General features: G+C 33.8%; 3 protein-coding genes, 1 non-coding gene and 1 pseudogene across 4 annotated transcripts; all 5 read left to right on the plus strand.

The window, feature by feature from the left end:
- Window positions 1-7,445: 7,445 nt before the first annotated feature.
- On the plus strand, window positions 7,446-9,266 carry LOC111990902 (phenylcoumaran benzylic ether reductase Betv6). Its single transcript, XM_024022668.2, has 5 exons — window positions 7,446-7,713; window positions 7,796-7,930; window positions 8,105-8,342; window positions 8,531-8,734; window positions 8,937-9,266. Exons 1-5 carry the CDS (start codon window positions 7,531-7,533, stop codon window positions 9,101-9,103), a joined length of 927 nt encoding a protein of 308 aa, XP_023878436.1. The 5' UTR covers window positions 7,446-7,530; the 3' UTR covers window positions 9,104-9,266.
- Window positions 9,267-26,587: 17,321 nt separating this feature from the next.
- On the plus strand, window positions 26,588-27,821 carry LOC111990903 (uncharacterized). The gene is made up of 2 exons (XR_010625261.1): window positions 26,588-26,834; window positions 27,346-27,821. It is a non-coding gene; the product is annotated as an uncharacterized LOC111990903 (transcript).
- A 16,645-nt stretch (window positions 27,822-44,466) lies between these two features.
- Window positions 44,467-47,036, plus strand: LOC112004334 (phenylcoumaran benzylic ether reductase Betv6). The gene is made up of 5 exons (XM_065764300.1): window positions 44,467-44,743; window positions 44,832-44,966; window positions 45,441-45,696; window positions 45,859-46,062; window positions 46,566-47,036. The coding sequence occupies exons 1-5, from the start codon at window positions 44,561-44,563 to the stop codon at window positions 46,730-46,732; spliced, it is 945 nt and encodes a 314-aa protein (XP_065620372.1). The 5' UTR covers window positions 44,467-44,560; the 3' UTR covers window positions 46,733-47,036.
- Window positions 47,037-48,830: 1,794 nt separating this feature from the next.
- Window positions 48,831-51,517, plus strand: LOC112017340 (phenylcoumaran benzylic ether reductase Betv6-like; annotated as a pseudogene).
- Window positions 51,518-60,123: 8,606 nt separating this feature from the next.
- Window positions 60,124-61,053, plus strand: LOC111990907 (uncharacterized). Its single transcript, XM_024022673.1, has one exon. The coding sequence runs from the start codon at window positions 60,124-60,126 to the stop codon at window positions 61,051-61,053; it is 930 nt and encodes a 309-aa protein (XP_023878441.1).
- Window positions 61,054-69,754: the final 8,701 nt, after the last annotated feature.

Consider the following 69,754-nt stretch of genomic DNA (forward strand, 5'->3'; position numbering starts at 1 on the left):
CTGGTGGGTAGCATTAGGAAGTCGAGCGGGGAGCTTGTAGTCCTTTTGTACGAACTTCAATTCTTTCATAGTGAATTCAAGTTAGCCTTGAGGATCGGTGGGTCAAATCCTCCCCAGGTTTTTACCGTGTGGTTTCCTGGGTGATCATATCTTGTGTTATTTATTTTCCGCTGCATTATTATTCTTGATATGATTGTTGGATTGTTTTAACCTAGAATTGCTTAATTTGACTAAGTAACAACTTGGCTAATTAATCTAGGCTACGCAATCTGTATGTTTAAGGGGTCTAAAACCGTTCACCCCTATTTTGAAACTCAATTTTCTCAAAATCGAGTTTCAACGTCACTCTATGCTCCTTAAAACCCCACTATAGTTATGGGGTGATCAAACTTAAAATAAAAAATAAAAAAAAAATAAAAAAATTGCATGGAACTCGAGTTCATGGAGTTTGAGTTCCAAAATGTCACTATAAGGTCCTTAAAACGCCACTATAAGGCTCCATAATTTTTTTTTTTTAATTTTCAGTTTGTTATAACTCGATTGTCCAAAAATCGAGTTTTAAATTAAAATTCAATTTTTAGAAAATCGAGTTTCAAAACAGGGGCATTTCCCTAATTAGTTTGGAAAATTGGGCAAAATGCTGTATTTTTTTTATTAAAAAAAAAAAAGGGCAAAAGCCCATTTTCTCCCATTATTTGATCTTCAATTATTATATTTCCACTATTGACCGTTGTAGCTTAGAAGATATTAACTTTTTAAATAAAAATACTTTGATTATTTGGAATTAAATGGTGATAACAAAACTATTAATGTTTTCTATTACAAAAAGGCAAAAAAGTAGTAATAGATACATACCCATCCTTGAAAGAGAATCCAGCCAAATCAGTTGCTTTGGTTAAAGCTGCCCTCCAACTCTGAACCTTCTCTTTGTTATGTTTTTCTTCATGTTTAGTTAGTGCAATCCCAAACTTTCCCTCTTGTTTACGTACTTCCAATGGATTTATTTTGTAAAAAAACAGGCAAAACTATTTGGCCAGAGTTTTTGCACTCAAGAATTTTGACAAGCTCATTCAAACACCAAGTTGAAGATGCAAAATTTTCAGAAAATACGACAATCAAAATCATTGACAATTCTATCGCTTTGAGAAGCTCTACTGAAATTTCTTCTCCTCTTTGAAGATTGTCATCATCAATAAAGGTGTTAAAACCTTTGTCACATAAAGCCTTATATAAATGACCGGTAAAATTATAGCCAGTATCTTCACCTCTAAAGCTCAAGAAAATGTCATAAATGAATTGGGCCATAGAACAAGAGCCTCCTTCATTGATTTGCAGAGCAATCGGAATCTATGAGCAAAAGAATTGAGAAAATATGGAGGGGAAGAAGAGAATGAAAGAAAGATGTGACTAAATGGAAATTAAAAGAGATATGAGTGGCAACAACATTTTTTTTTTTTAATGATAAACATTAAACAACCTTATATATGACTAGCAGTGTCCCTAAAAGTAAAAACCTATATTTAGTGTTTAAAAAAAAAAAAAAAAAAAACCTATATTTAGTCTTTACACGAACTTTATTTGGCCTTTACACAAAATTTCGTCCCTTGACTGGTAATGTCCCTAAAAGTGACCGATGATCCCAAGCGTTTTCAGTTTTTAAATCCAAGTGGGAAGTTATATCCGTATATGCTTTGAGCAACATCGAAAGAAACTATAAAAAAAAAGTGCTAAAAAGTAAAAGCACTAAAAGCCTTAAAGCAAGTTAGCCACATCATATGACATTGAAGGTTCGTATAGTAAAGTGCTTGGTTCAAGCTTGCTGTGCAGGTTGTTGGTTTATTCTCGTTGCGGGGTCCTTCAAAACAAAAGGAAAAATTATGCTGTCTTCTTTTATTTTGATCACTTGAACTTAGACATGGCAAAACGGGCGGGTCGGATCGGGTCAATCGGGTCACAGGTCAAAAACGGGTCATTTTAAGCGGGTCAAAATCGGGTTCAGGTCAATCGGGTTGCTGGTCGGGTCGGGTCAGGTTGACCCGTATTTTTCACATGAATTTTTTTATTTTTTATTTTTATATAGAAACAACATGTATCTGTCATTTGAAAAGTTATGCAACAAATTACTTAATGTAAAATGCATTATTTTGAATTCACCACATATATCAAGAATGAACTCAGTTAAACTTATTAATACTTATTCAACAATTTTAAAATTATACAANAAAAAAAAAAAAAAAAAAACCTATATTTAGTCTTTACACGAACTTTATTTGGCCTTTACACAAAATTTCGTCCCTTGACTGGTAATGTCCCTAAAAGTGACCGATGATCCCAAGCGTTTTCAGTTTTTAAATCCAAGTGGGAAGTTATATCCGTATATGCTTTGAGCAACATCGAAAGAAACTATAAAAAAAAAGTGCTAAAAAGTAAAAGCACTAAAAGCCTTAAAGCAAGTTAGCCACATCATATGACATTGAAGGTTCGTATAGTAAAGTGCTTGGTTCAAGCTTGCTGTGCAGGTTGTTGGTTTATTCTCGTTGCGGGGTCCTTCAAAACAAAAGGAAAAATTATGCTGTCTTCTTTTATTTTGATCACTTGAACTTAGACATGGCAAAACGGGCGGGTCGGATCGGGTCAATCGGGTCACAGGTCAAAAACGGGTCATTTTAAGCGGGTCAAAATCGGGTTCAGGTCAATCGGGTTGCTGGTCGGGTCGGGTCAGGTTGACCCGTATTTTTCACATGAATTTTTTTATTTTTTATTTTTATATAGAAACAACATGTATCTGTCATTTGAAAAGTTATGCAACAAATTACTTAATGTAAAATGCATTATTTTGAATTCACCACATATATCAAGAATGAACTCAGTTAAACTTATTAATACTTATTCAACAATTTTAAAATTATACAAATCCTAACATTACAATCTAAAATAAAATAACACAAAGATAAGTAAAATAAATACACAAATTTTATTTCTATACAATATCAACATTCCAAATATAAAACAAAATTACAAATGACTTATTGAATAACTCATTTGATAAAGAATAAAAATATATAAGAAATTTATAATCTTGAAATTTAATTTTATAATCTATTATCAGTTGTGGTTGACACTCTATTTCAATTTGAGATATACTTTAAAATTTGATTGCTTACTTATTTATACGTGGTCTCTTTTATGAATATCATATTATTGTTAAGCAACACACACTCTAGGAAATATCATAATTTATTTTGAAAAGCCGTTTATTTTGGACATAAATTATTAAAAAATAGGTCTAAGTATTCATAATTTATGCTAATTTGATACTTTAGCTTCACTATTTTCATACTTGTGAATATTTCTTACATGTCTACAATTTTAAATCCAGAGAGCATCGGGCAAAAAAAATCAATTTTTTTATTCCTATACGGCTCAGATACACTCGGATACATCCGAGATACATTTGAGCTCTCACTTTCGATCACAAGAGCTCCTCCTCCTCCTTCTTGCCACCAGTAAGTCTCTCAAACTCTCACTCTCTATCCCTCGCCTCTCACTTGCCTCTGTTCTAAATTAGAATCACCGAGAGGATTTTTTTTTTCCTCTTTTTTCGCTTGTGTTAACCTCTCTGCTCTCTCTATTTTTTTTTTTCTTTTTTGGCTCATGTTTGTTTTGTTATGGCTCAGTTGTGGGTTTGACTCTGTGTGTGTGTTTGTGTTTGTGTGTGTGTATATATATATATTTATATATATATATATATATATATATATATAATAAATATATAATAGACCGGATATCAAGACTAAGAGGTTGTCTTTGTCGGACTTTTGTACATTGAGAACAAGAAAAGAGAGGATCATGATGCTATGACATTAAATGTCCCATAAAGTGGCTGAAANATATATATATATATATATATATATATATATATATATATATATATATATATATATATATATATATATATATATATATATATATATATATATATATATATATATATATATATATATATATATATATATATATATATATATATATATATATATATATATATATATATATATATATATATATATATATATATATATATATATATATATATATATATATATATATATATATATATATATATATATATATATATATATATATATATATATATATATATATATATATATATATATATATATATATATATATATATATATATATATATATATATATATATATATATATATATATATATATATATATATATATATATATATATATATATATATATATATATATATATATATATATATATATATATATATATATATATATATATATATATATATATATATATATATATATATATATATATATATATATATATATATATATATATATATATATATATATATATTTGCTGAGAATGGGTTTGTGATATATTGTTATAAACTTAAATTATGTACAAAAATATTTAAATATACCTAAAAATAAATATTAATTAATTAATTAACTGCTGTATCCCCAACATATCATATCTTAATTTTTTTTTTAAATGTTGTATCCCCGTACCCGTACCGTACCGATACCCGTATTCATATCCGTATACATGCATCATAGATTACCACCACCACAACCATCCAACACCACCACCAAAACTAAATCCACCACTACCAAATCCATCACCACCAAACCCTACAATCAAATTTCAACCACAACTTTTTATCAAAAAAAAAAAGAAATCAATCGCAACTCAGACGTATTTTGAACCATTAAACAACCAAACCTCACACCATCACAAATCAAAAAAAGAGAGACTGAGTGGGTGAGTCCAAGAAAAGTAGAGACAGAGGAAGAGAGGAAACCATCTTGACGATGGTGGTTGGTTGTGGTGAACAACAAGGAAGGTCATCGACTGCTAGCAATCCAGGTCATCGGTCATCACTAAATTGTAAAAGACAAACCCATAAAATCAATTTTAATGGGAATGGTTGTTGTACTTAGTAGGTCCATGGGATCACATGGTTGGTATGGGTCTAGGAGATGTGTCCCTGTATCAAATGATGGGATTGATGGGCGGGTAAAGGCTACCACTTCAAAATTTGGTTATTGCGAATTTTCTAGTCTGCATTTGATTTTTGTGTTTGAATTTTCTATGTTCCTGAGTTCATCTTCTGTGTTTTTGTGTTCATGAAATGCAATTTTTTTTTTTTACTTTTTAATTATTGTTTTTAGTTTAAATTTAGATGTTGATGTGTATATTAACATGTCATTTTTTTAATATTAAATAAAAAAATTATTATTATTTTATTAGCCATATCAGAATTTAAAGTAACACGTGCACTCTGTGTGCCAAGTTTGCATAAGGGCCAAAATGATAATGGTTTTTGATTTTCAAAGACTAAAATAGGTGCTTCAAAAAAGTATGAACTAAAACAGGAATTGGCTCAAAATATAGGGACCAAAAGTGTATTTTCACCTTAGATTTTTAAGTTGGGTTGTTTTTTGTGTCTATGCCAAGTTTGATTTTTATGCTTTTGTGTTTGATTGACAAGAAAATACTGGGAATGCTCCTACAATTTTTTTTTTCTATTTTAAAATTGAGAAATAAAAAATTAATGTTTTTTCAAATTCAAAGCTAATGTGGAAATTTTAAATAGAAATTAAAATATCTTATTATTATTTTATTTTCCATGTAAGCTTCAAGAGTGCCAATTATGCAATTCATTAGCCACAAAGACATTTTTCATCGTTGAGTTAAAGGTAGGGATCAAATTAACTGTAAGTTGAAAATGATAGGAACTGAGTTGATTGCTACCAAAATGTAGAAAACGAATTGACAATGAAACCAAAATGTAAAGACCAAAATGAAATTTTTGCCCCAAGAAAAAAATATTAACCCCTATTGCTTTTAAGAGAAATGCAAATTTTGTGGAAACAATTTTTAAAACAAAATGTTGAATTATAGAGAAAGAGAAAAAAAATTTTAAAAATGCTACAACCATATGAATGGCAATTGATTTGTGGACAAAAGATAAAGGAAAATAGAATTAACGCGTAAATGTACTTTTGGTCTTTACAATTTGACCATATTTCTATTTTGGTTTCTACTTTTCCATTTTACCGCCTTTAGTCCCAAAAAAAAAAAAAAAAGCGTTATTGTTTTAGTTCCTGTCATCATCGCATTAACGGAAATATCTTACATGGCAGAAGGAGTGCACCGCTAGCACAATAAATATTGACATGGCCAATAAAATAATATTAAAAAAATTATTTGGCATTTAATAAATGCCACACAAGCATAAAATAATAATTAAAAAAGACACATTTGCATCACATCAACATTTAAGTTAAAAATATATATATATATATATATATTGTGGGGCCCGTGGGCCTGATAGCCTCAGCCCATTGTGTAGTAGGCCCAAGGCCCGCGCCGAGGAAGGATGACTATCCAAGGCTAAATTAAGGAGAGACTCTTTTTTGGACCCACGCCGAGGACCTCTTCGTCCTCGGCACACTAAGGATAATTTTGGGAAGGGACAAGCCCAGAGCAAGCTGTCACCTCCACACTTAATGCATTCACCTAACCCCTCTGGCCGTATTAATAGGGATGCAACCCCTTAACAGGGCAACGTTGATCAGTGTGAACCACTTGAGTGTTGATAAGGCCTCTGATATGACGGGCGATCAGAAGAAAAGCGAATGGATGATCAACAGATGGAAGAACGAGATAGGACAATGAAGACTATATAAAGAAGAGCGAGTAAAGTTAGGAAGGGGGGGAGAAAAAGAAGAAGAAGAGAAAGGGCTCCTCGGCCCATGGCCGAGGAGCATCCCCCAGTTGCAAATAGGTTCTAAGTATTTTCTAATAAAAGAAGAAAGTTCATGCTCACGAAACGCCGGCCAACGCCTAAACCTTCGATCCACTCTCTAAAAATTTATTATTTGGGCTTGTTGGGCTGAAAACCCATTCATACTCTGGGTCCAATCCAAATTGAGTCCCTACATATATATATCAATTTTAACCAAAAAAAAATTTAAAAACAGTATTAGAACCCAAAATACACATGAATTCAAATCTAGTTTTATATTAAACACACATAAGAACAAAAACCCAAAAAATTCAATCACACATTCCATCTACCACGTAAGATATTTCCATTAGTGAAATGACGGTAGAGACTGAATCGATAACACTTTTTGATTTTGGGACTAAAGAGGGTAAAATGAAAAGGTATGGACCAAAAGGAAAATATGATCAAAATGTAGATACCAAAAGTGCATTTACACCTAAAATTAACAAAGGAAACCAAACGAATGAGAGGATGTCTAAAAAACAATACTTGAAAAGTCAAACAAAGAGCCATTCACCTAACCTTCAATATATTGGGGGAGTTGGTAAGCATCCTTGGACCTTGAGGCCAAGGAAGTTCTGGTTTATGTATATAAGGAACTCTACTTTCCTTTGTTTGAAACTGAGAACTACCCCCAAGATAGTCCAACTCTGCCCCATTAATCTATTTCATTTGAAATTATCTCTGAATGGCTCAAAAAAGCAAGATTTTGATAATTGGAGGGACTGGATACATTGGAAAATACATAGTGGAGGAAAGTGCGAAAGCTGGGCACGCCACTTTTGCATTGGTCAGAGAAAACACAGCTTCTAATCCTGAAAAGTCCAAACTCATTGAGAGCTTCAAGAGCTCTGGAGTTACACTTCTCCATGTATGTAAAAAACTATAGTTCTCCACATCTTGCGTGTGTTGAATTCTCTGGTTAGTAGAAAGTCATGCTAATTTTTTCTCAGGGAGACATCTATCATCATGAGAGCTTGGTGAAGGCAATCAAGCAAGTTGATATAGTGATCTCAGCAGTTGGATCAAAACAGATAGCTGATCAGGTGAAGATTATTGATGCAATCAAAGAAGCCGGAAATATCAAGGCAAGGCACATATCCTACTAAATACTTCTTGACAATCTCCCCGCAGTTCTTTTAAACACTGGTGTTATATAGTAGAGTTACTTGATTACACACACATATGTATATATGCTTGTAACTCATGAATTAAATAACTGGTGAAAAACTTATATACAATGAAATGTGGGTGGGTTTTAGAGGTTCATCCCGTCCGAGTTTGGAATTGATGTGGATCGAGCCCATGCGGTCGAGCCAGCTGCACATTTTCTTGGGGTCAAGGCCAGCGTGCGGAGATCTATTGAGGCTGAAGGAGTTCCATATACCTACCTTGTGTCTAATGGCTTTGCTGGGTACTTTTTACCTAACTTTGGACATGCAGGTGCCACAGCTCCTCCTAGAGAAAAAGTAGTCATAATTGGAGATGGAAACCCCAAAGGTATATTATATATATTAGCATAAAATTCAATCATCTTTCTCCTTAATTTTTTTATCGAGAATTTCTTCATTTATTTATGTATGTGCGTGCGCGTGTTTGCGTCTACTTTTAGAGGTTAATCAACTAGATGATAGATCCACTACTATGGCTAAAGATGACAAAGTAATTGTTATTTTCCATGTTATCAGCAATTTTTGTCAAGGAAGAAGATATTGCGAACTATACCATAAAAGCAGTAGACGATCCAAGAACCTTAAACAAGGTGCTTTATCTTAAACCCCCTGCCAATATATTATCCTTCAACGAAATTGTCTCCCTGTGGGAAAAGAAGATTGGCAAGACCCTCGAGAAGACTTATCTTCTAGAGGATCAACTTCTGAAGAAAATCCAAGGTTAGTAAGAACAATTTCACCAGTTGATTTATAGTGTTTACTCATAGATCTAATTTATTAGGGTACACCTTGTTACCTCATTTGGAATATTAGGGGAGTTGTAATATCTTCTTTATTTCTTTGTACTATTAGTCAAACCAGCTAATTGTAGCTTCTTGGTTAGTCAAACCAGCTATCTGATACTTTTCTTGCTTTTCTGCAGAGTCTCCCATTCCTTTAAACTTCTTTCTATCCCTTAGTCACTCTGTCTTTGTGAAGGGAGGTGCTACAAGCTTTGAGATTAATGCTTCTTTTGGAGTGGAGGCTTCAGAGCTTTATCCAGAGGTGAAATACACCACTGTGGATGAATACTTGGATCAGTTTGTCTAAAAAATAACTTGGAACATGTAATGTGATGATTATATTCCAGTGTACAATAAAAATAAAATTTCCGTTGTTTATGAGGCATCTGTTATTTGTTAGCTATGCCCTTCTTTGTGTCGTGTAAAAACCTTGGATTGTGACCTTAATTTGTAACCTCGTTTCATGTTAATATCTTAGTCAAATTGTGCTTCCAGTAATGAAAATTTAAAAATCAATCCTTATTATGAGGTTCTTGCCAGGGGCGGAGCTACAGCAAGGCTTGGGGGGGCCATGGCCCCCCAAAATTTAAAAAAATTATTTTTTATTATATGTAAGTATTAAAAATCTAAATATTTAGCTACAAAAATAGAAGTTGACCCCCCAAATGTTTGAGTTAGTCCAATGATGCTCTTAAAAATCAATAGAATTTATCAATTAGTCTAGTAGTTATAGAGATAAGGTAGTTTTTGTTTTTTTTTTTAATTTGTTTTTTATACATGTTTAATATCAAACTAGACTGCTTTTGTACAAGTTAGCCCCCAAATGTTTGAATTAGTCCAATGATGCTCTTAAAAACTAATAGAATTTGTTAATTAGTCTAGAAGTTATAGAGACAAGATAGTTTTTGTTTTTTCTAATTCGTTTTTTGTACATGTTTAATATCTTTGTATAGTATTGGAGTTTAAAAGATGATAAATTCTCCTAAAAAATTATCTTGCGAATATACATATGTGAAAGTTATTAATTTTATTCACAATATATTCATAAATTATGACCTACTCTAGTATCAAAATATTAATGTTTATATTTGTGTATGCGCGTTTACACATGTGTGTGATTGTTTATCTTGACTCAAGACTAATATATTAGTAAAAAAATTTGGCCCCCCCAAACAAAAAATCCTAGCTCCGCCCCTAGTTCTTGCTATCTTATAGCTGCCTATCTAGTGATACAACATGTTAATTTTTCAGCGCTTCAAATCAGATTTTCTTTTGCTTTTGCTGGAAGGCAATGAAAAAAATCCTCCGAACCCAATGATAGCTAATTATTTTTGCATCGAGGTGACTTTTGATTATGAGCTGTGCATCAATTATAAGTATATATTTAGAACTAAGTATTGCAAAAATAGGTCTTCTGATAGGCTAGCGGTTTGCTAACTTTGATAAAAGGATTTTTTTTTTTTTTTTTTTTTAAAGGAGTTTGAAAATAGAGAAGAGTCGATGAGATCTATTAAATAAGGAAATTTGTTCATAACAAAACAATTTCTCTAAGTTATTTTCAAAATAAATAATTAATAGGCCACTATTTTCAATGCTAAACTTGATAGTTTAGTGCCAATTCTCAAAAAGGGTGCCCCAAGTAAGATCGTGTGTCATCAAAACAAAGTGTAACACGTTGTTGAATTACGTTTTTATCCTTGAAAACTGAATATTATAAAAGATGCATAGTTTGTTCCGGTAAATTATTATTATTATTCTAAAAAAAAAAAAGAGTAAATTATTATTATTGTTGTTATTTTCGTTTAAACGAATAAAGTATATATTTTTTCCTTTAAAATAGAACAAAAGAAATTATATTAATATTTTTTTAATGTGAGAACAAAATTAATTATTTACTTTATAAGAATATATATTTCATGATTGATTTCACAAAACTAATTGACAGTATTTATACATAATTATTTTTTTTTTTTTTTTTTTTTTTTTTTTTTTTTTTTTTTTTTTTTTGAGAAGGTGAAATTGTGAATGGTTTAGGTCTGCAAGTCAATTAAATATTTACAAAACTTCATTTTCTTTTTGTGCGTGTTTTGTTTAGAAAATGGGTCATGTTTGTCTAGATAGAGTCATTGGATTGACAAAAACTTCCTTAGCATTTAAGATGATGTCCTTTTTTTTTTTTTTTCTTTACAGTGAATGTGAAATTGTGAATGGTTTACGTCTGCGTATAAAGCAATGCCGATTAGAAGAACGGTCCAATTGGCCTTTACCATGATCTGAACAAAGTTTTAAAATAATTTTGTTGCAAATCTAAAAGAATTGCCCTCGAGGTCTTGCTTGTAAAATTATTGTAAATGCATTCATTAAAGTGCTTGGTTTATTCTCATTGCAGGGTCCATCAAAACAAAAGAAAAAATTCTGCTGGTCTTCTTTTACTTTGATCACTGGATCTCTTTTATAGTTCTGTAAAATTACGCTTTACTATTAGACATGAACTTCTCTTAATTTTTTTTTAAAAAACAATTGTATACAAATAATTCTTGAAATAGTAAGAATCAAGCTTTTTAAGTTTATTTTATTGATTTACAAAGAACAAAGTTTGTCTACAAACTAATTTATAGGCAATAATTATGAAAATGAAGGATCAATAACTATGTTATCAATTAAATATTTAAATTTCAAATTTTTGTAGTACTAAATTATGCATAAAAAAAAAAGTTTATGGATTTAATTGTAAATAATATCCTATTCGAACAAAATTTGACATGCATGTATATATATATATATATATTTGATAGAAAAAAAAATGGTTAGGAAGGGGGAGGGCGACTAGTGTGGCTTCTCTACCTGGGCATAACCATAGTACTAGTAACATCCTAATCACTTCCAAGCAATACCCCATACTTCCGGTTAGTTAAGTTAGGTTGACCGTTTGGGATGGAGAAGGGATATAAGAAGCACTAACACACAACTAGTTGTTGAGGCTCAAATCTAAGTCCTGAGACTTGTTGGCCCGATTTCTTACTAACAAGGCCACCCAAATGTTGATATTTGACATGCATGTTAAAAATATAAAAATCATGCAATCCAACAATTGAATTTTCAAAATATGTAATCATGTTAATTTTTTAGTGAAAATTTGTAAACTTTGATATGCTATTGTGGGTTTCATTTGGTATCTTTTGATACAAGGTCCGAATGAGGTGTTGGTCTTATCTATTTCATATGCATGTCTCGTCTTGTCTAGTTGCTCGTCATTCTTGGGCTTTTATAGCTAGTCTACTTGTCAATCTTGGTTTTTATAACTGATTGTGATTGTTGGGTTTTTAATGCTATTGGTGTCTAGTTTGTTTGTAATCTTTATTACTAGATTTTGGTATTTTTTTTACTGAGTCAATGGCTTACTTAACACATCACCAGATCATTTGTCTTGTCAGCTTCTTTTTCTCCATCGAATAGCACTATTTGACCTTCTCTTCCACACAAATTGATTATCTCTCTCGAGTAAAAGAACAAATAGTTTTGATTCTCCTTATCTTGAATGAAAAGGCTTTATAGAAAATTGCTATTAAATCTTGATATGTGGAATTGTGCCCAACATGAAGGTTGATACTATAGTACTTTTACCTTGAAGAGTTGTTCTGTATATTATTTTAAAAAAAAAATAAATAAAAAAAAAGAAGATCGAATTTTACTCCGAGTAGTATATAATATACATCAGGCTTCAAAAACAACGCATTCATATAATTCTATACTTAGTGAGATTTTTCAAATTAAACTTGGTTTTTTGGTTAAAAATAGAGCATTCACATCAATAAGTTCCAAACAAAATCAAAACCTTTAAAAAAAGAAATGGCACTCTCCCCCTCCTCTTGTACAATGCCATACACATTTGGTAGACTATAATAGGTGTTTTAATGTAATAGTTATTCCTATAATTTAGTTATTCTTTGGTTTGGTTATGTTTTTATTACAAGCAATAGTCATTCCTTATGAATAGTTATTCTTCAAAATAAGGAATAACTATTCCTCTTTAAAATGTGATATTAGTTATTCCTTAGTAAGTGCAATAATTTTTATACTTAATATATTTCCAAATAAATAAACTTTCCATATAATTCTAACAATTATAAAAATAAAAATAAAATCATAAAAAATAGCACATATCCCTCTTAAATTTAAGAATAACAATTTTTAAGGAGAATAATTGTATAAGTAAAATATTTCCTAAAATAAATGTTAAGTTTCATTCTAATGTTATAAGTTACAACCAAACTAATGAATAAGTTTAATTATTACATTATAATACACTTTATTACTAATAATAAAGATTACAATTCCTGTCGTAATCCTCATTCAGTGTACCAAACGTACTCTAAGATTTACTTATAGTACGATTCAAACATTAATTATTTTATTATATATTCATTTAATGGAATGAAACTCTACCAAGTCTTTGAGATTCTAAAAAAAAAATTAGAACAGTTGGAGCTCAGCACCTACGTTTGGAGGTTAGCACGAATGTCAACAAGTACGTTTGAACTTTGTTTTTGATAGGAACGGAACTGTTAGATGAACCCGTACATCCGTTTTTCTATAGTAGAAGTCACTGTGATCCCCTTGCATACTGCATGACGAAATGTCATATACAAAACCTATATCAATAATATAGAATTAACAAAGGAAATATAACTTCAAAAACAAAAACAAAGGAATGAGAGGCTGTCTAAAAAATTTCATGAAAAAGTCAAACAAAGAGCTATTCATTTCACCTTTATTATATTGGGGATGTGGTACGCATCCATGAGACCAAGAAAGTTGCTGATTATGCATTTAAGGAACTCTGTTTTCCTTTGTTTGACACTGAGAACTACACCAAGATAGTCCAACTCTCTGCTTTTCTTTAACCCATTAATCATTTGAAATCATCTCTGGATGGCTCAAAAAAGCAAGATTTTGATCATTGGAGGGACTGGATACATTGGAAAATACATAGTAGAGGAAAGTGCGAAAGCTGGGCACCCCACTTTTGCATTGGTCAGAGAAAACACAGCTTCTAATCCTGAAAAGTATAAACTCATTGAGGGCTTCAAGAGCTCTGGAGTGACACTTCTCCATGTATGTACAAAGTCTAGTTCTTCACAACTTGCGTGTGTTTAATACTTTGGCTTATTATATTGATCTTGAAAGTCATCCTAATTTTTTACAGGGAGACATCTATGACTATGAGCCATCTTGCATATTGCATGACGTAATATCACAACAAAACCTATAACTAATAGAATTAAGGAATGATACGTTGTCCTAAAAAATAGTTGAAGGAATCAAACAAAGACGTTTCTGTATATTTACTTGTATTTAAGGAGCTCTGACTTCCTTTGTTTGAAACTGAGAACTGCCTGTTAGGAACCCGGTGGTTCCTAGTGGGGATTGATGGGAATCATAGGGGAATGGATGGGGATTGTAGGGAAATTGACTTAATTCGAGGTAGTCACCCTCCATAGAGAATTGGAGAGAGAGAGAGAGAGAGAGAGAGAGAGATGCACTAACGCACTAAAAAATTGGTTTATTCTTCATTGATATCTCATATTGGATTACAATCATGTATTTATAGGAAACTAGCACTAATCTCATTGGCCCACATGGCCTCATCCTATTGGTTCTATTATTCCCCATGTGCATTAATAATTCCAACATGTGCTAAATGTGATTAACATGTCTTATCCTATTGGTTCTATTATTCCCCATGTGCATTAATAATTCCAACATATGCTAAATGTGATTAACATGTTTAGAATTGTAACTAACTAACTAAATCTCAATACACCAATGATTATCCATATGCTTATAACATTCCTAACATTTCCCTCCCCTTGAAAACACCTTGCCCACAAGGTGTTGTTGTGAAATAGCATCTTCATCAAAGGAGATCTTCCAATGGACCAATACCGTAGTGACATTTTGATCACCATATTCATGCATTTCTCTTTGACAAGCAATCCCGTGCATATGTTCTTCTTCGTAGATCTTCAAAATTTGCTCAAATTCTTGAGCCTTCAATGGTTCTTCAATCTTCAAGGTCTCATTGGTTCTTTCAACCTTGAAATGTTCTTGCATCCTCAAGACCTCATTCGATTCTAGAACCATTAAAATTGTTGGCGCTTGTATCTTGGATTCTTGGATCACCGACACTTGGATTGCCACTTCTTGAATCATAGACTCTTGAATGGAAGCCTCCATTGGTGCATCAAGAATGGGTTCTTGGAAGATCATCATCACCTTCTTTGTTGGTTCTTTCGATTGAACTTCAAGGGCAGTATGTACATGTACATCATCATCCACTTTGACACAAAAATCAATATCTCGGCTTGTAACAACAGTAGTAGATTCTTGGAACTTGATTTGTTCTTCGACTTTCATTGAATCAAGAGATTGTAACTCTTCTTCGAACATGTTTTCAAGATCCTCTTGCACTCTTGAAAGTTCTTCCTTCACGGCCATATTAGATTCAGCCAAGGCCTTCATCTTCTTTGAAATATCCTTGGATTCTTCTAAGGCTTTGTTCAACAATTCTTGTATTTTTTTCAAAAGTTTTCTTTCATCACAATTGCTCATCTCAAGATCAATGGCTCTGATACCATTTGTTAGGAACCCAGTGGTTCCTAATGGGGATTGATGGGAATTATAGGGGAATGGATGGGGATTGTAGGAAAATTGACTTAATTCGAGGTAGTCACCCTCCATAGAGAAATAGAGAGATTACGAGAGAGAGAGAGAGAGAGAGAGAGAGAGAGATGCACTAATGCACTAACAAATTGGTTTATTCTTCATTGATATCTCATATTGGATTACAATCATGTATTTATAGGAGACTAGCACTAATCTCATTGGCCCACATGGCCTCATCCTATTGGTTCTATTATTCTCCATGTGCATTAATAATTCCAACATATGCTAAATGTGATTAACATGCCTTATCCTATTGGTTTTATTAGTCCCCATGTGCATTAATAATTTCAACGTGTGCTAAATGTGATTAACATGTTTAGAATTGTAACTAACTAACTAACTAAATCTCAATATACCAATGATTATCCATATGCTTATAGCATTCCTAACACTGCCCCTATGATAGTCCAACTCTCTGCTTCTCTCAAACCCTATTAATCTATTCAGTTTGAAATTCTCTCTGAATGGCACAAAAAAAGCAAGATTTTGGTAATTGGAGGGTCTGGATACATTGGAAAATACATTGTAGAGGAAAGTGCGAAAGCTGGGTGAAAGTTCAAAAACCTGTAAAACACCTTTGAACGTTTGGACCCCCAATTACAAAATTATCAATTCAAGCTTTATAACAAACAGTTATTGTGCGGAACATGATAACAAGCTTACAATAGAATTGATAAACAATCTAAGACAAATATAAACACATCCACAGCAGTAAATATAAAGTAAAGATAAAAGAAGGAAAGATGCAAACACATGGACAACACACGATGTGTTATCAAAGAGGAAACTGAAGTCCTCGACGTAAAACCTCTCCGCCGCCTTTCAAGCGATAAATAATCCACTAAAAAATGTAGTTGGGATACATCAACAGCAAAAGATCCTCCAAGCCTAATCTACCCAAGTACCTAAACCCTCCAAGCTTCTTGCTCCAACGAGGTTACACCAAACCTATTTCTTCTTTAACTTCCCGGATTCCACTACTATACCATTGCATCAACCAATGTATATTGGTTCCTTCTAAACTGCTTCCCTTAGCACCAAATGAACCTTCTCACAGACGTGGGTGTGGTGAGATAAGAATTTGGTCAATGGCCTCTCAAGGATGTGACAATGGAGAGGAAGAGAGTAGAGAAATTTGAAGAGTCTCTAAGGTAAAGATTGGGAATGAGGCAACCTTGTTTTTCTCTAGGGTTTCTCTTACAAATATTCTTTCTAGAAGCTCTATCAATTTAGTGGGTATAAGGGTCTATATATAGTAGTGTATGTTTGGAATACGAAGAGTCAATTTTTATCAAACATGGCTGATTGGCAGCTTGACTTCGTAACTTGTCCAAGTCGCGAGTTCAAGTCGCGACGTAATGGCCTGGCCAGTCTGGAACTTTTGTCCTGTAGTGCGACAGCTGGCGCGACCCTTCAGCTTCCCTGTATGCATCTCACGTGCCAGCATTTGGCGGCTTGCAAGTCGTGAGTTAGCCACGAGTCCTAGCCGCGAAACTCTGCCTTCTTGCACATACTTGAGCTTTTCTTCACATCTTTTCACACACTACGCTTACAATGATCCCACCTAAATACAGGGTTACTAAATGCTTAAATTACAAGCAAATTGGCACAGAATAAAGCCAACAAGATAGTTGATAAATTTCAACCTTACAATCTCCCCCTTTGGCTATTCCGTGACAAAACCCTAAAACAAACTCTAGACTTAACGCGTGAGTTAGGAACAGTTGGAAAACTCACTCACACCTAACTCTAGAATTTATGAAGCTTTAGAACCATAAGAACAGGAACTCCTAAAACATAACAACACAATAAGTTCATTGTATGTAGAAAAACTTGTAATGCAAATGGAGCTAGCATAATGTGATCAAGCACAAAGGAGTAAAGCAATAAACCATGGCAATACCAAAATATGCAATCACTATAACCAAGTGATCACAATGCTCATTCACAATTGGAATGAACATCCAGACATTCAAGTTGAATAACTCAAGGCAAATCACTTGAATGACCAACACTCAACCAATGCATAAAACAGAAAGTATGTGTATCTAGGAAAAATCCTACATAGGTACAAGAGTGACAATACTTAAAAAGGAATGCATAGCATTAGGTTAAAAGTACTGATTTAACAAAGCACAAAGACTGCATAAAGCATGGCACAAACCACAAAGGCCTACAGGAGTGCATAAACAAACCCTTAAACCTTATATAAGCAACATGGGTACAAAATAGAACACAAAACAGAACATATGCTGAATAAACTGACTAGACATCATCAATATGTAAATAAACCAATTATAAAACAGATTCAAAAGTTATGAGTATACACCACATAAACAACTCACACCACAGAGTTTTAAATTAGTAAAAACAGCCAAAAATTATCAAAGGTATGCACAAAACATCAAGTTATAAAGAAATCTCCCCCTTTTGCCATGCTTTCTATTTCCCTGTCTATCTCCCCCTTTCTATGTGCATCTCCCCCTTTTTGTCAGGAATAGCTAAAAGCTATCGTCAAGCTTCTGTTGTATAGCATCTAGCTGAGTCTCGATAGTTATGAGTCGCATCTGAGTTTGATTATGAAAGGAGTTGAGAAGCCGTTCTAGATTAGAAATCCGATGAAACACATTCTTGATGAAGTAACTTTGCTTGGGCATTTGAAATCCAGGAGGAACAGACTGAGTCCCAGTTGGTTGAACAGGAGTAGCTGTAGCCTGAGCAGTTAGAGATGCATGTGTGGATAGCTCACTCTTAGGTTTCTTAGAGAAGTGGCTCTTGCTTGCTTGGAGAGAGTAAGGGGATATTGGTCGAGGACGGGGCAGGAGTCTCTCATCTAATGAAGGACTAACACCTTCACTAAGAACAATCTTTATGACTAGACTACAGAAAGGAAGAATTGTTTATGTTGCTGAACGGGCCGATGTTTTCCCAATGATTTGGAATATATGAGCATGGATGTCAATCAGTGCACCAGTAATGAGGTCACACAAGAATTTAGCCCTTCCAAGATTGATAAAGGTAGTATTTGAAAGTGGGTAGAGATTGGAGAACATGATCAGCTTTAAAGTTATCAGTTCAAGTGAAAACAATGTAGTGCTTATAGATGATCTTGTGCTTCCTACTTCATGTTCATTCCCAAGAACATGAAGGATGTCTTGTGCCTGAAGTTCCCGTTCATCGTACAGAGTTCGATCCACATCTTTTGGTCTGGTGATTTGAAGAGCTTTAGCAATGTAATCTGCATTTATGGAAAATTCTTTTCCTCGTACCCAGCATTTCAACTCGACTCTTGTGTATCTGGCATTTGAAAATAATTCCTTGACCAATTCTTCAGATGGATCTTCAAAATTTCCAAATAGATCAGCCCAATCTCTTTCTTCAAAAATCTTAGGGATAAATGTTGTCCCCAGTGTGTCAAACTTGACAACTCTTTCCACAATGGGAGAGGATTCTTTGAAGATGTCTATGTAGGTCTTTAAGTCAATGGGAGTCCTAAATCTCTCAATCACAGGGTCCTTGGATGACTTAGACGATAATCGTGTCCGTTTAGCAACCGGAGTTGACAGTTCATCAGTTACAATGCCTTTCCCTCTGGATGAACAACGAGTTATCTGCAACAAAGTTGACATACAGAAAAGAACCAAAATACAATACCACCAGAAGCAAACATCAGAGTGATTAGTTTCAGTGTGATAAGAGATTTTACAAAATCAAAACAATCAGTAACAACTTAAAGATAATAAGGAAATGTGAAACACAAAGACACAAATAACGAAAATGTCAGGAACAAGATATGAATGAAGCAACACATTCATGAACCACATTAAATAGCACAGTCTCTCAAAAGATAGAGACATGAACAACGCACTCATATAGTGAGAACCAAAGTAAGGGCAGGATAGGAACAACCAAACACAACGTACACAAACCCTCAAATAAAGTTCAAGCCCATAAAATCTTCAACAACACAGAACACTACACAAAGTCATTCTCAATATCTTAGGCAAACCCATGTTAGAACACAATATATTGCAGAACACAGATGCAACCTACAAATCAAGAAACTAAAGGACAAAACAGTAAGAATGAAGCAAAGGAAGTAAAACTCATACCTTTTTCTTGGTGTTTGATAAAGACATGATGCAAAAATGAAATCCTTTTCAGTAAGACTCGAAGTGTTTGAGAGAGAGAAACGAAGAAGACAATGACCAGTCACTAATATTCGAGGGAAAACTGAAAAAAAAAAATTTAAAACTGTCCATAAAACGCAAAACACGCATTTTTTGCGACTGAATCAAGTCACCAGAAAGACGCTAGGGTAAGCCGCGAACCACTATAAAGCAAGAATTTTTGAAAAATCTTCTAAGTGTTTTTCACGACTGGAAGGTCTACCCGCGAGATAGTCGCCAGGGGAGCCGTGAAAATCTTTGTGTACCCCTCGCGATTGGACCTTCCACCCACGAACAAGTCACCACACTGAGCTGAGAAAACCACAAAACTCAAATTTTTGAAAAATCTTCTAAGTCTTTTTCACGACTGCAGCTTGACTCGCCAGTGACTCGCGAAAACTCTCGGAGTAAGCTTCGCGACTGGAGCATGCGACTGGACCTACCCACGACTGAGTTGCCAAAACAGGGCAACACTGTTTTTGAAAAATTTTGACATTTTTGTAAAACAAAATACTTTCCAAAAACAAACTAAAACACTCAAAACTATTTTTGTGTTTGATCAACAAAGATTGAGCTTGTGAAAACACATTTAATCAAGTACAATCACACAAATAAAAATGGCATTCATTGAACATAGACTTGTGTGTTGTATATGGATATCAAAAATGAGATAGTCCTTAGTCTAATGTGAAGCTTCAATGATCAATTCAATCAAGGCATACACAACTAGCGCTAGATAATGTGACCTATCTCAATTATAGAAACATGCATATATGACCTCCCACAAGCACTTGATAACAATTCTTTGAAACTTTTCATTTGACTCGATATTCAACATATCATTTGTATTTTTGAGCAAAGAGAGTCTCATTGAGAGATAGATGCCTGAAATTTTTTATATTTCAATTGATGAATTAGCCTTTAGCTTTTTGGGCAACAAACATTTCAATTTGGTTGCTTTCCCTTTTTCCTAGTCGAATACTAGTATGTGCGACAAGCTTTTGCAGCTATATATCTCTTTTCATTTGGAGATTTACATTTAGAGAGCTTTTTAAAGCATAAAAATAAAAAAATAAAAAAATAAAAAAGGTGGGAAGATATATATATATATATATGAGTCTATGCATGTCTCAAGATCAACAAGACCATTCACTAATCTTTCATGACAAGGTTGAAGATCGATTTACAACAGTCACAAAAATTTCAGAATTTCTTCCACAATGATATGAGTGCATGAGAGACAAGCTAAGCTCGTTAAATGTACAAAGCCATTAGTACAAAGGTACAAGGCAAAACATGCTTTGAGACAAAACTTAACAAAGCCAATCAATCTTTTTGGATTTTTGACACAAAAGCAATAAAAAGATGATCAAAAGCATAACAAAAATGTAAAAACATTTGAACCAAAGACAAAAACACACATAAAATAACAACCTAAAAGCTAGCAAGAAGCACACAACCAAGCATAATTACAAACATGGGAAGTATTGATGCATGGACATGTTGTAATGCTTATGCATGAGTACCCTTCGTCACCCACACGTCACGTGCATTTGGGGTGATATCCTTAATGGATTGGGTACGAGAATTAGGACTATCAAACCTTCGTGTAAAGCTTTCCAGGCAATTGGTGAAAGCACCAATCATCTTCATCACATCCATCATTTCTAGATCACAGTTTTGACTTCTTGGTCGCTCATCACCCCAAGACCTCATGTCATTTCTTCTTCCTCGTGACCAAGGTGCACTTGCATTGTTGTCTGCTCTTAGCTTTTAATAGTTGGGTCTAGTATATCCTTGCAATCCGCAATAGTTACAAACATATTCCATTCTAAGACCCTGTTGTGATCTTGGAACTGATCTCCCTCTAGCTCCATATCTAGATTCTGATTGATTACGGGACTTATTTATCACCCGTTGATCAGCCACATTCTTCTTCTTCTTAACCTTAATTTTCTCAGGACTGTACCTATCCACAGTCGTCTCCTTAGCTGTCACAAACGTCACTTCTTTTGTGACCTTAGCTGACGAGCTACTTCCGGCTGTATCCTAACCCGGACTTGTCTGAGGTAATTTTTTGAGATGAAATAGCATCATCTAACTTCCTGGAGGAGACCTTATCTATCTTGGCATGAGCTTGCACTACCTCTTGCTCAAGAAATCTCACCTTTATGTAAGCTTCTAATAGCTCACCATTAACGGCTTCAATCTCACACTTTGCCTCCTTGTATCTTACTAGCAGGCTTTTTTAGTCTTCCTCAGCTCTCTTCATCTTCTTCACATCTGCCTTTGTTACCTTGGTATACTCACCTGATTTCTCAAGAAGCAAGGCGTAATTCTTTTGAAGACTAGATGTATCTTCTTCTTCTTTAGCCTCTGATTCTTCAACAATCCCAATGGACTCCAAATCAGAATATTCTCCAAGTTCCTTCACAAGTGAACCCAAATCATCTGATGACTCCCCATGTGCAATGGTCATGAATGCGGAGTAATTTCCTTCTCCGTCACAACTTTCTTCAGAATCAAAACTCGAATAGTCTATATCACTTAGCGTTGTGGCATACGCCTTGCCTTTCCCTCTCAAGAAATTTGGACACTCCTTCTTGAGATGCCCATGGCCATCGTATTCAAAACACACAATGTCTGAAGAAGATTGAAAATTCTTCCCTTCTTTCCTCGTAAGCTCTTTCCTATCACCTCTTGAAGATGAAAATTTTCCTCTATTGAATGGTTTCCCACTGTTCTTCATCTTCAGAAATTTGCGGAAGTTTTTCGCAAGATATGCTACTTCCTTCTCCATTCCATCTTCTTCGGAAAGATCATCCATTCTTTCGGTGATGGTTTTAAGAGCAAGCGATTTACTCGTCTTGTAGGAAGGCAGTCCAAGCTCATATGTTTGGAGAGATCCAATCAGCTCCTGAATTTTGATATCTTCCAGGTCTTTACTCTCTTCTATGGCTGTGACTTTTGCTCTAAAGCTTTCAGGCAAGGACCTCAAGATTTTTCTCACCATCTTAGTATCTTCAATCTTCTCACCAAGATTGAGCTTAGCAATGACAATTTCGTTGAGCTTCCCATAGAATGAATCAAACGATTCATCTTCAATCATCTTGAGCTCTTCAAACATGGTGGTAAGCATTTGGAGTTTTGTGTCTTTCACCTTTTTAGTACCTTCATATGTAGTCTCTAAAATATCCCAAGCTTCCTTGGCTACCATCATATGAGAGATCCTGTGAAATTCATCAGGAGACACAACACAAAAAATAGCATTTAACACTTTACTATTAGCATTGACTGCTGCAAGAGCTGCCTTATCCCAGGTAGATTTTTCAGCCTCCAGCCTGGTCCAACCTATTTCAACTGCATCCCACACGGTGCGATCAATAGAGCATAGGAATGCCCTCATTCTAACTTTCCAGAAGACATAATTGTTACTATCAAAAAATGGTGAAACATTTAAGGATTGAGACCTATCCATCTCAAAAAGGGTCAAAGATCACACTCAAGTATTTAAACTACCCGCTCTGATACCAATTGAAAGTTCAAAAACGTGTAAAACACCTTTGAACGTTTGGACCCCCAATTACAAAATTACCAATTCAAGCTTTATATCAAACAGTTAATGTGCGAAACATGATAACAAGCTTACAACAGAATTAATAAACAATCTAAGCCAAATATAAACACATCCACAGCAGTAAATATAAGGCAAAGATAAAAGAAGGAAAGATACAAACACACGGATAACACACGATGTGTTATCGAAAAGGAAACCGAAATCCTCGACGTAAAACCTCTCCGCCACCCTCCAAGTAGTAAATAATCCACTAAAAAATGTAGTTGGAATACATCAACAGTAGAAGACCCTCCAAACCTAATCTACCCAAGTACCTAAGCCCTCCAAACTTCTTGCTCCAACGAGGTTACGCCAAACCTATTTCTTCTTTAGCTTTCCTGATTCCGCTACTATACCATAGCATCAACCAATGTATATTGGTTCCTTCCAAACTGCTTCCCTTAGCACCAAATGAACCTTCTCACAGACGTGGGTGTGGAGAGATAAGGATTTGGTCAATGGCCTCTCAAGGATGTGACAATGGAGAGGAAGAAAGTAGAGGAATTTGAAGAGTCTCTAAGGTAAAGATTGGGGATGAGGCAATCTTATTTTTCTCTAGAGTTTCTCTCACAAAAATTCTCCCTAGAAGCTCTATCAATTTAGTGGGTATAAGGGTTTATATATAGTGGTGTATGTTTGGCATACAAAAAGTCAGTTTTTGCCAAACAAGGCTGATTGGCGGCTTAACTTCGCGGCTTGTCCAAGTCACGAGTTCAAGTCGTGACATAACGGCCTGGCCAGCCTGGAACTTTTGTCCTGTAGTGCAACAGCTGGCGCGACCCTTCAGCTTCCCTATGTGTATCTCACGTGCCAGCATTTGGCAGCTTGCAAGCCACGAGTTAGCCGCGAGTCCTAGCCGCGAAACTCTGCCTTCTAGCACATACTTGAGCTTTTCTTCACATCTTCTCACACACCACCCTTACAATGATCCCACCTAAATATAGGATTACTAAGTGCTTAAATTACAAACAAATTGGCACGGAATAAAGCCAACAAGATAGTTGATAAATTTCAACCTTACACTGGGCACCCCGCTTTTGCATTGGTCAGAGAAAACATAGCTTCTAATCCTGAAAAGTCTAAACTCATTTAGAGCTTCAAGAGCTCTGGAGTGACACTTCTCCATGTATGTACAAACTCTAGTTCACCACATCGTGGGTGTGTTTTTAATACTTTGGATTAGTATATTGATCTTGAAAGTCATGTGATTGTTTCACAGGGAGACATATATCATCATGAAAGCTTGGTGAAGGCAATCAAGCAAGTTGATGTAGTGATCTGTGCACTTGGATCACTAGAACAGATTGCTGATCAAGTGAAGATTGTTGCTGCCATCAAAGAAGCTGGAAATATCAAGGCAAGGCACAAATCTTTCCTAAACTTTTTAATATTTTTTCAACTTTTTTTTTCCTCTTTTGTAAAATTGCTTGTTTAGTTTTCGACAACCGTTGGCCTATCAAATCGTCCTTTAAATTTAATCTCTTACTTTCAAAATTGTTTCAAAAAGATACTTATCACCATCAAATAAATGAAAATTGTAGATGTGAAAAAACGGAATTCATGTCGTGTCATAGGCCCAACATCCTCAAAGTGACCTCAGTTTCATTAATTCATTTATTATTTCAGCAATTTACTTCTATCAAATGATGGTAATGACTTTTTTGAAACATGTTAAAGCAAAAAAGCAAAAGTTGATGACCAAGTATGCAATTTAACTTCTTCTATTAGCTGTTTGGCTTGTAATTGTTGAACTAAATGAGAAATCAAGAAACTTACATTATATACAATGAAATATTGGTAGGTTTCAGAGGTTCTTCCCATCCGAGTTTGGAGTTTATGTGGATCGTGCCAAGGCAGTTAATCCAATTGAACATCATCTCAGGGTCAAGGTGAGCATCCGAAGATCCATCGAGGCTAAAGGAGATCCATATACCTACCTTGTGTCCAATGGCTTTGCTGGGTACTTTTTGCCTAACTTCGGAATTGCACTTACAGTTGGCACTCGCAGTTTCACAGCTTCTCCACCTAGGGACAAAGTAGAAATAATTGGAGATGGAAACAGCAAAGGTATTAATATAAATTCAATCATCTCTCTCTTTAAATTTGTCAAGACTTTCTCATTTGCGAGCATCCACAGCAACTGTGGCATAATTTATGCCATTTTGCCATACCAAATGCCTACTTTATTATTTTACCACATTATTTTATAACATCCCATTTATCAGATGTTTTATCATTCAATTCTATACATTAAAATAATATTTACTACACATTAAAATAATATTTACAACTCATCAAATACAATCAACAGCCACCACACTGCTGCCAACAACCAACAGCCACCACCACACAACCACCACATCCTCTACAACCAAAAACACAACTCAAAGCAAACCCAAACAAATCCAACCAAATTCCACAACAAACAACCATAACCCTAACCCAAACAACCCATCAAATCCCAGCCAAATCCTCCACGACCCAAACAAATCCCAGCCAAACCCCAACCCAAACAAATCCAACCAAACCCCAGCCAAATCCTCCGTGACCCATCAATTGCCTCAACCAATCACCGACCCAAAACCTTCATCACCACCACCCATTGATACTACAACCAAAGAAAAAGTCCCACCTTCAACTGAAAACATAGCTTCAAACGAAAACCCATTCAGCCAAAAACTCACCTTCAGCCGAAAGCCCCTTCCACCGAAAACCCACCTTCAACCGAAAACCCAACCAAAAAAAAAAAAAAAAAAAAAACCCACCAAACCACCCCACCTTCAACTAAAAACCCACTAAAAAAAAAAAAAAAACCACCTCCAATCAAAAATCCTTCTTCATTGACACCTAGTTACAGCTTAATCGAAACCCACCTCCGCCGACACCCAGCCCAACTACCTCAACCAAATCCTCCGCGACCCATCAACTGCCTCAACCAATCAACTGCCTCAACCATTTGACGTCGGCGTCAGCGTGGAAGAGCAATGAGGGTTGGGGTTCAGAGGAGAGGATTGGGGTGAGAGAGTGAGATAAAGAGGAATAAAAATAATAATAAAAGCATTTGCCACATCTGTCCGTACAGTGGCACATATGTGAGGATACTGTAGCATGTTGTAAAAATTATAGCATTTGGAACATCTGATAAAAGGGGGTTTTTTGCGGTTGGTGTGCCAAATATTTGGTATTTGGCACATTTAGCACATCTGATGCGGGTGCTCTTATGTATGTGCGTGTGTGTGTGCACCTTTTACTAGATATAAGTCAACTAGATCAACTACTTTGGTTAAAGATGACCAAGTAATTGTTATTTTCTATGTTAACGGCAATTTTTTCCAAGGAAGAGGATATTGCGACTTATACCATAGAAGCAGTGGACGATCCAAGAACCTTGAACAAGGTCCTTCATATTAGATCCCCGGCAAATATTTTGTCCTTCAATGAGATCGTTTCCCTATGGGAGAAGAATATTGGCAAGACCCTTGAAAAAACTTATCTTCTGGAGGATCAACTTCTAAAGAAAATCCAAGGTTAGTAATAACAATTTCACCTGCTGATTTATAGTGATTGCTTATAGATCTAATTTGGTTTGGATCATACATCTCCTCCTTCCTTAGATGTGTGAGTTTTTTCGATCTAATTTGTTAGGATACACACTTTGTTACCTCATTTGGAATTTGGATAATTATTAGGGGAGTTGAATTATATTCTTTCATTTCTTAGTACTGTTAGTCAAACCAGCAACTGTAACACCAAAGTTCCACATATTAGAGACAATACTAAAAACATTTAATTAGAAGTAGTGATCATGTACACGTTATTGTATTTGAATATTTTTCTGGACTACGTACTAACTTCATTTCATCAATATTTAGTGAATAACTTGTTTGGTTTCTTATTGAAAATTTTGGTTGGCATATATATAATAAAAAAGGAAGTAATCCTCCTATTGATTTGAGCAGTTCCCCTGTACTAGCCAGAGAATGTTGACAGTTTCATAGATGGTTGGGCTATCTGATACTTATTTTTGCTTTTCTGCAGAGTCTCCCAGTCCCTTAAGCCTTTTCCTATCCATTGCCGACAGTTTATTTGTGAAGGGAAATCTTACAAACTCTGAGGTTAAGGCTTCTTTTGGCATGGAGGCTTCAGAGCTTTATCCAGAGGTGAAATACACCACTGTGGATGAATACTTGGATCAGTTTGCCTAAAACATGAAATATTCCCTTGTGGCAATGTGTTTACTATCTTACAATTTACAATGTACAATAAAAATAAAGAGAAATATTTATTGCACACACTCACTTACACACATAATGTAGTGTGTGAAATAGACATTGCTCAAAAATCAAATCTGTGTTGTGTATGTAGCATTTGTTACTTGTTACTTGTTAGGTATGCCCTTGTTTGTGTCATGTAAACCCTTGGATTGGGTCCTTAATTTGTAACTTCGTTTCCAGGTCAATATGTTAGTCAAATTGTGCTTCTTGTAATGAAAATTTTAAAAATCCTTGTTATGAGGTTCTTTGGTGTAGAACATGTTAAGTACTCGGTGTCTCAAATCAGATACTCTTTTGCTTTTGCTAAGGAGGGCCATAAGAAATTCATCCGAACCCGATGTTAGCTAATAAATTGTGCATCGTGGGACTCGTGGTTATGAACTGTGCATCAATAAAAAAATCCAATCATATTTTTGGGAGATTTGGTTGTCTGTAGGTGTGTGTGTTAAACACTTGACCATATGTTTAATCATATACTGCTATTGTGATAACATTTTAGTGGCTTTGAAACCCTTCACTACCTAAAAAATAAAAGACAAGGAAAAATTGGATCCACAGCTCTTAAACTTGACATGAGTAAGGCCTATAATAGGATTGAGTGGAATTTTTTGGAAAAACTTACAGGAAAATTGGGATTCGATGAGAAATGGGTTTCCCTTATTAGCATGTGCATAAGGTTGGTTTCTTTATTCCAGCCTAATATAGGTCTCTGAAAAGGAGATCATTTATCGCCTTATTTGTTTCTTTTACATGCAGAAGGCCTCCATTCACATTTGGGAAAGAATTTGAAAAAAAAAAAAAAAAAAAAAATCCAAGGTTGGAAGGAAAAGCTGTTGTCCCAAGCCAGAAGGGAAATCTTGATTATTGAGTTATGTGGCTATTTAACTAAAAAATACACTTCAATCTCATAAGAAAAAATCTACATAACAAAATTTTAAAAGGAAAATCTAAGAAACAGGACCTAAGTATTGTACCTCAGTCTTGCCCATTAGTTTATACGGTTAGCTGCCACAGCACACACTAATGCGACAGATTCAAAATTGCTTTGTCCTGTAGCAATAGAGAGACAAAGCCATCCTCGATAGTAAGCTTAGAAATTAAAGGAAATACAGAACATATTTTCACCTTGTTTGATCAACACCAAGCATCTTCACCATCATTACTGATGTGCCATCTTTCTTAGCATTGTATTCACAATATTTTAATTCGTGTCTCCTGCTTAATGGATGCTTAACTTCAATTTCTTTGATCACCCTTTGCTGTCTTGTCCTCACTTTGTCTTTGACCATCATTTGCCTCACCATTTTGCAGGCTTCTACTCCTTTGGAAGCAGAGTTGTAAGGTTGAAATTTATCAACCATCTTGTTGGCTATCCTCTTCGGGCTCTGGTTTTCACCTTGCTCAGCTCAATCAACCTGCAGCTGCTGCTACTGCCAATGATGGTGAGGTTTCTATTAGGATAATTGGTGCCGCGGAACAAGAACATGATAGGGAACCTGCTGCTGGATTGGTAGTTGGGCACCAGCTTGGGAGTGACGTAGCTGCTGCCGCTCGTACTGATGTTTCTCCACAAGCGGCTGAGGCTCAGGGAGGGGATTCGAGGATTGAGCGTGGTGGTGTAGCGGAGGGGATTTCGCAATCTGCAAATGGGAATACGGAGGGAGAAGCTGTGGATGGAGGTGGGGCAAATGGGAGGGATTCTTCTTACCAGAGATATGATATTCAGCAGGCTGCTAGGTGGATTGAGCAGGTCCTGCCCTTCTCTTTGCTCCTCTTGGTGGTATTCATTCGCCAGCATTTACAAGGTATTGTTTTTCTATATATGGTTTATAGTCTATACTTTGCAAATTCTATACTTTTAGTTCTTGTTCACTATTAATGGATTGAAGGTAGAATTAGGAAGGAGCTGCTGCCACACGAAGCTAAAGCTGTCCTCAGTATTCCCCTTGGTCATGACCAGTTGATACTTTGATTTGGCAAAGAACAAAGAATGGAGTTTACTCAACAAAATCTGCCTACCGTATGCTTGGTGAAGCCAAGAATTTGTCTGAAGCAGGGGCAGTCAAATCCGACAGCACACAATGGCTTCTGGAAGAAAATTTGGAGTATCAATGTCCCTAACAAAATTAAGCATTTTCTATGGCGAGCCTGGCGTGAAGCACTGCCTACAAAGAAAAACCTGTGTCATCGTAAAGTGACTCACAACTCTACTTTTGAGTTTTGCAATGGGGAGGAGGAAGACACTATCCATGTTCTTTGGGAGTGTCAGGTGACTAAGGAGATTTGGTGGGAGATTGAACCATGTCGTAGTAATCTGTCAACCCGATTTACTTGCTTAGCAGTTTTACTAACAGGTATTCTTCATTGCAACGAACCATATCTGACAGAGCTGTTTGCATTTGTTGCTTGGAGTACATGGACGAAGAGGAATGCAGCACGATTACGGAATTGTTCCATCCCTTACTCAGAAAGCCAACAAACCAGAGTTAGCAATCCTCGACGCTTCCCGTTGCTCGCCGCCTCCAGTGCATTTACTCAGAAAATTTCGACGGGGCTCTGTTCCATGAGACGTCGTGTGCTGGCATTGGAGTGGTCATAAGGAATGCTACAGGAAAGGTGGTGGGTGCTCTATCAGAGAGAATAAACTTACCACCTACGGTGGAAGACGTTGAAGCTCTGGCCCGCAGGAGAGCGATTGTTTTTGCAATCGAATTGGGCTTGCACCGTGTGGTTTTCGAAGGGGACTCGGCCACTGTCATAAATCACCTTCAAGAAGACGCACCGTGTTTGGCTTCATTTGGTAACGCTATTGCAGATTCAATCTCCCTGGCATCGCAACTTGAATTCTTTCTCCCATGTACGTAGGTTGGGAAACGCTGTGGCTGATAAGTTAGCCGAGTTAGCTAAAAAGTTTGGTACTCCACATGTTTGGGTGGAGGATACTCCTATTAAGGTTGATCATCTTGTATTGGTCGACTGCAGTTTTGCAGGAGTTTTGAATAAATTTTTGGTCTGGGTTCTCCAAAAAAAAATATATATATATATATATATACACACACACTGCTATTGTGGGCTTTTATTTTTCTTTTTCTTTTTTGATATTTTAGGTAAGAGGCCTAGATGAGGTATCAGTCCAATTTATTACAGACGTGTGTCTCGCCTAATAACTTGGAGTCCAAATCTTCTGTCTCACTTTTCCTGCTCCACTCTATACTCCACCAATAAATACTTACCACGTGTTCACTTAATTAATAACTGTAGGATTAATAAGTCNTATATATATATATATACACACACTGCTATTGTGGGCTTTTATTTTTCTTTTTCTTTTTTGATATTTTAGGTAAGAGGCCTAGATGAGGTATCAGTCCAATTTATTACAGACGTGTGTCTCGCCTAATAACTTGCCCTATTTTGTTGCTTATCATTTATAGACGTTTGTGACCATTGGATTTTTCATTTTTGGAACCCTTGGTCTGAACTTGTTTTTAATACCTTTCCTTTTGAAAATCCAACAAGAATATCATTGAAGCAAGAGAAAAATATGTGGCAAAAGAAGTGGGCTGAACTAAATGGTCATAAACAGCTACAAAAGCACAAAAAAAGGCAAGAAAAGAGAAAAATAAAAGGTACAAGGTAAAATTGATTTAGATCCACATGCGCAATAGGACAAGACACATACTTAAGGGCCTAAGGCCCATGTCTATACAAAGCCCCATATTTTGCCATGTTCAACACTATCACAATTTAAAAATGTGGGTAGATGAGATCAAAAATTGTATTGTATAATATCTTCAAAATGATTTTATATAAAAATTTATGAGCAGTTTTTATTCCACACATGCTATTACACACACTCAAAAAAATAGCTAAAATTGTGAATTGACTTTAGTTATTTTTTCTAATGTGCGTTAATGTTTGTAACAACTGCGTGTAACAAAATTTTCCCAACTTTTAATGGAATCCCTGTTTTGAGATTCATAAAAAATTTTAAAATAAATAAAAATGAAGAGGGGGAACGGTTGGAGATTAGCACATCCGTCATATTGTAAATCCCTAATTACGTTATTTTGTTGATTAAAAGTAGACTATTGGGTTGTTCTAAAAGTAATAAACAAATGAAAAGAAGAAGCCCCATAGGCTATGAGCCCTCTTGCATATTGCATGACGAAATATCATAACAAAACCTATAACTAATGGAATTAAGGAATCAACGTTGTCTTAAAAAAATAGTTGAAGGAGTCAAACAAAGTCGTTGCTGTATACGTAATTGTATTTAAGGAGCTCTGACTGACTTTGTTTGAAACTGAAAACTACCCCAAAGATAGTCCAACTCTCTTCTACGCTTAAACCCTATTAATCCATTTAGTTTGAAATTATCTCTGAATGGCTAAAAAAGCCAAGATTTTGATAATTGGAGGGACTGGATACATTTGGAAAATACATAGTGGAGGAAAGTGCGAAGGCTGGGCCCCCTACTTTTGAATTGGTCAGAGAAAACACAGCTTCTAATCCTGAAAAGTCTAAACTCATTGAGAGCTTCAAGAGCTCTGGACTGACAATTCTCCATGTATGTACAAACTCTAGTTCTCCACATCGTGGGTGCGTTTTTAATACTTTGGATTAGTATATATATTGATCTTGAAAGTCATGTGATCGTTTCACAGGGAGACATATATCATCATGAAAGCTTGGTGAAGGCAATCAAGCAAGTTGATGTAGGGATCTCTGCACTTGGATCGCCATTCTCATATATGATATTAGTACTGCACAATGTGAAGATGCATAGACGGCTCCACTTGGAGTCCAAGGGTTCAAATGAACCCCCCGAACTAGCCCCAAAAAATAAAACTATATATATTAGAATTTTTCTAATTTTTTGTTTGTTTGTTTTGACCCCCTAAAATAAAAATCTGAACACCCTAATCCTAGATTTTTTTAAGCTCAACTAAAATAATTTTGAATATGATCTTCTTAACAATATTCTAGCATTTTTAAACACAAAACAAGAAGCCCAATAACAAACCAACTTAATCTAAAACATGGAAGAAAAAAATTAAGGGCCCGTTTGGTTAAAGATTTCTAATATCGTTGTTTAAGTGTTGTGAAAATACGTGAGTTAAAAAATGTTGTGGAAATACATGTTTCAATATTTAAATACTAAAAACTGTTGTTTAAACAACTGCACCAAACACCCCCTAATAAGTCCAACAGCAAAAGTAGAAATTTATTAATCTTAAACCTTAGAAAAAAACCCATTTAGATCATAACAAATTCGAAAAAAAAAAAATCAATCAAATAAGAAATTAATGGATGAATGATTGTTTGGTTATGTACATTGAAATAGATACAACTCGTAGGATTGATAATGAAGAAATTATGTAACAATTTAAAATGTGAAAAATAATAGCAAGCAATTTTAAAATTTTATGTATTTCAATTTTTTTTTTTTTTTGTGATATCGATATATTTAAGTTCTCTATTGTTTTATATTTTTTATAATTAATATTTCTTATTTACTCCACTGAAAAATAATCCTGGAGCCGCCACAGTGAGGATGGTACCATTAAATGTGAGAAAAAAAATAAGGGAACCACCGAATATGACAAAAGTACAATCACATGTGATATTAGTACTACACAATATGAGGATGATACCATCAAATGTGAGAAAAAAAAACCACTGAATGTGACAAAAATACAGTCACATGTGATATTGGTATTATGCAATATAAAGATGGTACTATCGAATGTGAGAAAAAATAAAGGAACCACCGAATGAGACAAAAGTGCAATCATATGTGATGTTAATATTGTTTTGGTAACCTAATATAGCAAGTTATCTACTAATGGGTACCATAGCCCCTAAAAAAAGGGGAGGTACGGTAGAATTACCCATATATATATATATATATATAAACCGAAGCTTCTGACTTTTAGTTGATATCTTCACAATTTTACACATCAGCATTATTTAAATAAATAAATTAAAATTCTAATAGGCATAAAAAAAAATAAATAAATAAACTCATGTTAGATTAAGAGAGAGAGAGAGAGAGAGAGAGAGAGAGACTCCTGTTAGGACTTTCTCTCCCCTCCTTAAAGTCCTAACAATTACCACCTCAAAACCCTAAACTTAACTTCACTTTAGGATTCAAAAAAAAAAAAAAAAAAGAGAGGCTCACGTAACAAAAAATAAATAAATAAAAAAGAGAAGGACTTTTGTTAGGAGTCTTTTTTTCCCTCCTCAAAACCTTGGCAATTACCACCTCCAAACCTTAAACTTAACTTCACTTTAGGAATTTTTTTTTTCTTTTATTTTTTTAAAAAAGAGAGACTAATGTAAAAATAAAAAAAATATAAATTTTAAATTCTAAAAAAATTATAAAAATTAAAAAAAAATCGTGAGCAATCTGATTCAACTTTCTTCTTTGATTAATGAATTACTAGCTTTTAACCCGCGCAATGCTCGGGAATTTTTTATTTTATTTATTTGTTATGTTTTATCTTTAAAATCCTTACAAAGCAACTTATATTGCACTTTCAATTTTTTTTTTTTTTTTTTGGTTACTTTTCATCTTTGAATGCTTTCCTTAAAAAAAAAAAAAAAAAAAAAAGGAGAATAATAATAAATTTGATTTAATCAAATGTATTATACAATGTGTAGAAAAAAAAAAGAGGAATCATTTCAGTCTCTTGTAAATTTCAAATACTTATTAAACTGGCATGGTTTTAATATAGAAATCCAAATGTTCAAAGAGTTCTACACATTCATGTTGTCACATTTTTAACCTATAGTACTAACAAAAGCATAAAGTACCAGACACAGAATTTCATAAAGGTATAGAACAAAAAAAAAAGATAGACTTGAAACGGTATGTCTTATCCTTCAAATCAATGCATATAGGTTGAAACAAAGGTTCCTCATATTTTTTACTCTAGCCAACATTTTTTGTGACTTCTAACAACTGTTTAACTACCACTAAATATGTTTATTTTTTTGCTAGTGAATAACTAAAATATAATATAGATTCTGCTAATGGTAAAATTTCTCATAATCTTTAAATTGTCATTTGCTAGAAAGGAATATCCAACACATAAAATACTTCCAAGACCTAGAAATGTGACGTAACTCAAGATCTTTTTTGCAATTGCTATAACAACTATTATTTTGTCTAATTTTTTTTTTGAAATTTCTTTGACTTTCCTTTATTTTGCCTTTATTTCATATTTTTTGGGCAAAATTTCACTTTATTAATAATCAAAGAATAAAATTTAATTATGACCTTAGAATAAAATCATATAACCGATTGCTCCTCAAATATAAAAGTGGTAATGTCATTTTCATCTAACACATATATTAGATAACCTCAATACGATGCTTCATCATGTTAATAATGACAATAATATACAATGCTGGCAAAAAAATGAAATAAAAAAATAAAAATAAAAAAAGGAAAAAAAATTAGTAAAAGAAAACAAACCTGAAAGAGAAAGAAGCTGAAGTATTTGATATCACAGTTAAAGTAAATCCCTTTTTCCCACATTCACACCACATGTATGAGAAAATGAAAAATAGATCCTTAATAGTAGCTATTATGAAAAAAATTATTGTATTCAAGAAATTGTCACTCTAATTTTAACCAAAAAGATGAAATACTTCCAATCAAAGGTATATTTTTCTATTTCTCATCTTCTTTTTTTCTTAATATTTATCATATATATTTTCAACTCTTTTCCTTTCACTTGTGACTAAATTGGCTTGAAATTTCATGAAAACAGATACTAAACATACAGATAAACTGCTCATTTACATGATTTTTCTAAAGATAACTCAATTGCCCAGCTTTTCATTAATCTTTGTAGTTAAAGTCTAATATAAAGAATATTAAAAAAATATTGTTTCTATAAAGTGTTTTTATATAATTCAAAACATCGTTTATATTATTTACATGTAATCTAACATACACATATTAGTGTGTTTGAGGTCCAAAATATGTAATTACTTAACTCATGTTAAACATTATTGACATCTCCTTGTTTAAAATAATGTCTTTTTTTTTTTCTTTTTTTTTTTTTTTTTTTTTTTTTTTGTGGTTTGCCTTTTGGTTGTAGTTGCATATTCTAAACACATTGATTCTAATTCCTTTTCATCTATTTGTTAGTAGAGTAGTAGAGAGTTTCAATAGAACTCATTTGTGTGAGCACTTGGATTTTTCTTTTCTCTCTTTTGTCTTTTCTTTCATTTTTTACTTCAGTAGTTTAGATTGATTTTAGCATTCTCAAATAGCAGAGTAGTAGAATTTTAGTTAGACTCAATTTACTTAGAGCAAAAATTGTGTCATCACTGAGTTTTTCTTGGAGTTGTGAATTTTATTTATTTATTTATTTTATGCAGCAGCTGAAATTTATATGTTTGAGTAAACTAATTTTTTAAGAAATCTTTTAGTAGCAGGACAATAATTTCTACAAAACTGGCTATGCCTGTAACAAATTTATACAATAATAGTTATGTGACTAATACAATAATTTATGCCACATTTTACTTATTAGAAGACAATGAAATACATTAAAATTCTTCTAGGGCATGTTGTATAAGTTAACTGATTGTTAAAATAACCCAACGTTAAACTGTTAAACTTTAATTACAGAAACAATATTTCATAACAATTCTAAAATAGCTATATAGAACAACTTAACATAAAAATTATATACATAAAAAATCAATAGATAAATATGTGGTACAAATGGATAAATATAAGGTTTGTCAAGCAAGATGAGGTTTGGAAAAAAATAGAAGTCTATTTATATATTGTGATAATGATGAAGACACAGCAAGTATTGATGAGGGTAATTTCTATCTTCACCTTCTGATCATGATGAAAAGCAACCACCAACCTGTTATGATATACCACATCAACCTATTATGATATAGCACATTAAGGTAAATAATTAATAAATCAACCAAACAATAAAACATACATATGGACACATAGACAAAAACAAAACTCTCACTAAAGTGTTTTAACTTCCTTAGACAATGTGGCTCAAGCCATAACAAACCCTTACATGTAAATTAATGGGGGAAAAACCCAATGACTATGACACTTCACAGCAAAGATTGAATAATTATAAAAATGGAAAATAAATTGAATTGAAATTAAGTCAAGTCAATATCAATATAAGTTTTTAAAAAAAACATTTTTTTCACAGCAAATTTAGTAAAGAAAATTGAGTATAGTGAAAAGTAAAAACAGAGATAAAGGGAAATTAAAGTTTGAATTGTACCACATCCCAGTAAAGAAAATTGTCAAAAAAAGGAAAAAAAAAACCTTCAAATGATCTAAGCTCAATCAAACAAAACTATCAATTTATATAAACAGAGCTGACATGGTAACTTCACTTTTTTGCTTAGCATCAAAACATAACAATTAATTATGAAATTCAAACATTACTCCAAAAAAAAAAGCCTAAAGCCTCATCCTTGGACTTGCTCACGGTCCTTGGTGTAAATAAACCTTCTCACGCCTTCAAAAATCTTCTTAGGTACCTCTTTGTTTGATTTTTGAATGCCCTTACAAACACAAAATGTCATTGAGCAGCATTTAGAAATTCACCCAGTGAAAGATTTTAAAATTCTGTACTTTGAAAAGTTAAATTGAAATCTTACAAACATGAGAATGTACTTAGTGACTCTAGTGGAAAACACTTGAACAACATGACTAACCCTCCAAGATAGCAAAATATTATAACAAATTAAGATGCATCAAACATGAAAAGAGCAAGAAACTAAATGCATATGAATGAATAAATAAGAAAGGATAACGCATTAAAATTTAAAACAGCAATTCCATAGCTAAAGAGTAAAGGGTTTCTTCAAATTGTTCATATTATTAAACTCATGTCTCAAAGGAATCAACAATTTCTGAAAATTTTATNTGATTAATGAATTATATGTCAAATTTTTTTATATTGTTATTATTAATAAAATTTCAATTCAACATATGTGGATATTTGTTTCTATTTTTATTAATGAATTTTTTATTTTATGTCGAATTTTTTATTTGCTTTCATATGTGCTTGAGATTTTCTTTCTATCTTATTTTTTTGTTATGTTTAGAATTGATTTTCTTTTTAGTATTTGGGTTAATCACCATATTTATATTGACATTGTTTTCATGGGTTTGGTTTTTGGGTTGAAATTTCTACTAATTTTTTTTTTTATTGTACACGGTAGATAAAGTATCTATATTTTTTTGAAGAAAAATCAAAACTACAACCTACGTCTTTCAGTCTAAGGAATGATAAATTTTTATTTTGTATATTATACATAAATTTGTTGAATTTTTTTGGTTTTGAAGTAGAATTTGGGAATTCTATAAATTTTGAAGTTTTAAATCTTTGGGTTTTTGGTATTTGCATCTCAGTAGATTGATCTTAATTCTTCACCTTAAATGCTTTTTATTTAGGTTCATGTGATTTTTTGTTTTCTTATTAAAAATTATGATTTTTGGTTGATTAATATTTTGTTTGGATTAATTTCAATTAATTGTTTGTTTGGATTCAACATAAAAAATAATGGAATTAGGTATTATAATTTTGATATTGTTCCATGTTTTGAATTGTCTATATTGTTATTACTATGAGAAAGTCATATTACTATGCAAACTTGAAACTTAGTGTGTCTTCCTCATATCATGATCTTCGTTTATATATTTGTAGTTTATATTAGTTTTGAATGTCTGTGTATATATAACTATTAGGTGTTTTGCTTTATTAATTTAAGAATTGTAAATTACTTTTTAAGTTTTGGTAACTATGCACTTGCAACTCAATAACGTTCAATGTTAGACAACACTTCTAAACTATGGAAAAGTATAGAAATTAAATATTTCTTCATTTTTTTTTTAAATACTAACTAGCAAAATGTCTATTTACTCATTGTTGGATTTTTTTTTTTTTTCTAAGTCAATAGTTTTTCCATGCATCGCACGCAATGCACGGGTTAGCGACTAGTTATTATTATTATTATTGTTATTGACATTTAAAACAATAAAGTATATATATTTTTTTTTGCCTTTAAAATAGAACAAAAGAAATTATTATTAATATTTTATTAATGTGAGAACAATATTAATTATTTACTATATAAGAATATTTCATGATTGATTTCACAAAACTAATTGACAGTATTTATACATAATTAAATAATAATAAAAAAGTGTCGAGATCAATAATCATATTGATTGTAACATTGTTTTTATTATTATTGGAGATGTTGTTGAATTCTATGGTGAATATTTACGCTTTACTATTAGACATGAACTTCTCTCAAATTTTTTTTATAAAAAAATGTATACAAATAATTCTTGAAATCATAAGAATCAAGCTTTTTAAGTTTATTTTATTGATTTACAAGAAACAAAGATCAATAACTATGTTTTCTATTAAATATTTAAATTTTAAATTCTTGTAGTACTAAATTATGCATAAAAAATAAGTTTATGGATTTAATAGTAAATAATATCATATTTAAACAAAAATTGACATGCATGTTTTTTTTTTTTTTTTGGTAGGAAAAAAATTGTTAGGAGGGAGGGCGACCAGTGTGGCTTCCTTATCTAGGCATAACCATAGTAGTATCCTAACCATTCCCAGGTAGTACCTCATACTCCCGGTCAGTTAAGTTACATTGACCGTTTGCGATGGAGAAGGGATATAAACAACACCAACACACAACTAGTTGTTAATGCTCGAACCCAAGTCCTAAGACTTGTTGGCCTGGTTTCTCACCAACTAGGCCACCTCAATGTTGGTATTTGACATGCATGTTAATTAAGAACATAAAAACCATGCAATCCAACAGTTGGATTTTCAAAATATGTAGACATGTTAATTTTTTAGTGAAAATTTGTAAACTTTGTCCATATACAAAGTTACAAACAACACCCCCCCCCCCCCCCAAAAAAAAAAAAAATCTAATCATACTCTTGGTGATTTGCTTACATGACTAAGACCTATTGGTGTGTGTATAATATATCCTACATTGATTAGGAGTGTAATCATATGTGAGTTGATATACTATTGTGGGTTTCATTTAGTATTTTTTGCTACAAGGTCTAGATGAAGTGTTGGTCTTATCTATTTCATATGCATGTCTCGTCCTGTCTAGTTGCTCGTCATTCTTGGGCTTTTATATCTAGGGTCTATTTGGATATAGCTGAAAACTAAAAACTGAAAAACACTGTAGCAAATAATTTTTAAATGTGTAAATAGTACCATGGGACCCATTTTTAATGAAAAAGTTGCTGAAAAGTGAAATTTGTAAGTCCATGAACAGTAAGATTTGTGGAAAAAGTAAAATATTGCGGTTACTGTTCATGAACAGTAGCCGCAATAGTGAATGAACAGTAAAAAAATTGACTGAAAGGCGTGACAAAAAAAAAAAAAAATGGAGGAGGAGGAAACGCAGACGCAAAACATGTCTGCTTTTCATCCGTATCCAAACCAAGCCCTAGTTTGCTTGTCAATCTTGGTATTTACAACTAATTGTGATTGTTGGGTTTTTGACACTATTGGTGTCTAGTTTTTTGTAATCTTTATTACTAGATTTTGTTATTTTTTACTAAGTCAATGCCAATGGCTTAGAGCATCTCCAGCAACTTCTCTATATTTTTATACTATTTGGACAGTGAACAATGACATTTACCTTTTACCTACCTATTTTTTCAAATTAATCTTCCAACAGATTCTTTATCATTTCTCTATCTCATTTAAATATTATTTCTTCATTCATTATTTATTCATATTTTAACACACATATTCCCCATACCCCCATCCCCACTCCTTTCTTTGCTATTTTTTTATTATATTTTATTTTTTTGCAAATGAACAGTAGCACATCAGGTTTGGAGAATGACAATTCATTAGCAAAAAACTTTTTGAGTTTTAAAGAAGCTACTGGAGGACTATTTTTTGGTTTCATTCTCCATTATAGAGATTGTTTTGCTTTTACCTAAATTGGAGATGCTCTTACCTAACTTAATACATCCCCAAACCATTTGTCTTGTCAGCTTCTTTTTCTCCATCAAATGGTTCTATTTGACCTTCTCTACCACACAAATTGATTATCTCTCTCAAGTAAGAACAAATCATTTTAATTCTCCTTTTATCTTGAATGAAAATGCTTTATAGAAAAGTGTTCTTGAATTTTGGTGTGTGGAATTGCGCCCAACATGAAGATCAACACTATAGTTTTATGACTTTTATCTTGAAGCGATATTCTGTATAAATAAAAAATAAAAATTCCATTTTATACGGAATTCTACTCCAAGTAAAAAACAGCCTTCAAAAACAACACATTCACTTAATTCTATAGTTAGTGAGATTTTTCAAATTAAACTTGTTCTTTATTGTTAAAAACTAGTGCATTCGCATAAATAAGTTCCAACAAAATCAAAATCTTGATAAAATGAAGTGGCACTCTCCCCTTCCCCGTATACAATGTTGTACACATTTGCTTAGTTTACAATCTAAGATAGTAAGATTTACATTGCTATTGCTAGTACAATTTAAACTTAGAATTACCCTATTATATCTACTACTATTTAAGGTTTTCTCTTGGAATTCTCTTTTTTTTTTTTCCAAAAATGCCTCTACACTCCTATATTTAAGTAGAAACAAAACTAAAGGATTATTCAATAAAAACACAACTCTAACTCCCAATAAAATATTGCCTAATAAATAAGACCACTCTTCTATTGATTTTTAAATTACTTTATCCACTTATAAATTCTAAATGCGTAATATTAATGAGAAAACATGCAACCACCACGCACCCTTACAGCGATTGTCACTTCACAAGTATAAGTGCTTATAGGGTGTGGGAGACAATGGTCGGGGTTCAAGTCTTTAAGAGAGAACTTCACACACATATATACTTAGATTATTCTAGAGTAGAATTTTTATCTTATATAAAAAAAAATATTAATGAGAAAATGTGTAACCACATAACCACCGCGCATAGGTGGCAAGGGTTGGGATTCAAATCTCTAGGAATAAGTTTTACACACATATGTTCAAGTCTCTAAGAATAAGTTTTACACACATATACACTTAGATTAAGCTATAATAGAATTTCTATTTTGTATTAAAAAAAATGAGAAAATCTGTAAACCTTAAATTGGACTGAAGGAAAAATTATGACACTAAAAAAAAAAAATTACTCAAAGTCTCTGAGACTAAAAATAAATTAGAACAGTTGGAGCTCAGCACATACGTTTGGAGGTTAGCAGGAACGTCAGCACTTACGTTTGAACTTTTTTTTTTTCCTTTTGTAGAAGTAAATGCGAGTCTGCGATCCCTTGCATACTGCATGACGAAATATCATATACAAAACCTATATAACTCATATAGAATTAACAAAGGAAATATAACTTCAAAAACAAAGGAATGAGAGTCAGTCTAAAAAAGTTCATGAAAAAGTGAAACAAAGAGCCATTCATTTCACCTTTATTATATTGGGTTGGTGGTACGTACGCATCCATGACCATGAGACCAAGACAGTTGCTGATTATGTATTTAAGGAACTCTGTTTTCCTTTGTTTGACACTTAGAAATACACTAAGATAGTCTAACTCTCTGCTTTTCTGTAACTCATTGACCCACTAATCATTTGAAATTATCTCTGAATGGCTCACAAAAGCAAGATTTTGATAATTGGAGGGACTGGATACATACTCATTTTTTTTTTTTTTTTTCAAAAATGCCTCTGCACTCCTATATTTAAGTAGAAACAAAACTAAAGGACTATTCGATAAAAATACAACTCTAACTCCCAATAAAACATTGCTTAAAAAATAAGACCACTCTCCTGTTAATTTTCAAATTACTTTATCCACTTATAAATTCTAAATGCGTAATATTAATGAGAAAACATGTAACCACCACGCACCCTTGATGCGATGGCCACTTCACAAGTATAAGTGCTTATGGGGTGTGGGGTGTGGGGGATAAGAGTCGAGGTTCAAGTCTCTAGGAGAGAACTTCACACACATATACACTTAGATTATTCTAAAGTAGAATTTCTATCATATATCAAAAAAATATTAATGAGCGTGATAGTCCCAAATACACCTTCGTCCATACAAACGAAGGACGATGGACGAAGATAACCTCGAGATTAGCCCATCTATGGATAAATCACTTGGCAAAGATGAGGCCATCACCCCTCCATCAATGACAAGGCGTTACAAGATCAATAATGAACTTCCGTACCGTTAAAGGTGTAACATTCCATTTAACACCCCACAAGGATGTTACAGATTCAGAAATGATACCACCATTAAGAAGAACCAACGGCTAGAAAGGAGAAGGAAGCGCCTATATATACCCATTCTCAAGACCCAACAAAAAGGTACAAAAAAACTCTAGTTCATAGTGATTGATATTTCGTTACTGATATTCTTACTCTAGCCATTCTAACTTTAGCATCAAAGGTTCTATGGTAGGCACGATTACTCTTCAGCACGTATTTTGAGGGTATTGTTCCATTCAACTTGCAAGTCCAAATGGAATCCAATGTTAGCCAAGATCCTGCTACATTGACCTTACAAATTCAGTCACTCACAGCCACTGTGGAGGAACTTACCAAGCAAAACTAGCAGATGAGACAGCGGTTGCAACAAGAAGATAACCGCACGGAAATCGACAGAGATGATGATGGAGACAGTCACAAGAGACGAACCGGCACTCTAGAAGAGGCAAACTCAGATAGGGAGATGAGAAAGGAGATGGACGAGTTGAGAAACGCTATCAAGGGAAAGACGAATAAGAGTTTGGATAGAATAGTCAGAAAGACGGACTCACCTTTCACTGTAGCAGTCCAGGAGTGCCCGGTGCCCTCCAAGTTTCGTCTACTGCAGCTCGAGCCCTTTGACAGACTAAAAGATCCGTTGGTTCCCCTAAATATATTCAAGACAACTTTGGGTCTTCAGCAACCCCCTAACAAGATTCTGTGCTACTCCTTTCCCACTACACTCAAGGGGCAGCCAAGGAATTTAAAATGAGTCCAGCCCATGTAATAGACATGCTCATTAATTTTCTTAACTTTTCTTCATTATGTACAAAAGTCAGCATGAGTTATTGGGATTGGTTGGCTTAGGCGTGTTGGACACGCTGAAGGAAGAAAGAAAAGAAAGAAGCAAAAGGCAAGAGTCATTCGGCTATGGCAAAGCTAAAGAAAAGAAATTGGTTGAAGCAAAGTCAAGATAAGTGGCTTGCATTTATTGTGACTTGATGTGTGGAGAGTGTGGAAGGAAGAAAAGAAGGAAAAGATGAAGAAATAAATAGAGAGGCCATTCGGCCAGTGAGGATGGGAAAAGAGTGAAGTCCTAGAGTGTGAGGACTAATGCAGTCTAGAAGAACTGTGTGAGTGAGAGCAAGAAAAAAGAGAAGAGAAAAATAGAGAGAGTGAGAGAAAATACAGAGTGAGGAAGAGCACAGTGAGTGAAAAGAAAAAGAGAGTTTTTTCTTTACTCAAGTTATATCTCTAAGTGTTGTAATCTCTATTTAATATAGTGAAATTATTTAAAGTTTTTCCCGTGATTTTTTCCTTCAAGGAGAAGGGGTTTCCATATAAATTTTTATGTTATTGTGTGGTTGTGCTTTTGTTATACTTGTTAAAATTTATTCACAGTTATATAGAATTTTTCCCAACAAATATAACTTCAAAAACAAAAGAATGAGAGCCTGTCTAAAAAATTTCATGAAAAAGTCAAACAAAGAGCCATTCATTTCACCTTTATTATATTGGGTTGGTGGTACGTACCCATCCATGACCATGACACCAAGACAGTTGCTGATTATGTATCTAAGGAACTCTATTTTCCTTTGTTTGACACTTAGAAATACACTAAGATAGTCTAACTCTCTGCTTTTCTTTAACCCACTAATCATTTTGAAATTATCTCTGAAATCTGAATGGCTCACAAAAGCAAGATTTTGATAATTGGAGGGACTGGATACATTGGAAAATACATAGTAGAGGAAAGTGCGAAAGCTGGGCACCCCACTTTTGCATTGGTCAGAGAGAACACAGCTTCTAATCCTGAAAAGTCTAAACTCATTGAGAGCTTCAAGAGCTCTGGAGTGACACTTCTCAATGTATGTACAAAGTCTAGCTCTCCACAACTTGCGTGTGTTTAATACTTTGGCTTAGTATATTGATCTTGAAAGTCGTAATTTTTCACAGGGAGACATCTATCATCGTGAGAGCTTGGTGAAGGCAATAAAGCAAGTCGATGTAGTTATCTCTGCAGTTGGAACACAACAGATAGCTGATCAGGTGAATATTATTGCTGCCATCAAAGAAGCTGGAAATATCAAGGCAAGGCACATATCTTTCCTAAAACTTTTTAATATTTTCCAACTTTTTTTTTTTTCCCTCTTTTCTAAAGTTGCTTATTTAGTTTTCAACAACCTTTAGCCTTTGTTATCAAATCGTCCTTTAAATTTAAAATGTTTTATTTAATCTCTTTATTTTCAAAATTGTTTCAAAAAGATACTAATCACCATAAAATAAATGAAAATTGAAGATGTGAGAAATGGAATTCATGTCATGTCATAAGCCCAACATCCTCAAAGTGACCTCTGTTTCATTAATTCATTTATTATTTCAGCAATTTACTTTTATCAAATGATGTTAATGACTTTTTTGAAACATGTTAAAGCAAAAAAGCAAAAGTTGATGACCAAGTATGCAATTTAACTTCTTATATTAGCTGTTTAGCTTGTGATTGTTGAACTAAATGAGAAATCAAGAAACTTACATTATATACAATGAAATATTGGTGGGTTTCAGAGGTTCCTCCCGTCCGAGTTTGGAAGTGCTGTGGATCGTGCCAAGGCAGTCGATCCATTTAAACATCATCTCGGGGTCAAGGCTAGCATCCGAAGATCCATCGAGGCCGAAGGAATTCCATACACCTACCTTTTGTCCAATGGCTTTGCTGGGTACTTTTTGCCCAACTTCGGAATTGCACGTACTGGTGGCACTGGCAGTTTCACAGCTCCTCCTAGGGACAAAGTAGAAATAATTGGAGATGGAAACACCAAAGGTATTAATATAAATTCAATCATCTTTCTCTTTAAACTTGTCAAGACTTTCTCATTTGCTTATGTATGTGCGTGCGTGTGTGAACCTTTTACTAGATATAGTCAACCAGATCAACTACTTTGGTTAAAGATGACCAAGTAATTGTTATTTTCTATGTTGACAGTAATTTTTTCCAAAGAAGAGGATATTGCGACTTATACCATAAAAGCAGTGGACGATCCAAGAACCTTGAACAAGGTCCTTCATATTAGACCCCCGGCAAATATTTTGTCCTTCAATGAGATTGTTTCCCTGTGGGAGAAGAAGATTGGCAAGACCCTTGAAAAAACTTATCTTCTGGAGGATCAACTTCTAAAGAAAATCCAAGGTTAGTAAGAACAATTTCACCTGTTGATTTATAGTGTTTTCTTATAGATCTAATTTGTTTTGGATCATATATCCCCTCCTCCCTTAGACGTGTGAGTTTTTTCGATCTAATTTGTTAGGATACACTTTGTTACCTCATTTGGAATTTGGATAATTATTAGGGAAGTTGTATTATATTCTTCATTTCTTAGTACTGGTAGTCAAACCAGCTGATTGTAACACCAATGACTCGCATATTAGAGACAATACTAAAAAAAATTTAATTAGAAGTGACTATGTACACATTAGTTGTATTTGACTGTTTTTCTGCATGACTGACTTGATTTCATCAATATTTAGTGCATAACTTGTTTGGTTTCTTATTGAAAATTTTGGTTGGCATAAATATAATAAAAAAGGAAGTAATCCTCCTATTGATTTGAGCAGTTCCATGTACTAGCCAGAGAATGTTGACAGTTTCATGGATGGTTGGGCTATCTGATACTTATTTTTGCTTTTCTGCAGAGTCTCCCAGACCTTTAAACCTCAGACTATCCATTAAGCACGCTACATTTGTGAAAGGAAATCTTACAAACTCTGAGGTTAAGACTTCTTTTGGCGTGGAGGCTTCAGAGCTTTATCCAGAGGTGAAATACACCACTACAGATGAATACTTGGACCAGTTTGTCTAAAACTTGGAACATTCCTTTGTGGCAATGTGTTTACTATCTTACAATGTACAATAAAAATGAAGAGAAATATCTATTTCACACACTCACTTACACACACAGTGTAGTGCGTGAAATAGACATTGCTCAAAAATAAAATCTATGTTGTGTATGTGGCATTTGTTACTTGTTAGTTATGCCCTTGTTTGTGTCATGTAAACCCTTGGATTGGGTCCTTAATTTGTAAATTTGTTTCCTGGTGAATATGTTACTAATGTTAGTCAAATTGTGCTTCTTGTGATGAAAATTTTAAAAATCCTTGTTATGAGGTTCTTTGTTGTAGAAAATGTTAAGTACTCGGTGTCTCAAATCAGATACTCTTTTGCTTCTGCTAATGGAGGGCCATAAAAAAATTCATCCGAACCCGATGTTAGCTAATAATTTGTGCATCGTGGGACTTGTGGTTATGAACTGTGCATCAATTAAAGTAAATATTTAGAGCCAAGTATTGCAAAATAAGGTCTTTTGATAGGCTAGCAGTTTGCCTACTATGATAAAAGGATTTTTGTTGTTCACTTGATATCTTTTAAAATTTTGTAAAATTACACTTTTCAATCAAACATGAACTTCTCTTAAATTTAATAATAAAAACAGAATTTATAAGTTTATTTTATTGATTTGCAAAAACTCAAACAAAAAAAAAAAATCCAATCATATTTTTGAGAGATTTGGTTATATCTGTGTGTGTTAAAAATACTTGACCATATGTTTAATCATAAAATGCTATTGTGGGCTTTTTTCTTTTTTTTTCTTTTTTCTTTTTTATATTTTAGGTGAGAGGCCTAGATGAGGTATGACTCTATGAGTCCTATTATTACAGACATGTGTCTCGCCAAGTCAGCCGTTTAGCTGCTTGTCTTTCTTGGGCTTTAATAACTTGCTTGTTGCTTATCATTCTTGGTTTTTATAGACGTTTGTGACGTTGATCAAAAAAATTATAGACGTTTGTGACCATTGGATTCTACATTTTTGGAACCCTTGGTGTGAACTTGTTTTTAATACCTTTCCTTTTGTCAATCCAACAAGAATATCATTGAAGCAAGAGAAAAATAAGTGGCAAAAGAAAATCACTCTTAAGAGAAGCAGCTTATTTAATTAAAACTGAAAACTTTTTCCTGAAAATGTAAAAAAAAAAAAAATGTTAAAAACTAGTTAAATAGTACAATAAAACTTATGAATAGTACAAAAAAAAAGCTATAAACTCAAATAAACTGAACTTTTCATCGAATCTCATAATTGAACTTGTGAGATAGTGTTATGATGGTGTGTTAAATAAGTCATTCACTTCGTCAAATAATAGGTTAGCTTACAAGGAAAGCTCCACTTGGCTGAACTAAACAGTCATAAACGACTACAAAAGCCCATAAAAGGCAAGAAAATAGAAAAATAAAAGGCTCAAGGTAAAATTGATTTAGATCCACATATGCAATAGGACGAAGCACATGGGATATAGTTAAGGCCCATGTTTATACAAAGCCCCATATTTTAAGATATTAANAAAAAAAACCTAAAACTGTGACTTGATTTTAGTTATTTTTTTCTAAGGTGCGTAAATGTTTACAACAACAGCTTGTAACAAAATTTTTCCCAAATTTTAATGGAATGAAACCCTACTTAGAGAATCATAAAAAAATTTAAAATTTTAAAATAAATAAAAATGAGGAGGGGGAACGGTAATTGGAGATCAGCACATACGTTATATAGTAAATCCCGCATCATTTTGTTGATTAAAAGTAGAATATTGAGTGCTTCTAAAAGTAATAAACAAATGAAAGAAGAAGCGACTATGACTATAAGCCCTCTTGCATATTGCATGACGAAATATCATAGCAAAACCTATAACTAATAGAATTAAGGAATTATACGTTGTCTTAAAAAAATAGTTGAAGGAATCAAACAAAGAAGTTTCTTTATACGAAAAAAAAAAAAGGTTTCTTTATACGTACTTGTATTTAAGGAGCTCTGACTGTCTTTGTTTTAAACTGAGAACTACCCATAAGATAGTCCAACTCTCTACTTCGCTTAAACCCTATTAATCCTTTTAGTTTGAAATTCTCTCTGAATGGCACAAAAAAGCAAGATTTTGATAATTGGAGGGACTGGATACATTGGAAAATACATAGTAGAGGAGAGTGCGAAAGCTGGGCATCCTACTTTTGCATTGGTCAGAGAAAACGCAGCTTCTAATCCTGAGAAGTCCAAACTCATTGAGAGCTTCCACAGCTCTGGAGTGACACTTCTCCATGTATGTACAAACTCTAGTTCTCCGCAACGTGGGTGTGTTTTCATTACTTTGGATTAGTATATTGATCTTGAAAGTCATGTGATTGTTTCATAGGGAGACATATATCATCATGAAAGCTTGGTGAAAGCAATCAAGCAAGTTGATGTAGTGATCTCTGCACTTGGATCACCAGAACAGATAGCTGATCAAGTGAAGATTATTGCTGCCATCAAAGAAGCTGGAAATATCAAGGCAAGGCACATATATATATCTTGCTAAAATCTTTTTAATATTTTTCCAGTTTTTTTTTTTTTAATGTTAAGTTGCTTATTTAGTTCTCAACAACTTTTGGCCTTAGTATCAAATCTTCCTTTTACTTTAAAATGTTTTCCTTAATCCTTCTATTTTTAGAATTGTTTCAAAAAATACTTATCATCTAAAATAATAGGAAATTGTGGAAAATGAAATTCATGCCATGTCATAGGCTCCACATCTTGTGACCTAGGATGATGTGTTGGATATATTATTATTTTATTTACAAGAATTTAAAATAATTAGGCTTAGTGATAATTCTTTATTTGAATAAGGTAGCAATAGATTAGTATTGTAATTTCCTTGTATTCAAATTGATTCATATATTTTAGGAAATGATTTGGTCCTTATGTTTTAGGATTTATTGATGAGGTTCTCTCATCTTAGTCTATTTATGTAAGTTGAATGTTTCAAAAGTCATTTTCTCCCTTTTAAAGTTCAAAATACTAGTCAACTAGAATCGGCTAAATATCATTTTATTTTTCTGGTTTACATCACATCCTCAAAGTAACCTTAATTTCATTTATTATTTCAGCAATTTACTTCTATATGATGATATAGACCTTTTGAAACATGTTAAAGAAAAAAATCAAAAGTCAATGACCAAATGTGCAATTTAACTTCTTCTATTTGCTGCTTGGCTTGTAACAATTGAACTAAACGAGAAATCAAGAAACTTACATTATATACAATGAAATATTGGTGGGTTTCAGAGGTTCCTCCCGTCCGAGTTTGGAGGTGATGTGGATCGTATCCATGCAGTCGAGCCAATTGAACATCATTTCTGGGCCAAGGCTAGCATCCGGAGATCCATCGAGGCTGAAGGAGTTCCATATACTACCTTGTTTCCAATGGCTTTTCTGGGTACTTTTTGCCTAACTTCGGAATTGGACTTGCTGATGCCACAGCTCCACCTAGGGACAAAGTAGAAATAATTGGAGATGGAAACACTAAAGGTATTAGTATAAAATTCAATCATCTTTCTTTTTGAACTTGTCGAGACTTTCTCATTTGCTTATATATGTGTGCGCTTGTGTGTGCCTTTTACTACATGTAAGTCAACTAGATCATCAACTACTTCGGTTAAAGATGACAAAGTAATTGTTATTTTCCATGTTAGCAGTAATTTTTTCCAAAGAGGAAGATATTGCAACTTCTACCATAAAAGCAGTGGACGATCCAAGAACCTTGAACAAGGTCCTTCATGTTAGACCCCCTGCCAATATTTTGTCCTTCAACGAGATTGTCTCCCTGTGGGAGAAGAAGATTGGCAAGACCCTTGAGAAGACTTACCTTCTAGAGGATCAACTTCTGAAGAAAATCCAAGGTTAGTAAGAACAATTTCAAATGTTGATTTATAGTGTTATCTTATATATCCAATTTGTTTTGGATCATATTCTCTTCCTCCCTTAGACGTGTGAGTTTTTTTATCTAATTTAGGATACACCTTATTACCTCATTTGGATTATTAGGGGAGTTGGGTTATCTTCTTCATTTCTCTGTATTGTTAGTCAAACCAGCTAACTACAACACCAAAGATTCACATATTAGAGACAATATTAAAAACATTTAATAAGAAGTTACTATGTACACATCAGTTGTAACCAAGAAGCTGTATTTGACATTTTTTTTGGATGACTGACTTCATTTCATCAGTATTTAGTGCATAACTTGTTCGGTTTCTTATTGAAATTTTTGGATGGCAAAAAAATAAATAAATAAAAGGAAGTAATCCTCCTATTAATTTGAGCAGTTTTATGTACTAGTTAGAGACTGATGAGAGTTTCAAAGATGGTTGGGGTATCTGATACTTATATTTTTTCTCTTCTGCAGAGTGTTCCAATCCTTTAAACCTCCTCCTCCTCCTATCCATTGCCCACTCTACCTTTGTGAAGGGAAATCTTCGAGACTTTGAGATTAAGGCTTCTAATGGCGTGGAGGCTTCAGAGCTTTACCCAGAGGTGAAATACACTACTGTAGATGAATACTTGCATCAATTTGTCTAAAACTAGGAACATGTTTGTGGCAATATGTTGATACAGTGAACAATAAAAATAAATTCTCTGTTGTCTATGTGGCATTTGGTACTTGTTAGTGTGCGCACTTCTTTGTATAGGGTCTACCCGCATGTGTTAGGGAAAATATATGCATCAAATGTATTTTACATTCAATTATTATATAAGGCGAGATAATGTAATTTGTGGTTGAAATTATTTTTAGTACTCCTTATAAATGACTTATCCTCTCTATGTCTTGAACGGCCTAAATAAAAAGCATATATAAGTAAATTCATTACTTACACTAAAATAAATATAAAAATTTAATAACATATAAAAGAAATGTATTTTATCGTCGAGAATGTGACATGATTGTAAATGAAGCAACTCTTCTTTATATACAAACATCCCCTCTCAAAGCATCTCCAAAGTAGACGAAAGTGATAAATACGAGGTGGACCAAACTGGACCAACGTAGAACCAATGGACCGAAGTCGACTTAGATAGACCGAATGAACCGAAGAGTACCAAAAGGTAAAATTGACCGAATTAGACCGAAGTGGACCTAATTAGACCAAAGTGAATTAAATGGACCGAATTAAACCAAAGTAGATCGAAATATTAAGCTGATGTGACTTAATAGCAATAATAAATGATATACTACAGCTTTTTGATATTATAGACCATGTTGTATGCCCATTCTACTAGACCATTTTCTCTTTGTCCATGTATTTGACCCATGGCTTGGATTATGAGTGCAGTTGCTTGAGTTGTAGAACCAAGCCATTGTTTGTGTCTATGGGAAGAAGAAAGAACTTAAGACACAAGCCTCCATTCCGACAAGCTCTTGGTTCGCGTGACCTTTCCTACAGACAACAAAATGCTATTCAATTCCTTGTTGGGTCCGTTTGGTAATGTTGTTCTAATAACGTTGTTTGTATTTTTGAAAATATATGTGGGTGAAAAGGTGTGTGAAAATACATGTAATATTGTTTATACACTGAAAATTGTTGTTTAAAATACACTACCAAACAACCCCTTAAAATATTTTTATGTTTCTCAGTTACTCTTCGAGAGAAAGAAAGGAGAAAGAAAGACTTATTATGAGAACGGCCCTTAGACTTTGTTGGTCTTGTTGTTTGGCTGAAGGCTTTTGAACTATAAACAAAAGCCCTTCATGTGACAGAGGTGTGGGCCTTTCAATGGGCCGCATGTGGTGTACATCTTGATTTTCTAATGGGCTTTGTTTGATGAAGCTTAGGGCTTTATAGTGGACCCGAAGGGAGATCCCTACTTTGGGTATGGGCTTATGTTTGGGCCTAAAGTTATTCTACTGGCGTCTTGTGGGCTCATGCCTTATCACATTTTGTTTCAAAATAGATTAATGTTAAAGATATCAACTTTTTTAGAAAAATTTTTACAAACTGCTAATATGATGAGTATTTATTAGTAAATAAAAAAGTAATGTTTAATGGTGGGCCTAGATGAAAACCAATAAGAAGTAAGCCACATCACCAATTTATAAAAATGCTGTAAAATAGTTTGTAGCTATAACATTACTCTTCAAAATAATGTCTTAAATTTAACGTTATTTTTTTTTTTTTTTTACATTTTTACTCCAATTAACATATCCATTAAAGAGCTATATCTTAAACAAAGCAAATTAAGTTAGCTAAAATGAGGGGAAAATTATTAAGTGCTCTTAAGATGTACATGCATGCTTTTAAGATGTACATTGGCCCAAAAAAAATGCTATGGTATGTTAAGAGTATTAGTTTGTTTAGGACAAAATTTAGGTACAATACCTAAGGTGTTGTTTCTTAGGTTTCCCACTTAAGATTGAGTTATGTGGCTATTTAACTAAAAAATACACTTCAATCTCATAAGGAAAAATCTACATAACAAAATTTTAAAAGGAAAACCTAAGAAACAGTACCTAAGTACTGTACCTCAGTCTTGCCCATTAGTTTATACAGTTAGCTGCCACAGCACACACTAATGCGACAGATTCAAAATTGCTTTGTCCTTTTGCAATAGAGAGACAAAGCCATCCTCGATAGTAAGCTTGGAAATTAAAGGAAATACAGAACATATTTTCACCTTGTTTGATCAACACTAAGCATCTTCACCATCATTACAGATGTGCCATCCTTCTTAGCATTGTATTCACAATATTTTAATTCGTGTCTCCTACTCAATGGATGCTTAACTTCAATTTCTTTGATCACCCTTTGCTGTCTTGTCCTCACTTTGTCTTTGACCATCATTTGCCTCACCATTTTGCAGGCTTCTACTCCTTTGGAAGCAGAGTTGTAAGGTTGAAATTTATCAACCATCTTGTTGGCTTTATTCTTTGTCAATTTACTTGTAATTTAGCACTTAGTAACCTTGTATTTAGGTGGGATTCATGTAAGGGTAGTGTGTGAAGAGAGTGTAAAGAAAAGCTCAAGTTTGTGCAAAGAAGCATAATTTCGCGGCTAGGACTCACGGCTGACTCGCGACTGGCAAGCCGCCAACTGCAAGCACGTGAGAAGCACACAGGGGAGCTAAAGAGTCGCATTAACTGTCACACTACAGGACAAAAATCCCAGGCTGGCCAGGCAGTTACCTCGCGACTTAAACTCGCGACTTGGACAAGCCGCGAGATCAAGTCGCCAACCAACCCTGTTTGGCAAAAACTGTCTCTTTGTATTCCAAACACACACCACTATATATAGACCCTTATACCCACTAAATTAAGAGAGCTTCCAGAGAGAATTTTTGAGAGAGACCCTAGAGAAAAACTAGATTGATTCATCCACAATCTTTACCTTAGAGTCTCTACAAATTCCTCTACTCTTTTCCTCTCCATTGTCACATCCTTGAAAGGTTCTTTGCCAAATCCTTATCTCACCATACCCACGTCTATGAGAAGGTTTACTTGGTGCTTTTGGGAAGCAGTTAGAAAGGAACCAATATACATTGGTTAACGCTATGGTCTAGTAGCGGAATCCGGAAAGTTAAAGAAGAAATAGGTTCAGCGTAACCTCGTTGGAGCAAGAAGCTTGGAGGGCTTAGGTACTTGGGTAGATTAGGCTTGGAGGGTCTTCTGCTATTCATGTATCCCAACTACATTCTTTAGTGGATTATTTACCGCTTGGAGGGTGGCAGAGAGGTTTTACGCCGAGGACTTCAGTTTCCTCTTCGATAACACATCGTGTGTTGTCTGTGTGTTTGTATCTTCCTTCCCTTTATCTTTGCCTTATATTTACTACTGTGGATGTATTTATATTTGGCTTAGACTAGTTATCAATTCTGTGTTTGGCTTATGTTCATGTTCCACACATTAATTGTTTGATTATAAGCTTGAATTGATAATTTATAATTTGGGGTCTAAACGTTCAAAAGTGTTTCATAACCATCTTGAATTTTCAATTGGTATCAAAGCGGGTACACTTGTTGTGGTTTAAATACCTAAGTGTGATCCTTGACCCCTTGTGTTTATTTGTCATGGATTGTGCTATGTATGCCTCTTTGTATGATTTGGTTGGTGATAAATGTAACATGCTACGTGTTTGTGAAAATGCCTCTATGAGTGATAATCCTCATGATTGTGATGCTATGTTACACGAATCTTTGGATGGTGTTGATATTCCTAACATTAAACCCTTGAAGAAAATTGCTAAGAAGTTTCAAAGAATTCGAGTAAGTTACTTTGCGAAAAGGATGATTTAATTGCTAAGATCAATGAATCCAATAAATTAGTTGAGAAATATAAGAATCTTGCTGAAAATTCTCTTGAAAAGCTAAAAGAGTTTGAATGTTTGAATATGGACTTGGATGCTAAACTTGTTTTGTCTAACAAACTTGTTGATGATCTTAAATGTGAAAATGAATCTCTTAAGATGCATGTCAAGTGTTTGATTGCTAAACCTATTGATAAAAAGGATGAAAATATTTGCTGCAATCATGTTGTGGTACCCGATATTGTATCTATTGTGTGTTCTAACCCAAAGGACAAATCGGTGTACATTCCTCCACACAAAAGAAATCAAAAGGTAGAGCGAAAGGCTCCTAAGTCAAAGCCTACGTTTAGGTCTCAACCTAAGGTTTTGGATGGATCTAAGTTTGTTCCAACTTGCCACCATTGTGGTGTGATTGATCATATAAGACCTCAATGTTATAAGTTAAAGAGAGAACAAAACCATGTTACTAGATCCCTTCTAAAAAGTTTAGTGGACCTAAACACATTGTGTGTCATCATTGTGGTGTTTTTGGTCATCTAAGACCACATTACTCTAAGTTTCATGCTTTCAAAAGAAAATAGAAACTTGAGCCTCTTGGAAGTTGTGCTAAAAAGAGTAAACCGGATTTGAGTGAAAATAGCATGTTATTAAAGAAAGTGTTTAATGCTCTTAACTCCTTGACTAGGTGCATCTCTGATTCTCATTCTTCCAACCCTCGTCTCACTTCTCATGAGACACTCATTCCAAACAATCATTCCATTTGGATAAGGAAGGGTTCCTATAGTTGAACTTTTGCTCTTTTGGTCCTTGATCTAATTCTTTCGATCTTTGTGGGACACCTCATGCATTTCATGTTATATCTTCATGCATTTTGTGCATCTTGCATTATTCATATGCATTGTTTTTATTTTGATCTTACCTTTTTGTTTTAATTTTGTATAAGTAAAAAAATCCAAAACCACATAAAAAGTGAAAAATTCAAAAAGTTTGATCGTATATGTTTGAGCACATATCACATGTGAGTTTTGCCTTGTACCTTTGTACTTATGGCTTTGTGCATTTACGAGCTTAGCTTGTTCTTTATACACTTATATCTTTATGGGAAAAATATTGACATCTTTGTGTGATTGTTGTAAATCGATCTTCAAGCTTGTCATGATTGATTAGTCAATAGTCATGTTGGTCTTGATACATGCGTAGACTTGTGCCTATATATCTTTCCACTCTTTCTTTCGTTGTTTTTGCTTAAAGAGCTCACCAAATGTAAATCTCCAAATGAAAAGAGATATTGAGCTGCAAAATCCTGTGCACATACTAGTATTTGACTAAGAAAAAAGGAAAGCGACTAAAATAAAATGTATGATGCCCCAAAAGCCAAAGGCTTGTTCATCAAATTGAAATATCAAAAATTTCAGGCATCGATCTCAAAATAAGATATATTGATTCAAAATGATCAAATGTTATGAATTGTAAAGAAGCCAAATGAAAAGTTTCAAAGATATGTAATCATTTTTTTTGTGGGATGTCATATATGTTCATTTATATAATTGAGATAGACTACTTGAGTTAGTACTAGTTGTGTATGACTTAATTGAATTGATCATTAAAACTTCACTCTAGACTATGGACTATTCCACACTTGATACACACACACAACACACATGCCTAATGTCTAGTGAATGTCTTATTCATTTGTTCAATTGTACTTGTTTAAATGTGATGTGTGTGTGCTCAACTTTATATGGATCAATCGAAAAAGATTTTTGATCATTCTATATGTTTTTGGAAGTGATTTTTATCACTCTTTGTATTCATGTTTATGCTTACATTGTTTTTCAGTGTTTAAACGTGTTTTGGTTGAAAAACAAGTGTCAGAATTTTTGGCCACTCATTTTGGCGACTTGCAACCAGCCAAACCAAGTTGCAAGTTTTGTCGACTTGCTTTGGCAACTTGCCTAGTCGCGAGCCAAGTCGCGAGTTCACACAGAATGGTTTTGCGGCTCACTGGCGACTCGTTCACGACTCACCCAGTCGCCAAATGCCCAGAATCAGCTTTTTAAAGAGTTTTTTCGTGAAAAACTTGTTTTAAACCTCTCCCATCCTCTCTTAAACCCCTCTTTCAATATTTTTATATCAAAACCCAATCAATTTGAATGGTTTTTCATTCCATTAACATCTCTAAGGTAATTTTAAACTCTTTCTATTGTTTTGGATCCTTAGATTATGTTTTGGTGAGTTTTGTGCTCTTGGTTGGGACTTTCATCATAAAGGTTGGGAAAACTTATTTTTACGTCAAATTTTTGTATGAATTTGGTTCCTTTTGTTGATTTGCTTTGAATGTTGGCCCCTTGTGGCAAAAAGAGCATGTATTTAGGGTGGATTTCATAATGTTCATGCATTATTTTACATTGTTGTTCATAATGTGTACGCTAGGTGTTTGATAAAATGCCTCTTAGGCATTTTCTTGCTTGTTTGGACTCCAATGAGTTTTAAACTTTGGGGTCTCTCATGTTTCCTCATTAGGAACATGTTTGGTTCATTGGTTGTGTACTTAACACACCTTACCCCACATGTGCATTTTTCATGCATTGGTCATGCATTGCACATAGCCACCTCTTGCACACACCTTGCTACCCTTGTCATGCATTGCTTCATACATTGTTTCTTCATTCTAGCATGTCATGTCTTAGGATTGAGCTTCATATTCTCATTCATCTCGCACCCCTCATGCATCATTGCACCTCTCATGCATAATAATAATTTTTCATACCTTCATCTCTTGCCTTTTTTTCTCCTTGACCCCTTTGTCTATTCGTGTCAAAAAGGGAGAGAGTATACTCTAGAGTAGTATTCCGAAAAGTTTTTTCATATTCTATATGACTCTTATGCACATTCTTAGGGAGAGAAATTCCATTTCTCGTGCATATTCGTAGGGGGAGAGATATTCCATAGGGGAGATGCATATACCAAGGGAGAGAAGACATTGTTTGGTCAAGTTGCTCACATGTTTCACATCTTGTTTACTTGATCGCATTTTACTTATTACATTATACTTATTCGTTTATTACTTGCTTTACCTTGAGGGTCTAATATGTTTTATGCAAGTGTTTCAGGTTACAGGTATATATGTTCTAAGTTCATCACAGCTCCTATGATTCATGATAGGGCGAGTGATATGATAAAGGAAGTACTTTATAATTTGTACCTGGTACCTTTGTAGGTTGTTAAGGTTTTTGTTTATGGTTTATACCCATGATGCTTATATAAGCTTTAAGGGTTTGTTCCATGCACCTTGTAGGCCTTTGTGATTTGTACCATGCTTTATGCAGCCTTTGTGCTTTGTTAAATCAATACTTCTAACTAAATGTTATACATTTCCTTCTAAGTACTATAACTCTTGTGCCCTTGTAGGATTTTTCCTAGATGCACATACTTCATGTACTGTGCATTGGTTGAATGTTGGTAATTTAAGTGATTTGCCTTGTGTTTGTCATCTTGAATGTCCAGATGTTCATTCCAAGTGTGAATGAGCATTGTGATCACTTGGTTATAGTGATTACCTGTTTTGATCTTGCTATGGTTTATTGCTTTATTCCATTGTGCTTGATCACATTGTGCTTACTCCATATGCATTACGAGTTTTCTGCATATAATGAACTTATTGTGTTGTTGTGTTTTAGGAGTACTTATTCTTCTGGTTCAAAAGTTTCACAGATTCTAAAATTAGGTGTGAGTAAGTTTTTCAACTGTTCCTAACTCACGCGTTAAGTCTAGAGTTTGTTATAGGGTTTTGTCACGGAATAACCAAAGGGGGTAATTGTAAAGTTGAAATTTATCAACCATCTTGTTGGTTTTATTCCGTGCCAATTTGCTTGTAATTTAGCACTTAGTAACCCTGTATTTAGGTGGGATTCATGTAAGGGTAGTGTGTGAAGAGAGTGTGAAGAAAAGCTCAAGTTTGTGCAAAGAAGCAGAGTTTCGCAGCTAGGACTCGTGACTGGCAAGCCGCCAACTGCAGGCACGTGAGAAGTACACAGGGGAGCTGAAGGGTCGCATCAGCTGGCGCACTACAGGACAAAAGTCCCAGGCTAGTCAGGCAGTTACCTTGCGACTTGAACTCACGACTTGGACAAACCGCAAGACCAAGTCGCCAACCAGCCCTGTTTGGCAAAAACTGTCTCTTCGTATTCCAAACACACACCACTATATATAGACCCTTATACCCACTAAATTAAAAGAGCTTCCAAAGAGAATTTTTGAGAGAAACCCCAGAGAAAAATAGATTGATTCATCCACAGTCTTTACCTTAAAATCTCTACAAATTCCTCTATTCTCTTCCTCACCATTGTCACATTCTTGAGAGGTTCTTTGCCAAATCCTTATCTCACCATACCCACGTCTGTGAGAAGGTTTATTTGGTGCTTTTGGGAAGCAATTAGGAAGAAACCAATATACATTAGTTAATGCTATGGTCTAGAAGCGGAATTCGGGAAGTTAAAGAAGAAATAGGTTCGGCGTAACCTCGTTAGAGTAAGAAGTTTGGAGGGCTTAAATACTTGGGTAGATTAGGCTTGGAGGGTCTTCTGCTGTTCAAATATCCCAACTACATTCTTTAGTGGATTATTACACTGCTTGGAGGGCGACAAAGAGGTTTTATGCTGAGGACTTCGGTTTCCTCTTCGATAACACATCATGTGTTATCCGTGTGTTTGCATCTTCCTTCTCTTTATCTTTACTTTATATTTACTACTGTAGATGTGTTTATATTTGGCTTAGATTAGTTATCAATTCTATGATTGGCTTATATTCATGTTCCGCACATTAATTGTTTGATTATAAGCTTGAATTGATAATTTATAATTTTGGGTCTAAACGTTCAAGTGTATTTCATACCCATTTTGAACTTTCAAGAGTGTTTGATCAAATCTTAAAAAGTTAAAACCAGAGGGGTAAGCATTATTGAAGATTGGTTTTGTTTACAGACACCAACTAGCTGACTGACTTTTGGCGAGTTTTTAATATTCAGGGAAAGGAGAATCCGCTGTGGTATTGCAGGGCCTGTCATCTTAATTCCTCAGCCATGTCAAACCGTCTGATATGGAGACTGAGGGGTGTGACAGTCCATGGATTGGAGCCAATCATGAGAATGGAGGTTTAGTCTCAAAGGGGCTAAAAAGTGTGATGCCAAGAAATACCAGCCCCATCACCTTGAGACTCAACTCCTACAGGGGGCATTCATCGAGATTTGGATATGAGGTCTCATCTCCTGCCAAGGGTTCAAAGGGCAGCCCAGCTCAAAGGAGACACAACAGCAAGTCTCCATACAGGCCACGGAGAGATGATGGTAATGCTCTTGCTCTTACACCTCTACCGAGTTTGGATGTTCAGAGAAATATTAGTCCCTTCTCAAAAGCTGAGCCTGCTAGGCATATTTCTCCCTATAGACCTCAGGTAGAGGAGCACAATTTGTATAAGAATGAATTCGTAGGCTCACGTAGAAAGCAAAAGAACAGAACACCCAGTAGCGTAGAAAATGGAGCTCATCCTCAGCTTCTTGAAGCTATTAGAGTGACTGAGAAAGCAAACTACAAGCATAGATCAGTGACTGCTCCAAGACTCAGAGTGAGAGAGAAGGACCAAAAAAATGACTCTGGTCATAGGTTGCAAAGAGAAGAGAGGACCTCCCCACCATTGTCAAACATGATTCAGAAACCTAAGGAAGCAGCAGCCCATATAAAAGTACCTTCGATCGGTGAACTCAATGAAATGATTGCCAAGGCAAAGCTTTCTACTGGTCAGATAGTTGATGATTCAACAATTGAAAGCACAGATTCCATTTTACCAGGTGATATCTTCTTTTCTCGTCAACACATAGCATTGGCAAAGCAGAAAGATGTCTTACCAAAAACCAATGGCTTTGAAATCCATGATAGCCAAAGCCCTAAATTGGTTTCCCAAAGAGATGCTGCTGCTCATCAACGACTTAGAGCAAATGATAATTCCGATTCTCTCTTTTTCTTTCCTTAAATCTATTGTTATTGTTGACAATGATAGATCTAGATTGTTCATTTCATTCCATAAATTGTTCATTTCATTTTGTTCAAGGGGCCCTCTGGTTCTGGGAAGAGAGCATTAACAATGGCTCTTCTACATGAAATATATGGTGATGCTTGTTGGAATGTATGTTCTGGTCATCAACTATGGCAACATTTTGAGTTATTTTTTCTTGAATATTATTTCTAGATGCCTAAACTGAATTTATCAAACTCTAATGCAGCTATCGCATGATTTAAGATATTTCCAGATTCAAGTACGCTCTAGTTTAATAATATTGAAAAGTTAATTTCTGTGGCAACTGGTTTAGGAATTTCTCTAAATATTTTTGTAATATTTACGAAAATCCATCTTTCTAATCCACTGTTGTGACTTATTGTTACCAATATAATTAGAAAAGTTACGAGGACCATTTATTGATATTTGAAGACACTTTTACTGAACTCAATTAATCCCTCAAGATATTTGAATAATTCATGTTTTCAAAGGCTAGAAACTCATCACAGTTTAGATTCTCATAGGGTTTGTAAAATTCAAAACCAGCTAGAATATGCACCAATTGATTAACATTCAAACAAACTTCTAATTCTTTAAGGGATTTTTAAAATCTTCTATTATGTTATAAATCTTTATAGTACTAGGATAACGTTGCTTTACAAGGTAACCAAAAGGTATTTAAAAAGCTACTTTTTAATAAAAGAGTGCATGATCATGCCTAGAATCATAAATGAAGGTTTTTTAAAATTCAAACGCTACAATTTGTTGAATTTTATTATGAATTAGCAGTTTTAGAGATTACCTCCCAAATCCAGTGCCACAACTCATTTTACATACCAACAGGAAAGAAGGCCCATGCAAGTAGTAGTTCCATTAACATCCAGCCCTCAGCATGTGGAACTCAATGTAAACTTGGAAGCAAATGCTAAATATGCCCTAATGGGTTTGGTCAAGGAAATAAGCAGTGAATTTGCAGTTATTCCTGAATTCAGCAATGTTAATTTCAAAGCAAAATATAAAGGTCAGTTTTTTATGTGTGCAGAATTTCTCTGGATGATTAACCCAATCTTTAAAAGCTAAGAAGGTTCCTTCTTAACATTCAGTTTCTCAAAGGTTTCTTGATTTTTCGGGGTAAGAAACCTATCACTTTGGAAAACAGGAGTAGAGGAGGTGGAGGTTTTCTTATGGGCTCTAGACTTCCCAACCATGATGCTAAGGATTGAAAAGAATGGAAAAAAGAAACAAAGAAGGAAAAAAAAAAAAACACATAAGGGCAGACTGCATCAGACAGGGTTAGAGAGAAAACACAATAGAAAATATCAATCTATGTGATGCATGAACTGAATGAACAAATCATGCATGCTTTAATGCAGTGAAAACCATTCAATTATAGTTTAGAAACCAACAATTGACTTGAAGAAAGAGGTTTAGAAAAAAAAAAAACCCCAAATTTCGAAAAACCAATTTCAAAAAGTAACCCAAATTGAGCAATTAACCATCATACTAGTTAGGAAACATCATATAATGAATTAATCAATCAATTACACAAGTCAATTTTACCAATTACAGCCCAATTGAACAAAATCTCCAATTTTGTGTAGTTTCAAGCCCTAGAATTTTAAATTGTTCTCAAATCACCAAATTAATCAAATTAATGCATGGGAAACTTGTTTACAACATCTAAGAGAAAAAACCCAGTGATCAATTTTGAAAGAAACCAACTCAAAAATCAAAAACCCCAAAAATCTATAGGTCTGAAAATTTCACTTAAAATGCATGAAAAGATTGAATAAAATGAAAAAGAAGGGTTAAAAAGGTCTTACTGGCACTTGAAGACAAAAACCTTAAGAAAATTAGGAAGAAAACAACAAAAAATTGACTTGAAGTGGATCGGTCGAAGAAGAAGAGAGCAAAAGCTTTTTAAAAAAGTAAGAACAATGTGATGAACATGTGAGAAAAGCCTTTTAAAAAACTCTGACCGATTTTCGATCGGTCGAAAAACATATTCGATCAGTCAAAAATCATATTGGATTGATCCAGCACCAATCGAGCACCGATTGAGCTAGATAGATTCAAACCTAATTTTTTATCGCATTTTCGATCGGTTAAGCAACAGGTTCGATTGATCGAAAATTTGGAAAATACAGATTTTTGAAAAACAAAGCATTTTAATGCAGATCCTCCTCAAAACACATTGTTTTATGAATAAAATGCAAGAGTATGAGATGAAAAGTTTTTCAAAAACACTTGAATTCAACACAGATCTTCCAACAACAAGATTTTCAATCAATTTGTCCCCAAAAACTCAAACATTAAAACATATTTTGCATCAAAATCAAGGAACTTTTAATCTTGGATGGCCACAACAAGATCACACACAATATCATGTACGAAGTGTAGCAAAGAATAACTTGTGTAGTGTGTGCAACTAGTAAAAGCACGAGATACATGTGAGGTGATAAGTAGATAATAATCCATCACAATATTTACAAAATTTATCACGTAAGTTTGAAAGCGACTATCACCTAAACAGTTACATCATATAACTCTCACATCTCCTAAAATATAAGCTTGCAATCATGTAAGTTTCTTGATTTGTCTCATAATGTACATACCAATTTTATTTCAATTTGAATTTATTATATCTCAATAATGTACACACCAATTTTATTATTTAAACCGAGGCTATACCTTATGTTCTTTTTGTGCATGTGTTACACTTTTTCAAGCACAAAATCATATGATATGCACTAAGGTGTTCATGATTGGCTAGTGAACAATGGTGAGATGGTTATTTATGCCTTTCTCTTAGGATTTTTTAGTCCTTATAATAAAAAACATGTGACTTCAAGATCAAGATCAAGTGATCAAAAACTATAAACAATTCCCACACTACATGCACTACAAAACTAAAACTAGCAAGGTGCAGTAAAATAAGCTCATCCAACTAAACAAAGTATATAAACATGTTATGTAAAGATAATATGATCAACCTTGATTATAAATCCAAAAACAATAATGCAAAACACATTTTTCCCTTTCTTTTCCTCATTTTTTTTATTTTTTTATTTTTTAAAAAAATAACAAAAACAACCTAGTATGAAAAGCATGAATGTTATGCAATGCAAATCTTAAAAACAAAGAAAACAAAACAACAAAAGAAGAATGGTCACAAAGAATAGAGATATGAAGCACAAGGACCAGGTCAGAAAGACTCAATTAGATTTTGCATCAAAAACTTTTTATATGCAACTCTTGCATTAGAGTTATTATTCATATTAGAATGATAAGCAACTCCAAGATTGGAATAAATATTTAAAGCCTTTACCAACTCACCAATAAGTACCATAGGATCTTGTGCTTGAGGCATAGGTACTTTTGGCTTATTTGCTTGCTTAGCAACTTGCAACTTAAAATAGTTTGGACGAATGTGTCCAGTCTTTTCACAAAAATGACAAACTCACAAAGGTCTATCACACAACGTATCCTTAGGAAGGGTAGGATTCTTAGGCTTAGACTCTTTAAGATCAACCATAATCTTCCTAGGAGGTGTAACTTCTATTGGTTTGACAATCTCACTCAAAAGGGGCACAGAAGAAGAAACAAAGTTCGTGGAATGAGTCTTAGACACCGAGATGCTATCTTCAAAACCTAGACCAGTTTTGTCTAAGGGAGACTTCTAAATACTCAACATGTGTTCAAGTTTAGAACTTGCAATCCTATTTGTTTATTCTCTAGCAACAAATAATTCAAGTTCCAAATTCTTAACTTTATCAAGTAACAACATGATTTCAGTCTTCTCCTTATCAATCAATTCATTAGCATCAAACAATTTCAACAACAAATTTTTCTTATCAAGTTCAAGAGAAGCAATTTTCTTTAAACCTAAATCAACATTCATAGCATCCTTTGCAACAACCTTGCAAAGCTTATTGTAGGCTTCTTGCAAATCAACATTCTCAGAGAATTCCCCATCAGAAGGGTTCTCATTAACCATAACATTTTCATCAACTATAGCAGTAGCTGTGAAAGCAATGAAATTTCCATCCTTATCACTACCAGACTCATGATCAGAAACTCCATCATCACTAAGGGTTACAGCCATAGCTTAACCCTTTGATCTCAAGAATGTAGGACATTCTAATTTCACATGACCATACCCTTGACAACCAAAACATTGTTGACCCATGAAATTATGGCGAAAATGCACTTTTGGTCCCTACATTTTGGGCCGATTCTCGATTTGGTCCCTAAATTGATTTTGCTCGTGGGTCAATCCCTGATTTTAGAAAATCGTTTTTATTTTGGTCCCTGCCGTCAACCCAGTAACAGAAAAATCTGAGGTGGCAAACGAAGTGCATAGATGGCATATTAAATGCTAACACAATTGAAAAATAATAATAATAAATACGATGTTAGCATCCATGTCAACATCTAATTTTAAAAAATATATATCAATTTTAACAAAATTAAAAAACATAGCTTTATTAGAGACTAAAAGTGCATGATCATACCCTTGACAACCAAAACATTATTAGAGACTAAAAGTGCATGATCAAAAACTTCATCATCACTAAGGGTTACAATCATAACTTTACCCTTTAATCTCAAGAATGTAGGACATTCTGATTTCACATGACCATACCCTTGACAACCAAAACATTTTTGACCCATGGAATTATTAGAGGTTTGACCTACTTTTTCTTTAGGTTTATCAGTATTGTTCACTTTAGTGGGTTCATTCCTCCTAAAATTCCTAGGTTCAGCATTTTTTTACCTCTTGCCCTTCTGTTATTGTTCCTAAGAAAATTTCTAAAGTTCTTGGCAAGATATGCAATCTTTATAGCAGAGAGTTCATCATCAAATCCATTCTCATCAACATTATCAACTGACTTAAGAGCCATTGATTTGAATTTGTTTGTCTTGGGTAGGTCTAACTCATAGGACTAGAGAGATCCTATAAGTTCATCAACAGGGATGGAGTCCACATCTTTGCTTTCAGTAATGGCAGTCACTTTGGGTCTAAAGACCTCAGTTAAGGATCTAAGTATCTTCCTAACAATCTTAGATTGGTCATAAATTTTACCCAAATTATAAGCAGAATTAACAATATCATTAAGTTTAGCATAGAATTCATCAAAACTTTTATCATCAGACATTCTAAAACTTTCAAACTTTCCTCATCAGCATATTATGGCTTTGCTATTAAAAGCTGCTACTTCTTTCTGAGAAGTTTGCCACTCGCTTACAGGAGTAGTTGGCTTCTCCCATCCATATTCAACGAAATTCCAAACTCTCTCATCAATAGATTTCAGGAATACTTTCATCCTTACTTTCTAGTAGGCATAATTGTTCCCATCAAAGTGAGGTGGGATCATAAGAGAGTGACCATATTCCATGACAGCAAGGGTCAAGGATCAATTTTTAGATCAAAGGATCTAAAAAACTAGGGCTAACCCACTCTGATACCACTTGTACGTTTTTAGACCCCTTAAAACACAAGTTGTTTAACCTAGTTATTTAACAAAGTGATTACTTAGGTAAATTATTCAAATATAGGTTAACACAAGTAAATCATATCATGTAAATAATGCGGAAAATAAAGAACACAACAATATGATAACTCAGGAAAACCAAATCGGTAAAAAACCTGAGGAGGATTTAACCTAGCTATCCTCAAGGTAAAACAGATCCACTATGAAAGAATTGAACTTTTACAATAGCGATTTAGACCACTAACATCCTATTGTTACCTCGAGTAGAAAACTTACTACCATAACCACATGACAGCTTCGAGTCCACAGACTACTTCTTTCATTGATCCACAGCAACCACAAGTACTCCCACTTATGTTTTTCTTTAAGCTCTTGAAATAGCAACTAAAGAGATCACCAAGCTCTTAACATCAATCTTAATCTTGATAACCCTAAGTATGTATGAAGGTAAACACCTCTAGATCTCATAAGAGATTTATACACACAGCATATCAACAACCTCTAAAACGTGGTTAGGGTTTTTCCTTTTATACTTAAAGCAAAATATAAAACCCTACATGTCATTTGGGCTTGGGCCGAGTTGGAAAATTCTACAGAAAAACAATCCGCACGAGCTTCAATCAATCAAGTTTAATTTTCGATCGATCGAGCCTTGCAGAAATTGAATAGTAATTTCCTGCAATTACTTGATTCCAACTTTACACATAACTACACTTTGAGCAGCCTAAGTCTAAACTAAATGTTTTGATCATGATTTGCCAACATTACACATTGAAGTTCTAATATATTTATATCCTAAAGTCTTAGAACCTAAAATATACAAATAGTTCTTGAAATTGAAAGATTCAAGCTTTTTAAGTTTATTTTATTGATTTATACAAAACAAAGTTTGCCTACAAATTAGTTTGTAGGCAATGGCTACAAATTTTCTATTTCATTTTATTGGATGTGAATTTTAACAAATTCACCGTAGGATTATATTTTCTTATTATATCATCCATGCTTACAAAATTTCATGAAAATCAAAGATCAGTAACTATGTTATCAATCAAATATGTCAATTTCAATTTTTGGTAGTACTAAATTATGTATAAAAGATAAGTTCATAGATTTAATAGTAAATAATATCCTATTTGAATGAAATTTGACATGCATGTTAAATGCATGTTAAGAACAAAAATAACATGAAATCGTTCTCCAAATAATAATAATAAGAAATTTAACGGTAAATTTTTAAAATATATAGCCATGTTAATTTTTAGTGGGAGTTTGTAAAATTTGTCCATTTGTCTTGTCTGCTTCTTTTCCTCCCTCGAATAGTTTGGTTTGACCTAGACTCTTGCACACAAATTGATTATCTCTTGAGTAGGAACAAATCATTTTGATTCTCCTTATCTTGAATGAAAATGTTTTATAGAAAATTATTCTTGAATCTTAGTGTGTGGAATTGCGCCCAACTTGTAGTAACTTTATCAATTTGTATTGAACTTTCTTGGCAATCAAACACGTTACAAAAATCAAATTTACCAATCTTTTTATATATATTTTTATATTTAAAATTTTCTTTTTTCACTTTCTTGCTATTTCTTTGTAACCAAACAAATCTTCATTTTTATTTTCTCAATTTTCTTTTTTACTTTCTTGCAATTTCTTAGTAACCAAATTGATCTTCATTTTAATTTTCTCAAATTTCTTTTTTACTTTCTTGAAATTTCTCGGTAACCAAATAGTGTCACATGCATTAGCTTCAGAACCACACTAACCCAGATACACCATCATCAAACCTGAATTACCACCACCAAAACCGCATCCACCACTACTAAATCCATCACCACCAAATCCTACAATCAAATTTCAACCACAACTTTTTATAATAAAAAAAAAAAATCAACCACAACTCAAACATATTTTGAACTATTAAACAACTCAAAACCTCACACCATCTCAAATCAAAGAAGGAGAGACTTAGTGGGTGAGTCCAAGAAATGTAGAGATAGAGGGAGAGTGCAAGGAAACCACCTTAATGGTGGTGAATGACGAGGAAGAAGATTGATTGCCAGCAATCCAGGAGGAGAAATATTCATCAGTCCTCACTAAATTGTAAAACACAAACCCATAAAACTGATTTTAGTGGGCATGGTTGCTGTACTTAATAGATCCATGGGATCACGTGGTGGGTATGGGTCTCGGCGATGTGTCTATGTATCAGGTGATGGGTTTGGTGGGTGGGTAAAGGCTTCCACTTCAAAATTTGGTTATTGTGAATTTTCTGGTCTACATATGATTTTTGTAATTTTTTGTGTTCCTGAGATCATCTTCTGTGTTTTAGTGTTCCTGAAATGCCTCGTTTTTTTTTTCTTTTTTCTTTTTTTTTTGCTTTTTAATTCTGTTTTATTTTTAGTTAAAATTGTTAAATTCAGATACTGATGTGGATGTGGATGCTAATTGGTATTTTTTAATACTAAATAAAAAATTATTATTATTTTATTAGCCATATAAGAGTTTAAAGTGACACATGCATTCCATGTGCCAAGTTTGCATTAGGGCGAAAATGGTAATGGTTTTCAATTTTTGGGGACTAAAATAGGTGTTTCAAAATAGTATGAATTAAAATGGGAATTGACTCAAAATATAGGGACCAAAAGTGTATTTTCACCCTAAATTTTTAAGCTGGGTTGATTGTTATGTCTATGCCAAATTTCATTTTTATGTTTTTGTGTTTGATTGATGAGAAAATGCTGGGAATGTTCCTACATTTTTTTTTTTCTATTTTTAAATCGAGAAATTAAAAATGATTTTTTTAAATTAAATGTTGATATGAAATTTTTAAATAGAAATTAAAATATTTTATTATTATTTTATTTTCCACGTAAGCTTCAAGAGTGTAAGTTATGAAATTCGTTAGCCACGTAGACGTTTTTTGTTAGGGAGTTGACGGAAAAGACCAAATTAATTGCAAGTTGAAAATGATAGGGACCGAATTGATTGCTATCAAAAAAATATAAATTTTGTACCTTAAGAAGCGAACATATATTTCCCATCTCCTAATTTATTCCATGTTGACAATTTTATTTGTCTGTTGAACTCCCTGAAGTCAATATAAGCACCCTTTATTTATGATTGTTCCATGGCTTTGTACATTGTGTTAAGCACGTCTTTTTCCAAAACAAGCGTGGGTCTTG

This window comes from Quercus suber, unplaced genomic scaffold (assembly GCF_002906115.3).
Source record: "Quercus suber isolate HL8 unplaced genomic scaffold, Cork oak 2.0 scaffold_549, whole genome shotgun sequence".
Classification (NCBI taxonomy): domain Eukaryota; kingdom Viridiplantae; phylum Streptophyta; class Magnoliopsida; order Fagales; family Fagaceae; genus Quercus; species Quercus suber.

Excerpts from the sequence above, each read along its gene's own strand:
- LOC111990902 (XM_024022668.2), top strand. The coding sequence starts at position 7,531 with ATGGCTCAAAAAAGCAAGATTTTGATAATTGGAGGGACTGGATACATT. Across the intron at positions 8,343-8,530 it reads TGGAGATGGAAACCCCAAAG|CAATTTTTGTCAAGGAAGAA; the intron begins GTATATTATATA and ends CCATGTTATCAG. Across the intron at positions 8,735-8,936 it reads ACTTCTGAAGAAAATCCAAG|AGTCTCCCATTCCTTTAAAC; the intron begins GTTAGTAAGAAC and ends GCTTTTCTGCAG.
- LOC112004334 (XM_065764300.1), top strand. The coding sequence starts at position 44,561 with ATGGCTCACAAAAGCAAGATTTTGATAATTGGAGGGACTGGATACATT. Across the intron at positions 44,744-44,831 it reads CTGGAGTGACACTTCTCAAT|GGAGACATCTATCATCGTGA; the intron begins GTATGTACAAAG and ends AATTTTTCACAG. Across the intron at positions 46,063-46,565 it reads ACTTCTAAAGAAAATCCAAG|AGTCTCCCAGACCTTTAAAC; the intron begins GTTAGTAAGAAC and ends GCTTTTCTGCAG.
- LOC111990907 (XM_024022673.1), top strand. The coding sequence starts at position 60,124 with ATGGAGACTGAGGGGTGTGACAGTCCATGGATTGGAGCCAATCATGAG.